General features: G+C 47.4%; 3 protein-coding genes across 3 annotated transcripts; all 3 read right to left on the reverse strand.

Annotated features, from left to right (window-relative positions):
* Positions 1–23,666: 23,666 nt before the first annotated feature.
* On the reverse strand, positions 23,667–24,330 carry LOC123429712 (protein EGG APPARATUS-1-like). Its single transcript, XM_045113722.1, has one exon. The coding sequence runs from the start codon at positions 24,239–24,241 to the stop codon at positions 23,957–23,959; it is 285 nt and encodes a 94-aa protein (XP_044969657.1). The 5' UTR covers positions 24,242–24,330; the 3' UTR covers positions 23,667–23,956.
* A 1,110-nt stretch (positions 24,331–25,440) lies between these two features.
* LOC123429713 lies at positions 25,441–26,174 on the reverse strand. Its single transcript, XM_045113723.1, has one exon. It carries the CDS (start codon positions 26,171–26,173, stop codon positions 25,769–25,771), a length of 405 nt encoding a protein of 134 aa, XP_044969658.1. The 5' UTR covers position 26,174; the 3' UTR covers positions 25,441–25,768.
* Positions 26,175–30,614: 4,440 nt separating this feature from the next.
* On the reverse strand, positions 30,615–35,366 carry LOC123425375 (uncharacterized hydrolase YugF-like). Its single transcript, XM_045109067.1, has 11 exons — positions 35,098–35,366; positions 34,875–34,972; positions 34,612–34,709; positions 34,449–34,498; positions 34,003–34,098; positions 33,727–33,816; positions 33,354–33,443; positions 32,652–32,747; positions 31,435–31,500; positions 31,145–31,323; positions 30,615–31,060 (listed from the first exon to the last, which is right to left on the reverse strand). The coding sequence occupies exons 1-11, from the start codon at positions 35,320–35,322 to the stop codon at positions 31,051–31,053; spliced, it is 1,098 nt and encodes a 365-aa protein (XP_044965002.1). The 5' UTR covers positions 35,323–35,366; the 3' UTR covers positions 30,615–31,050.
* Positions 35,367–72,089: the final 36,723 nt, after the last annotated feature.

Below are 72,089 nucleotides of genomic sequence, written 5' to 3' on the forward strand. Positions count from 1 at the left end.
TGGACCAGAAGGAGTGCTCCGCAAGAAAACGGATTCCGGGAGGCACACGAGGTGCCCACAAGCTTGCCCTCCGCCACCAGGGGGTAGGGGGCGGTGGCAGGGCTTGTGGCCGCCTCGTGCGCTCTCCGAACTGCTTTTTATTTTTCTAATTTTCCAAAAATTCCAAAACAGAGGAAATTTCTATTGGAAAAGCATCGGAGTCCAATTTCTTACCGAAACAGATACCTCTTCGTTTTCAGAGTCTGAAACAGGCTGATAAACATCCCTTATGTACTCCTCTGGAGTTATGACATTGATGATATTGGTCTCAACATTTATGGGAGTACCAGAGATGTAATGCTTGATTCTTTGCCCATTTACCACTCTAGGAAAATGTCCTTCCGTGTTATTGATTTTGATGGCACTGGAACAATATACTTCCTCGATAACATAAGGACCTTCCCATTTAGAGAGAAGCTTGCCTACAAAGAATCTCAAATGAGAATTGTATAGCAAGACATAATCACCTACATTGAACTCTCGTTTATGTATTCGTTTGTCGTGCCATCTCTTAACCTTTTCCTTGAACAACTTGGCATTCTCATATGCCTGGGCTCTCCATTCACCTAATGAGCTGATATCAAACAACCACTTCTCACCGGCAAGTTTGAAATCAAAGTTGAGCTCTTTGATTGCCCAATAAGCTTTGTGTTCCAGCTCAAGAGGTAAATGACAGGCCTTACCGTAAACCATTTTATACGGTGACATGCCCATGGGATTCTTATAAGCAGTCCTATAAGCCCATAGTGCATCGTCAAGTTTGCTAGACCAATTCTTTCGAGATCTATTGACGGTCTTTTGTAGGATCAACTTGATCTCCCTATTACTCAACTCCACTTGACCACTAGACTGAGGATGATAAGGAGATGCAACTCTATGGTTGACATCATACTTAGCGAGCATCTTGCGGAAAACACCATGGATGAAGTGTGAACCGCCATCGGTCATCAGATATCTAGGGACTCCAAATCTTGGGAAAATGACTTCTTTAAGCATCTTAATTGAGGTGTGGTGATCAGCATTTCTAGTGGGGATAGCTTCTACCCACTTAGTGACGTAATCCACTGCAACTAAGATGTGAGTGTACCCATTGGAACTTGGGAAGGGTCCCATATAATCAAAGCCACAGACATCAAATCGTTCAATGACAAGTGAATAGTTCATAGGCATTTCCTGACACTTACTGATGTTCCCTATTCTTTGGCATTCGTCATAAGACAAGACAAACTTACGGGCATCCTTGAAGAGAGTGGGCCAATAGAAACCTGATTGCAATACCTTATGGGCAGTTCTATCTCCAGCATGGTATCCTCCGTAGGCTTCGGAATGACACTTCTGCAAGATCTGTCCCTGTTCATGTTTAGGCACACAACGTCTAATAACACCATCTACTCCTTCCTTATAAAGGTGAGGATCATCCCAAAAGTAGTGTCTCAAATCAAAGAAGAATTTCTTCTTTTGCTGATAGGTGAAACTGGTTGGTATGTATTTGGCTACAATATAGTTTGCGTAATCGGCATACCGCGATGCACTATGTGAAGTGCGGATGACATTCAATTGCTCATCAGGAAAGTTGTCATCAATAGGTAGTGGGTCATCAAGGACATTCTCTAGCCTAGACAAGTTATCTGCTACAGGGTTATCAGCACCCTTTCGGTCAACGACGTGCAAATCAAATTCCTGTAGCAGGACAACCCATCTGATCAGCCTAGGCTTAGCGTCTTTCTTCTCCATAAGGTACTTAATAGCAGCATGATCAGAGTGAATAGTGACTTTGGAGTCAACTATATAAGATCTCAACTTTTCACATGCAAACACGACTCCTAAAAATTCCTACTCCGTAGTGGCATAGTTTCTTTGGGCATTGTCTAGAGTTTTACTAGCGTAGTGAATAACATTCAACTTCTTGTCAACTCTTTGTCCTAGAACAGCACCAACAGCATAATCACTAGCGTCACACATGATTTCAAAGGGCAAGTTCCAGTCAAGTGGTTGAACAATTAGTGCGGTTATCAAAGCCTCCTTAAGTATTTCAAAGGCTTCTTCACAATCCTCATCAAAAATAAAAGGAACATCCTTCTGCAAGAGGTTGGTAAGAGGCCTAGAAATCTTAGAGAAATCTTTAATGAACCTTCTATACAAACCAGCATGACCTAGGAAACTTCGTATACCTCTGATATCTGTGGGGCAAGGCATTTTCTCAATTGCATCAACCTTAGCCTTATCAACTTCAATGCCTCTCTCAATTTTGTGCCCTAAGACGATACCTTCATTAACAATAAAGTGGCACTTCTCCCAATTCAAGACGAGGTTGATATCTTCGCATCTCTGTATGACTCGATCAAGGTTGCTGAGGCAATCATCAAAGGAAGACCCGTAAACGGAGAAGTCATCCATGAAAACCTCGACAATCTTTTCACAAAAGTCACAGAATATAGCCATCATACATCTTTGGAAGGTGGCAGGTGCATTGCATAAGCCAAAAGGCATACGTCTATAGGCAAAGGTACCGAAGGGGCAGGTGAAAGTGGTTTTCTCCTGATCAGATTGTGCAACACGTATTTGCGAGAAACCTGAATAACCGTCTAGAAAGCAAAAGTGTGTGTGCTTTGATAGCCTTTCTAGCATTTGGTCAATAAACGCCAGAGGATAATGATCTTTCCTGGTTGCCTTGTTCAGTTTCCGGAAGTCTATCACCATCCTATAGCCAGTAATAATCCTTTGTGGGATTAGTTCATCCTTATCATTAGGAACGATGGTGATACCTCCCTTCTTAGGTACGCAATGTGCTGGACTTACCCAATCACTATGAGCAATAGGATAAATGATTCATGCTTCCAGAAGCTTTAATATTTCTTTTCTAACGACCTCTTTCATCTTAGGATTTAATCTCCTTTGATGATCAGCAACTGGTTTGAAGTCAGGATCAGTTTTAATCTTGTGCTGACATAGAGTAGGACTAATACCCTTAAGATCATCAAGAGTATATCCAATAGCAGCACGGTGCTTCCTCGGAGTTCGTAGTAACTTCTTATCTTCGTGCTCTGAAAGGAGGGCACTAATAATGACAGGATATATCTCCTTCTCATCAAGCTAGGCATACTTAAGAGTATCAGGCAACTGTTTAAGCTCGAACACAGGATCACCCTTTGGTGGGGGAGGATCCCCAAGCAGTTCAACAGGCAGATTATTCTTGAGAATAGCATATTGTTCTAAGACAATTATATCTATCTCATCTCTCTCCTCCATATGCATATCATTTTCATGCTCAAGAAGATATTGCTCTAAAGGATCCGTAGGAGGTACGACAATAGAGGCAAGAGCAATAATTTCATCCCTACCAGACGACTCTCTTTCATGGGGTTGTCTTCCAAACTTGGAGAAGTTAAATTCATGAGACACACCCTCAAAACTAACAGTGACGGTCTGCTTAATGCAATCAGTGTGAGCATTGATAGTGTTGAGAAAGGGTCTGCCAAATATGATGGGACAAAAGCTATCTTGTGGAGTACCAAGGACGAGGAAATCAGTAGCATACTTGGTCTTACCACACAGGACTTCTACGTCTCTCACAATTCCCACAGGGCAGATAGTGTCTCTATTGGCTAGCGTAATACTGACATCAATGGGTTCTACCTTAGCAGGTGCAATCTCATCTTTGATTTCATCATAAATAGAACGGGGTATTGCACTAACACTAGCTCCCATATCACATAAACTATGGTAACAGTGATCTCCTATCTTGACAGAAACAACTGGCAGGCCAACTACAGGTACGTGTTTGTCTTTCGCATGAGGTTTAGCAATTCTAGCAGAGTCCTCACAGAATTTGATAACATACCCGTCTACGTCTTCGGCTAAGAGATCTTTGATAATAGCAACACTAGGTTAAACTCTAATATCCTCAGGGGGTGCAAGTGGTCTAATGTAACCCCTACGTATCACATTTGGAGCTTTAGAATAATCCTTTATCCTAGCACGGTATGGTGGTTTCTCAGCGTAGGCACAAGGAACAACAGGATCACTAAAAGCAATGACTTTCTCCTCAACTAGATTGGTTTTGACTATGTTGCTTTCTACAGGAGGATGATATTTAAACCACTTCTCTTAGGGAAGATCAACATGAGCAGCAAAAGATTCACATAGAGAAGCTACTATCTCAGAGTCAAGTCCATACTTAGCGCTAAAATCTCTAGAAGTGTTTGTCTCAACAAAAGATTTAACGCAATCAAACTGGAAATTCATACCTGACTCCTTACCTTCCTCCAGCTCCCAATCTCCAGAGTTGCGTTTGATTCTTTCCAATAAATTCTACTTGTGATCAATATCCTTCTTCATAAAAGAACCGGTACAAGAAGTGTCAAGCATGGTACGATCTTCATGAGAAAGTCGAGCATAAAAGTTTTGAGTGATGATTTCTCTCGAGAGCTCATGATTGGGGCATGAATATAGCATTGATTTAAGCCTCCCCCAAGCTTGAGCTATGCTTTCCCTGTCACCAGGCCAAAAGTTATAAATAAAGTTCCGATCACGATGTACTAAATGCATAGGATAGAACTTTTGATGAAATTCCAATTTAAACCGATTGTAGCCCCATGATCCAGTATCATCACATAGCCTATACCATGTCAACGCATTATTATTAAAAGATAAAGGAAAGACTTTCTTCTTTACCTCATCCTCGGGCAAACCTGCAAGCTTAAATAAACCACAAACTTCATCTACATAGATCAGATGCAAGTCTGGATGTGAAGATCCATCTCGTGTGAAAGGATTAGCCAGCAGTTTCTCAAGCATACCCGAAGGAATTCAATAAAAGATATTTTCAGTAGGTGTTGGGGATATTATCTGTTGGGTAACCCGCCCTAGTTGGGCTGGGTCACCCAAGCTGGCGACTCATCTCCAAGTGGTTCCGGCCTTGGTCCAGCAAGGCCGGGAGTCGTATGGCGGTTCAGGACCTTTGGGAGAAGTCCATAGTAGAGAAGATCTCCGAGTCTTGGAAATATGGTGATTTAGAGATCGGAAGAATCACAATTTGTGTAAAGGAAAGGACCCTTGTAAACCCTAAGGACTCGACCTGTATATAAAGGCGAGTCCCCGGGAAGGAGAGGGTAGGTTAGAAATCATCGAGTGCTAGGTCAGGCGAGTTACGCCCCCTTGTAATCGAAACATCATCAATACAAACTCCAAGCAGGACGTAGGCTTTTACCTCCTCACGAGGGGCCGAACCTGGGTAAATCTGTGTTTCACTCCCACATAACCCCTTTGAGTCGCCACCAAGGTGCGATGGCTCCAACACTAATTCCTTTCACGAGGACATCTGCCGTGACAAAACCACGACAGTTGGCGCCCACCGTGGGGCCTACGCACGGTGGAGTTGAGTTCTCAAAGGGATCCCTACCAGGGTCCGGGAGCTATGCAGCGGGGCTCATGACTCAGAGCCACCGCGGGAAGTACTACATCAACAACTTGCTATGCGGGCCTGAGGCCGATTCGATCGAATCTGGTTACAGGGTCCCCTTCGGCAAGATCAGCATCTTCGTCGGCATGATTGGATCGCCCATGCCTGAGCCGGACACCTCCTCCGACATCGTCGAGCCAGCCAAGTACGTCCGCCCTGTCATGACGCCAAATCTAACCCGTCCGGTCTTTGTTGGGTTCACGCAGGGATCTGAGGAACCAGAACGATCAGCAACCCAGGAGACCACGCCGGTCAACATTGATGACGAATCGTCCATGGGCGATTCAGATTCAATCCAGTCTCTACATGGGGGCTGCCTTGGGGGCTTGTCACTGGCCATGGACCCTGAAGTTCTTGACTGGACTCGCCGTCAGATGGACGTTTGCATGGCAGGGGCGACTCAACCCTCGCCAAACCCGGCACGCGGAGATGGAACGGGTGAAACGTATAGAAGCCCGGTCGCGATCTTGGTGGATTTAGCAGTGGAAATAACAAGGCTCATGGCGACCCCCATAACACCGGAAAACCAGGACGCGGTAAATACGGAACTGACGAAGCTAAGAGAAGGGGTGGCAAAGGCTCAGCGGGACACTGAGGTGGAGGCCGCCAGGATCGAGACCCGGCAGGCTCAAATTACCGCTGAGGTAGCTCGCTTGAATACCGAAAACTGGCGGCTCGAAAGGCATCAGTGCACATCTGACGCCATCCATCAGCGGAGGCATCAGGGTCGTTTTCCCCTTGACCTCAACCCGACCCGCCTGTTCGACACTCCACGAACTCCCGGGGCAGGAGCCGCCCCGAGGGCCGGGCCAGCCACCGAACCCGCCATTTCAGCCAGCTGTGGATTGCGTTCCCCGATTCCAGACACCTCAAGGTCACTTTTCCAACCCGGTGGACAACGTCCTTGCCGCAACTCGCCATTTAGAACCCCTTCCGATTCACGGCAACACTCCAGCCGAGATAGAGGCAAGGAACGCCATTGAGATGTTGAAGACGGTGGTGGTTCAAAACGCCCAGTTCTCACACAACCTAGATCGGCTGCACTCCACTCCCCAGGCAAGCCGCACCAGGAGTCGGCCAGAGGACCAGCCCTCTATAACCAGCGGACCGTGACCCTTTCCCCAGGTCAACTCGCCTGATCATCGAGACCCGCTAGGTCGGGATCACCCGGACACCCAAGTCGCCCCAGCGCCTCTTGTTGGAAGCGGCAGACAAGTGGGGGTGCCGTGTTTGGCCCCCGCCCTTCGCAACGAGCGAATGCCCAAGGATTTTAAAGGACCAAGAAAGGTGCCTAACTACACTCCGGACCTTGAGCCGGCGTCGTGGGTCGAGAGTTACGAAATCGCCATGGACATGCTCGATGTAAGCAAAGCAGTCTGCGCCAGATACTTCACAATGATGCTAGAAGGGACGGCGCGTACTTGGTTAAAGAACTTGCCCCCAACTCCATCGAGACTTGGGCTGGATTAAAAGAGCGTTTCGTCAAAAACTTCCGAGGAACCTGCAAACGCCCAATGACAATAGTCGATTTACAGCACTGCGTTCAACGCCCGGATGAGTCGGCCCACCAGTGGTCGCGGCAAGTCGCGGAAATCATTCACTCGTCGGACGGTATTACGACGGCTCAGGCTGTGCTGATCTTAGAGCAGAATTGCCACTACGAGCCCTTGGTGTAGAAGTTGGGGCGACTCAAGCGAAAGGTCCAAGACATGGGAGAGCTAATGGACACCCTCACTAGGTACGCTGAGGCGGATGACACCAAAGATCCCGGAGAGGATGGTGGTAAAGCCAATTCGCCAAGGAAAAGCGAGTCATCCAAAAATCATACCCAGTTCCAGGGACGCGCCCGCCATAATCATGGAGCGAATGGCAAGAGAAGGCAGCAGGAAGAGTCTTCGGACTTAGTCGCCAACACCAACACCAACAATGGCAACCAGCGCCAGAAAAAGAATAGGGGTTACAGTGGCAAAAAGTCGCGCAACTATAATGAGTTACTCAAGGGCCCCTTCCCGCACCACGCCATGGCAGACGGACCGGTGACTCATTCCTGGGAGGACTGTTACGTGATGCGGGAGTTTCGGGCGGAGGCGATCAAAAAAGGGCAAGGCGGTGACCCGGACCAACGGCAAGAACAGTTCGGCGCACCTAATCAACGCCAGAACCCCTTCGGCGGCTTCCCCGAACCCGGGGCTCAGGGTGGATCGCAGCCAAGCAGTGGCCAGTATCCGGTGCATCACCAGCGACGGTATAACGCGCCTGGAGTTTTTCAACAACCACCCCCACAGGGGGCTTCGCAGGGGCAGGACAACAATGGCGGCTTCCGCAACAACCCCAAGCAGTTAAGCAATGGGCAGTACCACATTTTCACAACCAATGCCCGCAGGCATGATAAAAAGGTGAGTCATCGAGCGTACAGTGTATCTGAGCCAGCACTCCCCGGATACCTCCACTGGTCCGAGCAGACTATATCATGGAGTAGGGAGGATCACCCGCCAAGAGTTGACAATCCCGGCGAATTAGCATTGGTCGTGGCACCCCAAGTTGGAGGATATACTTTATCGAAGGTACTGATGGATGGTGGCAGCAGCATCAACATATTATACTTCGACACCTTCCAAAGGATGAACCTGTTGGAGAAAGATTTGATGCCCTCAACCACGGTATTCCACGGGATTGTCCCAGGTAAATCGGCGTATCCCATAGGCCGAGTTAGGCTCACAGTTCTGTTTGGAACAGCGTCTAACTACAGGAGTGAGTCGCTTATGTTTGAGGTGGTCAAGTTAAAGAGCCCCTATCATGCGTTGTTTGGGCGACCGGCTTACGCCTGGTTCATGGCTCGCCCTTGCTATGCTTACCTTAAACTCAAGATGCCTGGTCCTAAAGGACCCATCACGGTTGATGGTGAGAGGAGGATTGCAAGAGAGTGTGAAGAAGGGGATGCGGCTTACGCAGAAGTCGCCTGTGCTGCGGAAGAGCTTAAATATCACCAGGCCAATGTTGATCCGGATGATATGTCACCTTTAAAGAAGACAACGATAGACGCGGAGCTGCCCCTCAAGTTCAAGCCAACAGATGACACTAAGACAATGGATTTCGTCCCTGGCAACTCAACCAAGCAGTTCACTATTGGGACGGGTCTGGACCCCAAATAGGAAAGCGCGCTCATCGAATTCATCCGTGCGAATCGGGACATCTTCGCATGGGAACCTTCTGACATGCCTGGTATGCCGAGAGAATTTGCTGAGCACCATCTTAATGTTGACCCAAAAGCAAAACCGATTCAGCAATATCTTCGTAGGTTCAATGAGGAACGACACAAGGCAATCGGGGAGGAAGTTGCCCGCCTCTTGGCCGCCGGATTCATCGTAGAGGTCTTCCACCCCAAATGGTTGGCTAACCCAGTCCTGGTGCTCAAGAAGAACGGTACCTTCCGTATGTGCATTGATTACACGGATCTTAACAGAGCTTGTCCAAAGGATCCTTTCGCCCTTCCCCGCATCGATCAAATTATTGATTCGGTGGCGGGATGTGAACTTTGTGCTTCCTGGACGCTTATTCCGGATATCACCAAATCAAGATGGCCGTGGAAGATCAGGAGAAAACAGCTTTTATAACCCCCTTTGGGGCTTTTTGCTATGTGTCCATGCCATTTGGACTCAAGAGTGTAGGGGCGACTTATCAGCGCTGCATCCAAAATTGCCTCCATGGTCAAATCGGATGCAACGTCCATGCCTATGTTGATGACATTGTGGTTAAAAGTCACAGGAAGGAAACGCTACTGGGAGATCTCAAGGAAACTTTTGATAATCTGCGGGTATATCAGATGAAGCTTAATCCCACCAAGTGTGTTTTTGGTGTTCCTGCAGGGAAATTGTTGGGTTTTTTGGTGTCTGAGCGCGGCATTGAAGCTAACCCGGACAAGATCGAGGCGGTTACTTCCCTTGGGAAACCAGCGAATATTAATCAAGTCCAACGAATGGCGGGTCGTATTGCGGCCTTAAGTCGCTTCATAAGCTGTCTCGGAGAAAAAGCTATCCCCCTTTATCAATTGCTTAGGAAATCTGACCATTTTGTTTGGACAGACGAAGCCAATGAAGCGTTCGAAGCTTTAAAACGGCAGCTGGTCAACCCGCCGGTCTTGGCCGCCCCGACTGAGAAAGAGCTCATGCTTTTATATATTGCGGCAAACTACAAAGCGGTGAATGTGGCGTTGGTCGTCGAAAGGAAGGAGGAAGGGAAGGAATAACCTGTGCAGCGCCCGGTGTATTTCATCAGCGAGGTGCTAACTCTTTCCAAACAGCGGTACCCACACTGGCAGAAATTAGTTTATGGGGTCTTTATGGCAAGCCGGAAGCTCAAACATTATTTCCAAGAGCATCCCATCACGGTGGTTAGCTCCGCTCCCCTCGGGGACATCATCCAGAATCGGGAGGCGACAGGGCGAATCGCCAAGTGGGCGATCGAACTTGGGCCGCACCACGTGCGATACACCCCTCGTACGGCTATCAAGTCTCAGGCCTTGGTTGATTTCGTCAATGATTGGACCGAGTTACAGATCCCGGAAGACAGGCCTGACCTTACATACTGGACTATTTATTTTGATGGATCTAGATAGTTGGAAGGCTCGGGGGCTGGCGTGGTGCTGCTATCGCCTCAAGGAGACAAATTCTGCTATGTTTTCCGACTCATGTTTCCATGTACCAACAATGCTGCGGAATACGAAGCTTTGCTTCATGGCTTGCGACTCGCCAAGGAGATGAACCTTACGCGGGTCAGATGTTTTGGCGATTCTGATTTGGTGGCTCTGCAAGTTTCAGGTACTTGGGATTCTCGGGACCCCTTGATGGCGGCTTACAGGAGGGATGTGTCTGATGTGGCGGGTCACTTCCATGGCTATCAGGTCGATCACATCGACCGGCGCCTTAACGAAGCAGTTGATGCCCTTTCACGTCTCGGTTCCCAGCGTAAGCCGGTTCCCCCCCCCCCAATGTTTTTCTAGATACTCTGCATAATCCTTCCGTAAGGTTGCCCTCGGAGGAGGAGTTGGCGATACCTGACCATGAGTCTCAGTTCGTGGCGGCTCTCCATGTTACGCCGGATTGGGTTCTTCCATATCTGGCCTATCTCGTCCGAGGTGAGTTACCTACGGATGAAGTATTGGCTCGCCAAATCATTCGGCGAAGCAAATCCATGGTGATCATCAATGGCGAATTATATAAACGAAGCACTTCTGGAGTTTTCCAAAGATGTGTTTCCTCCAAAGAAGGGTGTGTAATTCTAAATGACATGCATTCCGGAGATTGTGGGCATCACACCGGGTCACGCTCCTTGGTTTCAAGAGTGTTCCGTCATGGTTTCTTCTGGTTGACGGCCCATGTAGATGCAGAGGAGATAGTTCGTCGATGTGATGGATGCCAGCGTTATGGACGACAGGCCCATGTGCCGGCTCAAGAACTAAGGATGATACCCATCACTTGGCCTTTCGCGGTCTGGGGGTTAGACATGGTTGGCCCCATTAAGATGTCGTCCAACAAGAAAACTCATTTGCTGGTGGCGGTTGATAAGTTCACCAAGTGGGTTGAAGCAGAACCTGTTGGAGCTTGCGATGCGGAGACAACAGTCAAATTCTTGAAAAAATTGATCTTCCGGTTCGGATATCCACACAGCATTATTACTGATAATGGCACTAATCTGTCTCAAGGAGCGATGCAGGAGTTTTGCCATCATGAGCACATCCGGCTTGATGTTTCTGCGGCAGCTCACTCGCAATCTAATGGACAGGCGGAGCGGGCGAATCAGGAAGTTTTGCAAGGAATCAAACCCCGACTCATGGTTCCCTTGGAACATACACCAGGGTGTTGGGTTGAGGAGTTGCCTTCAGTACTATGGAGCATCCGGACCACCCCGAACCGTTCTACGGGTTTTACTCCCTTCATTCTGGTATATGGAGCAGAAGCCGTTCTTCCCACTGACATTAGGCATGACTCGCCCAGAGTCGCTGCTTATGTGGAACGGGACAAGGAGTTGGCGCGTCAAGACTCTTTGGACGCCCTGGAGGAAGCGCGTGATTTGGTTGCAGCCCGATCGGCCATTTATCAGCACGACTTACGGCGTTATCACAGCCGCCGGGTCAAGAGACGAACTTTTCAGGAGGGCGACTTAGTGCTTCGACTGATACAAGATCGTACCGGCATGCATAAGTTATCACCACCATGGGAAGGACCGTTCGTCGTCAGCAAAAACCTTCGCAACGGGTCCTACTATCTGGTGGATCTACGGCCTGATCGGCCAACCATGGAGGCTGAGTCAACTCGCCCCTCGAACATAGCCCATTTGCGGCCTTATTACACTTGAGCTATTAGCTCTACATATTGTAAGTTTTTCATTTCTTATAAAGCAATAAAATTAACGCCTCCCAGCTTGGGGGCTTTCCTGCTAATTCATCTTATTGAAAGGTATGGATCTTTATTTTTATTCATCAACAAGTCGCCCAAGCATGGACGCTGTCCATACCAAAGAGCTTAAGTCGCCACGATGCGCTTATTACAAAACTGGGTATCGGTAAGCCAAAGAGGATCGAAGTCGCCACAAGCGCGCGATTCAAACATAGGCGCCTTATATGATTCTGTGGATTAGGTCGACTTACTTGAGGGCAGTTTTATCTGAAGTCGTTTTGTGGTAATAGCGTATACGCTTCTACAATCCTATGACGGTCTTTCCCTTAATCATAGGTCACTTGGGGGCTTCCTCTCACTGAGATCAGCCTTACTACCCATTTGGCCTGCGAAAAATTACCGCATTACAAATGGTTATACTGGACTGTGTGTTGGCTGAATCGCCATATGGACCCGTGAACTCTTGGCGAGTTATTCCGCTCATGGACCCTGAACTCGCATTGGTTAAAACATGTCTGGTACCGGCTAGCACCTCACATGGAAAATAGAGAAATCATTGGTTCATCGAACCTGCTTCACTGAAGCTTGACTTGTGCCTGATCAGCCGGTCTAAATACTTGAGCTTTTGATACAAAAGTCTCCCTCGAGTAGCACTTGAGTTTATTTAACTCGTCCTATCCTGTCGCGACCTGATGAGCCGACGAAATTGCTATTTTTTACCTTCCTGGCACTGCCACAAGGTCTTTCAGACTTTTTTCTGACTCGCCTCAAATATCTTGGGTCGATTATTATTTATTATCATCCATTACTCACAGAGATGGTTTGATATATGTTTTCAAGCCTAACAGGTTGATGATCGAAATCATTCTAGCCATGGCGGGTCAAGCATCATAAAAATGCCTTGACGGCGGGTCAAGCATTTTAAAGCGCCTTAAGGGCGACATAAGGGTTTTTCAAGACATCACAGAAGCAGTTTGATCTCTAAAAATACTTATTACATGGCTCTTATGGCCAAATCTATGAAGGTTTATTCTGCTGATGTCCTTGGATCAGCCTGCTGCGAGCTCTGTCCGACTTCAATTTGCAAGTCGCCCAGTACCCAGTTACACTTGGATAGCGCGGCGAACTCATCTTCATCGTTCAGCACTGATGAGAGATCCACCTCCAAGTCAAAAGGATTCTTGGGTCGACGCGGAGTTAGGCTGGTCGTTACAAAGGTTGGTGGGTTAACTTTCTTGTTCTTGTTGTCATAGGCGGCTTGGTATTTTGATAAATCCAAGCTTGCAGCAAGCTGAGTCGCTGCCAAACGGGATTCTTTGACAACACGCTGGTAATCTTCTTCAGCAAATTCTGACCCGTCATCCTTGAGCTGGGGAAAGCCCTCCGCTACTTATTCCGGGTTTATTTCTGGAGCATACGCCAAACACCGACTCAGCATAGTCAGTGCTCCTTTTCAGGCGGCAGACCGAGTTAGCTCACCAATTTGAGGAGGAAGAGTAGATAAGCAGCCAAGCATCTTCTTTATTGATGTTATGGGTTCCTTGGCACCCATCACTGCTTTCACGGTCAGCACACTTCCGGTATACAGTTGCTCCGTCAACGTATAAATCGCCTTCAGCATCAAGACACAATCATTCTGAAGATTGGCGGCTCTCGGACCTATGTAAGAGGTAATGATGGTCAGCAATTTCCACAAGCTATTTATTTACAAAGTGCAAGGTCAGGGGTTGGTTTTTACTAAAGACGGCTTGTGCCATGTTGGAGATATGGCGCTTTAAGCCAGCCAACTCTTGTTGCACAGTATCCAATTTAGCTTCAGCTTTTTCTGCTCGCTTTATTAAGGCATCTTGATCAGCTTGAGCCTTTTTTAAGTCGGCTTTTAGCTTCTCCATCTCAGATAAGATCAGTTGACACTTCTCTTCTGATTTTGCCCGGGCATCCTGCTGATCGGTTAAATTTTTCTTCAAGCCGCCAAATGCTGATTCAGTTTGCGTAAGTGATTCCTGTCGAAATATATAGTCAAGGGGCAAGTCTCAGAATTATTGCAAGCAACATCCCTGACACCTGGGGCTAATGTATAATTTTTTAGACAAATTATACAGTATCAAGACCCCGTTCATCTTTTTATAGATGACCCGGCCCTTGGGGGTTACAGTTCAAAAAGTTTTCTTCAATTATCAAGACCCGGCTCATCTTTTTACAGATGACCCGGCCCTTGGGGGTTACAGGTCGAAAGTTTTATTCAATTATCAAGACCCGGCTCATCTTTTTATAGATGACCCGGCCCTTGGGGGTTACAGGTCGAAAGTTTTTCTTCACTTATCAAAGATCCGACTCATCTTTTTATAGATGACCCGGCCCTTGGGGTTACAGGTCAAAAGTTTCATTTTTACTATCAAGACCCGGCTCATCTTTTTACTGATGACCCGGCCCTTGGGGGTTAATGAGGATAATACAGTGTGCAATAAGACGTACCTCATGTTTGTTCTTCAGCATAACAAGCAGACTTTTTTCCATCTCATAACTCGCTTCCAGGCGACTTGCAAAGCCAGAGCAAAGTTCTCTGAATTCAAGATTCTCATACTGGGAGAGCTTAGCCTTGGAAAGTTCATTCTCAAAAGCAGGTTGAGCTGATGATGATACATGCTTCCGTAAAACTGTTGTGGCCGGCTTAGAGAAGCAAGTGTCGGTGATGACTACAGCGTCTGGGTCTTCTGTTGTTTTCAATGGACTTGGCGGGTTAGGCGTTTCCATGGTTTCCTTGGGCGAGCTTGGGAGATCCACTTGATCTTCGGGTTTGTCTTGGTCCGGGTTATCCTAGATCGGCGCCAATTTTTCAATAGGCTCCGAAGCTGCAATGGGAGTTGACCCACCAGTTTTCCTTTTCTTCGTTTGTGCCCTAAGAGGAGAAGAGGGTGTGCTTAAAGAAACAGACATTACCACCATCAGGACAAGGTAGATGTAATAAAAGACTTACCCTGGGACGCGGATCATCGGTGGAAGTGCTCACATCACTGAGTCGCCGAATGAAGGAGGAGAACTCTGCAAAAATAACACTTCAAGATGTGAGCGAGTTATAAACACGATCCAAAAGGAAATGAAGAGGTGCTATTAAAAGATACCTCATTTTGCCTTTTCTTGGTTCTTGTTGGTAACCCGGACACCAAGTTTCCAGAATGACTCCGAGTTTTCCGATTTGAGGCATGTTGCGCTTTCTTCAAAAGGAAATTTGGATCCAAACAAGCATTTGGGTGTGAGAAGGGAACTTCCCCACAAATTCGCCTGGCCGACTTAGGTGGAGGAGAAGATGAGTCGGAGGAAACAGAAATTACCTCTTTGGAGTCTTCCTGGCTTTCATTTTCCTCATTCTACACAAGAGTTACAGAGGCGTAAATACAAAACTGTCAACAATGAATGGTGAGTTAAAAGAGGATGGATTTTTACCTCTGAAAGTACGTCGCCGACTTGGGATTCATCGGCGTCAGATGGCTCAGTGACGGAGGCTTTGCCTTTTCCCTTGGACTTCTTCTTCGGGGGCGGCCTGGCTTGCTTCATGGCCATCTTTTTTGGCCTCTTGGACCAGAATTTGTCACCTTTCTGAAACGGTATTTTTTATTTATAAGAGGTCTTAGCCCAAGTAAGACGGAAGGAATAAAAACAAGTGGCGGGTTAAGTTATTTACCTTTGGTGTCGGGTTGATCTTGCAGAACAGTTTAAGACCTATTTGACCGCACTTGGCTGCTGGCTCGGCGGTCAGTTTTTTGATAATGGTTACAATATCATTTTATGTCAGTGCTATGTGGAAGTAGCACTGAGGGTGATCCAGGGTACCATCAAAATCACACATTAAGCCATCCCGGCGACTTAAAGGGAGAATATGCCATTCGACCCAGCAGCGGATTAAGTCAACCCCAGTAAGGCCGTTGTTTGTCAGAGATCTTAACTCGGACAGTACTGGGATAAAGTCTGACTCCTCTTCTTTGGTGAGCTTGTCCGGGAGTTTGAAATTTGTTGGAAGGTGATCCTTCCTATAGCCAAGAAACTTGTTCTCACCCTCAGGCGAAGTCTCCTGGCAGTAAAACCAAGACTCGCCCCAGCCTTTGGGATGGCTTGGCATGGCGAGTGACGGGAATGAACTATCCCTATGGCGTTGAACATTGACACCTCCAAGCTCCAAGCTAGGGCCATTGGAAAATTCTGTCTGGCAATTCAAATGAAAGAAGTACCAAAATAAAGGAACTGAGGGTTCCATCCGCAAGTAGGCCTCACAGAACACCTGGAACTGGCATAAATTGCTCATCGAGTTGGGTCCTAAGTCCTGAAGGCGGACATTCATAAAGGTCATGGAATCTCTGAGGAATTTTGATCCGGGCGGCTTAAAACCTCGTTCAAGGTGTTCGACAAAAACAACAATCTCTCCTTCTTTCGGGTTGGGGATCTCCTCTCCTAACCCGGAGCGCCAACCGATAACCTCTTGAGGGTCCAGATTCCCCGTTTGCACATAGTTATTAAGGAGATATCGTCAACCTTGGTCGGGAGCCAATCACTTTTGAAAACAGTGCCCATGCTACAAAGGGACAAAATTACGGGTAAATTAACTCGCCAAATATCTACTAATCGGTGAAACAGATCATTTGTCGTCAAAACAGTTTGCTTGATAACTGAAAGAGTTTTTTGACTCGCCGATAAAGGTCCGGGTCAGGATACCAGGGCGACTTATGAAATTCTTACTATTTAAAGGAGAGGTTTTTCAGAGCTTCAGTAGTGTTTGCCAAGATGGTGAAGTATGAAACTATAAACAGGTTCCACGCGACAAGAAATAATATATGGATCTACCGGGCAGACAGAAATGAATGTGAAAAGGTCTGGATAAAATAGCCTGTGACTAGGGTGAAAACGGTGTGGTTGATCTGGTGAGAACCCTTTTTAAGTTTGCGATCAAGGCTAAACAACTGGGGGTATGGAGAATGTTGTTGTGTTTGCTATCGTCACCACCAACTAGCCGGGAACTACGAAGCTATTCGTGATGTTCTAAAAGGAACAGTGGACATGAACTTCGAAAAGCTTAGATCTGCCTACAATGGCGGGAGGCTAACCTGGTAAGTGTGGCTGGGGGTGTCCGAAGAGAGATTCACGGCGAGCGTCGCACGTTCAGAAGTTTCCGGACGGCGGCGAAGATCTCGGACGGCCACGAAGATCTGAAGCGGTGGCGAAGATCTCCGACGGCGACGAAGTGCTCGGACGACGGTGAAGCCTTCGGGCGGTGACGAGGTTCTCGGGCAACGGTGGAGCTCTCGGGCAGCGATGGAGTGCTCGGACGGCGACGGAACTCTCGGGTGGTGACGAGGCTCTCGGTGCGACGGCGAGGAAGAAGAGGGTGACAAGATGGGTAGGTGGAAATGTGCCCTGTCCCCTCCTCCCACCTATTTATCAGGTCGGGCGCTAGGATCGAGGCGCCATGAGCGGGAACTGCCAAAAAGATAAAGATTCGCCGTGATGGCGCCCCGAAATTTTCGGGATAGCGATATCGAAGGATCCGTTGGAGATTACGTCATCATCTCTTCCGGGATTAAAGGGATAAGAAAGCACCGACGAGAAGTGGTTCGGTGACTTGAGTTTTCCGCAACAGATGGCGGTTTAAATGCATGGTGCACAAAAAGAGTGAGATGAATCGCCCCTGACTGAGTAAGGATATTGGCGTGAAAAAATTCAAGTCAATCTGGGGCCTAATGTTGGGGATATTATCTGTTGGGTAACCCTCCCTAGTTGGGCCGGGTCACCCAAGCTGGCGACTCATCTCCAATTGGTTCCGGCCTTGTTCCAGCAAGGCCGGGAGTAATATGGCGGTTCAGGACCTTTGGGAGAAGTCCATAGTAGAGAAGATCTCTGAGTCTTGGAAAGATTGCGATTTAGAGATCGGAAGAATCACGATTTGTGTAAAGGAAAGGACCCTTGTAAACCCTAAGGACTCGACCTGTATATAAAGGCAAGTCCCCGGGAAGGAGAAGGTAGGTTAGAAATCATCGAGTGCTAGGTCAGGCGAGTTACGCCCCCTTGTAATCGAAACATCATCAATACAAACTCCAAGCAGGACGTAGGCTTTTACCTCCTCACGAGGGGCCGAACCTGGGTAAATCTCTGTTTCACTCCCACATAACCCCTTTGAGTCGCCACCAAGGTGTGATGGCTCCAACACTAAGTCCTTTCACGAGGACATCTGCCGTGACAAAACCACGACAGTAGGTACCTCAGGTCGAGGAACAACTCCTCATGCTTCCATTCATGGTGAAGATACCCCGAACAAACTCCTCAAAGGAACAGTTTCCATAGTGACAAGTGACAATAAATTTCAGCACAGTATAAAAATGTTTCCTTACCAAAGGCGCTTCACTCCCCGGCAACGGCGCCAGAAAAGAGTCTTGATGACCCACAAGTATAGGGGATCAATCGTAGTCTTTTCGATAAGTAAGAGTGTCGAACCCAACGAGGAGCAGAAGGCTCTGATAAACGGATTTCAGCAAGGTAATAACTGCAAGCACTGAAAGTAGCGGTAACAAGTGATGGTGTAGCGAGGTGAAACGTAACAAGTGAAAAGTAACAAGTAACAAGTAGTATCAATGGTGCAGCAAGTGGCTCAATCCCTTTTGTAGCAAGGGACAAGCCTGAACAAAGTCTTATAAGAGGAAAAACGCTCCCGAGGATACACAGGAATTTCTGTCATGCTAGTTTCATCATGTTCATATGATTCGCGTTCGTTACTTTGATAGTTTGATATGTGGGTGGACCGGCGCTTGGGTACTGCCCTTACTTGGACAAGCATCCCACTTATGATTAACCTCTCTCGCAAGCATACGCAACTACAAAAGAAGAATTAAGACAAAGTCTAACCATAGCATTAAACTAGTGGATCAAAATCAGCCCCTCACGAAGCAACGCATAGACTGGGCTTTAAGCTTTTGTCACTCCAGCAACCCATCATCTACTTACTACTTCCCAATGCCTTCCTCTAGGCCCAAATATGGTGAAGTGTTATGTAGTCGACGTTCACATAACACCACTAGAGGAAAAGACAACATACAGCATATCAAAATACCGAACGAATATCAAATTCACATGACTATTATTAACATGACTTATCCCATGTCCTCAAGAACAAAAGTAACTACTCACAAAACATAATCATAATCATGATGAGAGGTGTAATGAATAGTATCAAGGATCTGAACATAAACTCTTCCACCAAGTAATCCAACTAGCATCAACTACAAAGAGTAATCAACACTACTAGCAACCTTACAAGTACCAATCAGAGTCGCGAGACGGAGATTGGTTACAAGAGATGAACTAGGGATTGGAGAGGAGATGGTGCTGATGAAGATGTTGATGAAGATGCCTCCCCTCCGACGAGAGGAGTGTTGGTGATGACGATGGCGATGATTTCCCCCTCCGGGAGGGAAGTTTCCCCGGCAGGATCATCCTGCCGGAGCTCTAGATTGGATCTGCTCAAGTTCCGCCTCGTGGCGGCGGCGAAACCACGAAAAAGCTCCCGATTGATTTTTTTTCTGGACCAAAACCCTTCATATAGCAAAAGAGGGGGGCTAGTGGGCCATCAGGGAGCCCATAAGCCCCCACTCCGCCACCAGGGGTGGCGGTGGCAGGGCTTGTGGCACCCTGGCAGCCCCCCTCCGGTACTTCTTTCGCCCAGTATTTTTTATATAATCCCAAAAAAATCCACGTAACTTTTCAGGGCATTTGGAGATGTGCAGAATAGTGGACTAAGATTTGCTCCTTTTCCAGTCCAGAATTCCAGCTGCCTGAATTCTCCCTCATCAAATAAACCTTGCAAAATAAGAGAGAAAAGGCATAGATATGGTACCACAAAGTAATATAACAGCCCAAAAAGCAATAAATATCAACATGAAAGCATGATGCAAAATGGACGTATCACACACCCCCTACCTCGCGCGCCAAATGTCGGATTTCGGGCTCCGCAAAACCCTAAAGATTCAAACTCTAGGGTGTGTACGAAGATCTCTCGCCGGCTCGCCTCATCTAACTCGCTACTTTCTAGGGATGGCAAAGAACTCACTCGATGGTGAGGAAGACACAAAACACGACATTTTACCCAGGTCCGGGCCGCTGAGAAACGTAATACCCTACTCCTGCTTTGGTGGATTGCCTCTCGTAGAGATTGGTGGATGAACTAGTATAGTGTTCCAAGGCCTCCAGAGGCTAGGTGGCCTTTGAGTGGAGCCACTGGGCGAATGAATGAATCAGATCCCCCTCTACGAAGTAACCTACCCTCTATATATAGTGGCGGCCCCGGTCCTCTTCCCTTATCGTTTCGGCGGGAAGGGATCCCACAACGGCCAATTTTGAAGGGGAACATGCTCCCCTGCCCAAAGGTGGTCTCCGCGTGCAAAGTGGCTGACAAATGTTGCAGGGACGGGTCCAGGAATGGCGTCTGTCCTGCTGGCGCGCGGCAATGGCCTTGTTGCACCAGAAAGGAAAACTTTGGAAGATGCCTTGGGAACCCTGGTACGTCCTTGCCCCCTTTGCACTAAAGGGGAAACTGCTCCGTCCTTTTGTCTGTTGCTCGCCTGTCCTTCCTCCGCATCATCCTTGACTCCTGAGGTCGGGTCTCACCTCGAAATATCCGCCGCTCCGGGGGGGTCCTCATGAGGCCCCCAACGGGTCTTGACGTTGTTCCTCCTCGTGAGGCTTGTCCCCTCGCAAGGACCTTGCATTGGGTGGTACCGCGCCCGATCGTGTTTGCTTGATGAGGTGGGCCAGCCCTGGGCCACAGGCAGGCAGGTCTAACCCCCATTCTCAGAACGCCGACAGCATGTATGTACAACAAACCCCACATCTCTAGATTGTTTTGCTAGGGTTTTAATGAATCATCCATGTATTAAATCATGATGATTTCTTCATGCTTGGTTGGGAGGGGTTGACTCAGTAGGTGTCACATCTCAGATTTTTTTCCAAATCTAGAATGTTTAAAAATTCACATAAAAATATTTTTCTAAAAATAATAGTGATTGGATGTTTTTAGCTATAATTAAGATATGAGTTATTTTAATTGTGTGGAATGCGACACAAGAGAAGCTTGGTAATTATTAGGGAAACCTAAATTTGTCATTGGGGGATTCATTATAAAACCCAAAGTTGAGCAACATGTTTGCATGATTGATTAGTTAGAATTAAATTCCAACCCATCACTCCCCAAATGATAGAACTCTAGCTTTCAAAAACCCTAAAGCAATTAATCAAGGAAGTAAATAAATCCCAAATAGATGGCCACTCTAATAGTTACAGTTGACATAAAGGCAAATTAAGTGAAATCTAAATGACAAGAAAACTCAATTGGATATTGAAGTAAATAAAATGGAATATTTGAAGAAAATATTGGTAGGAAAATATTAATCAAAAGGCTCTAAATAAATTCCCAAACCATTGTAAATATTTATAAAGGGATTTAGAGCAAGTTGGCATTCTAAAATATATTGAAGGGGGGATTACCTTTTATTCATAGGGTGACACTGTCGAATTTGTGCATTAGAGAAAGTGAATGTTCACACTAAAACATGAATATATACGGAAACAAAAAATAAGACATCTTAAATTTGTGAATGAATTAGTACCTTTTATACATAGTATGGCACAATCAAAATTGTGTACCGGAGAAAGTGGAAAGGCAGGCATGTCTCGTATTTTGAGATGGTGTCAATCCTAGAAATTCAACAAAACCATGAAGTACTCATTTGGACGATGATTTGCCGCAGGGAAGTGCGGGGTCACTCAGATCCATGGTGTTGTGTTTTTATTTTAGTTTTCGGTTTTCAAAGTCTTATATCTTCTAAACAAAAAAATTAAATTAAATTTTATTTTCATATTCATGTTTCTCATGACCAGCGCCTTGACATAAGATATTTTAAATATATTTTGACGACATCTAAAAATTAAAGTATGTTAAGTTTGAATGTTGAAACTTAGTACTAGCGGCCGATAAAGACTAATTATTTTATGTCTAGGATCGACAGGAAAAATTATTTAGAATTGCATCTCTGGAAATTTAGAAACTTGACATTTTTAGATAAAGAAACGAAAGTTCCAATGTTGAAACTTAAAGCTTAGTGAGTAAAAAAATGTGCCCTCCTACATAATTCAACTACTTCCTGCATCACGAGACAAATCACTATTTCGTGAATCATGAGACAAATCAAGCGGCAGGGCTGGTGTGAGTGCCCTTGTGAAATTGGTGTACATACGTGCGTACGACCGTGTGCTCGATGAGTAAATTGCTCCAAACTATTGCAATTGTGCCGAGGGTACTTCAGAACCATCACTTTTGTCGAAAATTTTAAAAAACCACCACTTCTGCGTCAAGTGAGTAACAAATCACACTAAGTCAAATGTGAGCCGTGACTAACAACAAAACTGATGGATGGGACCTGTTTGTCACGCTGATGTGGCGAAGACTATTCCTAGTCAATGTGTTGATCGGCTCGGGTGGACAGGGCCCCACTTGTCAGTCACATGTCTTATTCTTTCTCCGGCCACTATTGCACCATGCACGTCGCACCACCGTGCCATGCACCTCCCCGCAACCATCTCCACTCGCCGCGCCGGCACTGGCCACCTCACCTGACACGTTGTCGCCGCCCTATGAGTTGCCCTGGCATCAGCCATCGAATCCACATCACAAAACATCGTCACACACTGCCTCCTCCCAGCGAACTCGATGACGCGGCGCGGATCGATGTTGAGCTACAACACCGACGCGGGAAGGAGCGCGAGCATGCGGGATCTCGGCCTCGCGGGAGCGGGCAAGGGCGCGGGCACGCGGGATCTCAGCCTCGTCGGAGCAGGGGTGCGGGCGAGCACGCGGGGCCTCGGCCTCGTCGGAGCGGGCAGGGGCGCAGACGCAGGGAGGCACAAGCATGGTCGGGGGCTGCGGCGCTGCAGGAAAGGTTGCGGGGCTACGGTGTTGCGGGCACAAACGATGGATGGTGGCTAGCACGCGCGCACGCAGCATGCAGCGGGCAGGGGCGATGGCGTTGTGGGCACAGAATGGTGGCGCGCAAGCGCGGTGGCGAGATGAGAGTGGTGCAGGGCAGCGGTGTTGCAGAAGGTGTAAGGAAGAAGAAGAAGAAGAAGGTACCAGAACAGACAAGTGGGACCCTCGTTCACTTCAGCAGTTCAACCATTGACTAGGACTAGAATTCGCCACATCAGCCTAGACGTGTGGGTCCCATCCATTAGTTTTGCTATTAATGCGGCTTAGTTTTAAATTAATGCATTTTATTACTCATTTGATGCAGAAGTGGTGGTTTTTTTGGTTTTCAACAAAAATAATGGTTTTGAAGTATCATTTTCATAATTATGGTGGTTTTAAGCAATTTATTCGTGCTCGACATATAAAAAAGAGGAGATTCTTTAACTCCTCGTACGAGACAAATGTAGTAGCACTGATGGTTTGTACAGTACTTATGTTTCCCCCACCTTCAACTGCAAAGAAAAATGGTTGCCTCCCCCGGGGTTTATGAGGAAAATGAAACCAAAACATAGACCATCGCCGTTTCATAATAATGCAGTGCATTTTTTAAGTTAAACATCATAAACTTTGATCATGTTTATGACAAAACATTTACATCTATAATGTCCAACATATATCATTTTATTCATATAAACTTACTCCAAGTGTGTAAAGCTTAATTTTTCCAAAACAAAAATCTGTATACGTACACATCATGGGACGAAGGGATCAGTAGCATGCAACATGAGAACGTAATATATTGATAGACTAACACATACCATGATAGCATGCGAGCAGTGGCACATAGCCATCGCTAGCATATTTACACAATACAGTACATCTTCGGACCTTCGCGCATCGGATGCAATAGCTATTACACGAGGAATAGTTTAGTACGTAGTACCAGACAGTGGATCGACACATAACTAAACTAAGCACACATATTCGGCGATTAACCGCTACTACTCCATAGTGGGCGCGCAAGCACCGCGAATGGGAGATGCGCACGTACGCGATGCCTCCCTATAAAGCGAAGGCGGCCGCCGCCGCAGAGCCGGCCGTGCGAAGAATGTTGAAGTAGAGCTGCGGGTTGGCCACGAACGCCGCGCGGGAGATGACGAAGCCGGCGGCGCCCGGCGCTTTCATCACGGCGCCAGCGGCGGCCGGGACGACCGCCGTGGGCCAGAGGAAGTAGGCGCCCACAACGCCGCCGACGACCAGCGCGGTTCCGGCGGCGCGTTCGCGCGTGGAGACCATGCCCTTCGCCTTCTGTTTGACGAAGTCGAGGGGTGCGAAGAGGTAGTTCATCCCGGAGCTCGGAGGCCTTGCTCAGCTAGAATGCTAGATGGAGGGTGCTGTACTGCTTGTGTATGGTATTACTTGGTGTGAGAGCGGCCAGGGGATTGGGGTCGGGTTATAAAGGCGGGAGGTGCACGCCGGGAACGCAGGATTTTGGATCGGAATCGGCCATGACTCCATTTTACACGGTTAATGGCCTGCAAGGCCCTGTTTGGATCCCACTGCTAGAGCTAGTTAGAGCTAAACTAATTCCCAAAGTATCCAAACACATAGCCTTGTTTGGGTTAGATGCAAACTAACCCATAAAAAACTAGCCCTAAAAAGAGGTGCTAGTTGGAGCTAGTTGGGATGGACAGGTAAAAATAATAATATTTTAATCGCATCGGATCATTTCCTCTCCATCCTCCTGCATCGCGCGTCGCTCGGCCGCGCTCGCCCCTCCGGCCACCTCTGTCGCGTCCCGGCCAGGCCGTCTCGTCCGCCTGCCACCGGTAGCCTCCATCCTCCTCCATACCCCTGCACCAGGCCTACACAAAAGCTGGCCTACACAAAAGCTGGCCACAACAATCCTGGTTAAAAGAGACACATAATTGAAAAAAGTACATTTATTATCAAACTAACATTTACATCCAAATACCACCAAAGATTAGAGTTAATTCATGATTAGACTAAAGTTAGAAAAGTTAGTATCCAAACAGGACCAATAGCGTGCATCACACAGCCAGCTGCTTGAAGCGACGATACAACGCTGCCTGCACATAGCCACGATGTGCCTAGCTGATGTGACGATACGGTACAAGCTTTTAATAGATGCTCTCTAGAGTGTTCAAATGACCAAAACACCTCTGCCCTAGGGTTCCTGCAGAGTGCAGACTGCCGTAGTGGCTAGTGCCTAGTGGTGAGATAGGGGATTCTCTTGCGTTGTTTACAGTAGCAAACGCAACTCAATGGTAAAACCAAAAAATAGTTGGTGCATGTTGATAGGCGATCACCTTTTATTCGGGATCTCTGTTTGGAACCAACCTTACTACGGAAGAGGCCCGTCTTCAATCTCGGTAAAATAATGGGAGCGTCCGCACTAGTACAATAGGATGTCGAGGTCTTGAAGCAGAACAAAGATCAGATAATTTCTGAATTGTTCATGAGTGGATCAGGCAGCCAGTAAGTGGATCAGAAGACAAGAAAAGCAACACCATGGAATTAAGATACAGGGACACACACACACATATAGCGGTTACTATATTACAGAGTAGCTTCAGCCTCTTGACACGCTACTAACTTGTGCCGAACATACACGCACGGTCCAGGTACAGAAGATAAATCTTGAACTTGACACTAGCTTTGCTTGGGCAACACATACGTGCCCAAGTACAAAAGATCATACTACTCCTGAACTAGACTGATGCGTAGTACTACTTGCTTAGCTTGGGCACTCCATACGTGCCCAAATACGAAAGATCAGTCCCTACCCCTAACTCCATACTAACTACGTAGCGTACCGGCACTAACTTGGTACTCCTAGCGTGCCTTGCCTCTCTAGGCCGCGAAGGCGGCCGCAGCACCGGCGTTGTGCAGGAGCTGGAAGTACATCTGAGGGTTGGCCGCAAATGCGGCGCGCGAGATCAGAAATCCGGCCGCGCCGGGCGCCTTCATCATCCCGCCGGCAACGACAGCCGCCGGCCAAAGGAAATAGGCGCCCACAGCGCCCAGGCCGACGATCACCGCGGCAGCAACGACGTTGAACACCATCTCTGAACCTACTAACTCGACTTGAATCTGTATAGATCTTTTCCCAGTTTCCCTTGTGTGCGTTGTGTGGAGGCGAGTTTGCTCGATGAAGCCGACGTACGACCACGAGCTAGCAGCGAGCCAGCGAGAAGGGTGACTTATATAGGGCTGGACCCTGGAGTGCCCGCGAGCGCCCGCCGCTTCCAGTCGCATCGAGCGATTAGTTCGCCGGGGACGCGTGGACATTGGCCGGAGACGAGGATGGACGGAGGGGAGACGCGTGCCGGCCAGGCGGCCACGTAGTCGGGGCAGTACATTTTTCGGCGGTAATCCTGGTAATTAATTGTTGGGGTATAGCAGAGGATCGCATTTGTATCTTTTTTATTCTGGCGTGTCCTACGAACCTGTGATCAAATGGCTTACCTTGTTTTCTCAACAGGGGGCAAAATTCCATGTATATACCATTTAGTCAATGTTAAGCAACATACGACTCTCATTGGAAAAAAAAAACGAACTCCTTTTCCTACCGTAAGGCACAATAGCCTACCGTCAACGGCCTTAGCGGTAGATCACTTATCCATTTCAACAAGAATAAACGGCCTTGGGGCTCTGTTGACAAGCATACCGTCATGGTCCTTGACAGTATGACCCTGACGGTAGGGTTTGGGCAGTTTTAAGCCGCCCGGCCCATCACGAACCAGCCCCATCTCTCTCACCCCCTGATTTCCTTCATTTCTTCATTGTTTTTGGGATCGAGGTGGCTCCATGACCCGAAGTGAGCTTTCTCAATCCCTTTAAGTAGTTTTAGTTAAAAAAATATTTTAATGCATTATTGAACACATGGTGAACTTATTTCATGTAGTGGTTTTTAGTTTTTGTTGATCTTAGGTCTTTTTAGTTTGACTCAATATGATGTATGTGGTCGAAGATGAACTCTAGTTAATTTTGTAGTAACTAGTTTATTGATTTTATATAGTTTGAAGATGAACCCTAGTTCAAGTTTATAGTTTTATTTTGAATGGTTCATATGATTAATGTGGTTGAATATGATGGATGTTGGATAAATATGATGGATGTTAGTAAATGATTCATATGCATAGAGTACAATGTTTGAATATGATGAATTTCTATAAATTTTTCATATGCATATTTCAATTTTATTTGTAAATATTGAATATGAAATGATTGATGTTCGTTGAATATGATTGATTACATCTTTATTAGAGATTCATTTGGAATCTTTGCTAAGATGGATAAATATGATAGATATTGGTTAATAATAGTGTTGATAAATAATTAATATGCATATACAAATATTTGAATATCCTTGTGAATGAATGTTGTTGAATGAATGATGTTGGTTGAATATGTTGATAAAATGTTTTAGGAGGGCCCTCCTTGCTTAGAACATCGGCACTAGGTACATCATGCTTGACCCTGTGTTGGACAACGGTCATTGCGCCCATTTTATGGATAATTGATTGGTAATAACTAAGTTATTGCATGAAAAAATTGACTTTGCGAAAGTAAGTCAGTAACTATTTTCTTATATATTTTGGCAGATGCTACTGCCATTGCGTATGAGAAGTCACATGAAGGTCTTTGGCATGCAATATGACCATCGCTACGAGACGTACTTCAGGAGAAGCCCGGCTGTTGCCTTTTGTGCTTCGGTTCAAGCATGTGTCGTCGACGCTCGTCAACTCATCTCTCACTGCCTTGGTGGACCGTTGATAGCCTAAGACGCACACTTTCCATCTCCCATATGGTGGGATGACGTTGAATCTCGAGGACTTCGCCATGATCACAGCCCTACCGCTCGAGGACATGGCTATCACTCGGCAAGTGAAGAGGAACCACTGGAAGGAGAAGGTTGTCGCCCTCATCGGTGATTGTGCCCCCCCCCCCATTCCCAACTTGGATAACCGAACATCCGATGGACCACTCGTGTGGATGCCCGGAAGATGTTGATGCGCGTAGCATGAAGCAGTACTCAAGGACCTACTTGTGGTATCTTCTGACAAAGGTCATGTTTACAGACTGGTTGGGGTATGTTTTTGGACTTCCTAGTTGACTCGAAGGGAGGGTACAACTGGGGATGCCGGCCTCGTGTACCTATACCGTTCGGTAATAAAAATATTTCAGTATCAGTTTATGGATGTATGTATTCTATTTTGAACCGTGTCATCTGATCATCAAATTGTCATTTGTAGCTCGACGACGCAATGCAGAGGACCGAAAGTACGTCTAGTATGGGTGGATGTGTTTGGGCCCTCTCTACTTGGATGTGGGAGCGGTTGTAGGTGGATCGTCGTGAGAAAGATAGACTGCGTCTATGGACGAAATGTGGCAAAGACGCCAACATTAATCGATACCCGACACGTCGCTTACTCTTGGGACAAGGTTAAAGTCTTCCCCGGGCAAGGTCAATGAGATGTACAAGGCCTTCACCAACAAGATGGATAGCATGACATATAACTAGGTAAACCTTGCCAGTGTTTTCTTGTAGCCACTTTCACGGTTGCTTACCAATCTTTCTGCAGGTTAACCGATGACCTTATCACTAAGGACATGCTTGTCTAGCGGTGTATTGTCACTATGATATGTGTGTACGTTATCGAGTGGGACCAATCACAACGTGTGGACATGCAATTTGGTATGTTCCAACACACCCCACCATTGCATATCGACAACGGTGGTTGGGACCTTTGCTCGTGAGGGCATTATTCTTTATTATCTGTTTTTGCTCTGGTTGTCGTTCTTATGAATTTTAATGTTTTATTGTTTATTATGCTTTGCAGGAAGAGTATAAAGAATTGCCAGTCGATATCGGACTGAGGACACGAGCACATGAACCACGTGAAAAGCGTGGGACAAGGGGAGGTATCGCAAAGTCACTGAGAGGAGAGTGGCTGACTCGTGTTTGTATGACAAACACATGCTTTGGTATGATGATGGCATGAAGTACCGTATGCACGTGAGGCCACAGTGGACTACGGCCGAGATCGCATCACTTGAGGAGGAAGACCCCGATAATGAAGCCTAGAATGCGAACATCAAAGAGAACCAAGGTGAATTCAGGGAGTATGCACCCCTGATCAACAGAGTGGTAACATGTGTTAGACTGTTTCAAGCCGACAAGTTAGATGATATTCTACTTTAGTCAGTGTCACTAACTTATTCATGATGCTGACATTTCCAGGCTTCAGGGCTAAACAGAAGCATTTTCGAGCGGTCGGATGCGCTTGCTTACGGCTCCGAGACCTTATTCATGATGCTGACATTTCCGGGCTTCAGGGCTAAACAGAAGCATTTTCGAGCGGCCGGATGCGCTTGCTTACGGCTCCGAGACCGTGGAATCTGTGCTTACGGCTCCGAGACCGTGGAATCTGAGAGCAAGCTCAGGGAAGCGACTAGCGCATGTTGCTTTGAGCCTACTAGACATAATCACAATCTAGTTCAGTCTTTGTCACTATTAGATCTGTAACTCTAAAATGCCTCCATGTCATTTTTTTTGTTTCTTCGTTCTTGCATAAGTTCATGAACCGTTGTCGCAAGCTAGTGGGCACGCTTGGGTGCGTTACTGTCGGTGATGTGCATGTTCCTGCGTTGTTGACACGTACCCTCGCTTCATCGAGCCATTCCAGCGGAGGTTCCTTTAGCTATGTCGTTGTGTCATCTCGCATTGCTGAGGACGACGAGGAAGCAGAGGAAGAAGATGACGAGGAAGACGAGGAAGGTGGTGACGAGGAGAAAGATAAGGAAGGTGGTGATGAGGAAGAGTACGAGAAGGATGACGGCCCTCCACCCACTCAAGCAACCCAGAAGAAGAAAAAAGGAAAACAACCAACGAGAGTCCATCCCCGTTTCAGAGGAAGCGCACTCGTCGCACAACAAAAACAACAAAGCAAGAGACTCAATCAAAGAGGAATGGGGATTGCACCTCCAAGAGAGGGAGGAAGACCAAGTAACAAAAACAACAAAGCAAGAGACTCAATCAAAGAGGAATGAGGATTGTACCTCCAAGAGAGGGAGGAAGACCAAGTGATATGGTCATGTTGTTTATCATGGATTTGTGAACTATGTTGAACTACTATCCTCTATGTTCAACTATTTGCTATGTTGAACTATTTGCTATTAAATGAATATTGTGTATGATGAATATTATTATCGATGTGTGATGAGTATTATTATCTGCAAACTATATGTGATGAAATATTATGATGTGATTTGAAGTGATCAAGTTTTGCTCATAAAAAAGCCAAGTTTTAACGGGGCGGTACCCTACCGCCACATGCACGGTTCCTATCCCTAAATCCTACGATAGGTTATTGTACCCTACCCTGTTGATACTAGGGATATATTAGGGATAGGAAAGTGTCAGATCCTGAATTTCTTCTCAACCAGGGTCATATGTTGCTTAACATTTCTTCTCAACCAGGGTCATATGTTGCTTAACTTTGGTCATATGTTGCTTAACTTTGACCAAAGGGTCAAAACACGGATTTTTGCCTGAGCAGGGTTCATGCCTATCGAGCAGGCCTAGCTTGGGCATGTGGCACCACGACAACGGGGCCAGTTCTTTTTGCGGCTTAGGGATATATAGCAGCTAAAGACATCTTCCCCTAAAAAAATGGCTAAAGACACCTGAACCTGAATGCAGACTCAGTTGTATTTCCCCAGAACAGAGCAGCACTGCATGAGACCCGCACATCCATATGGACAATACCATATGTGTTGATACAACAACGAGACGGGCATGCTCGATCGAAACCACCGTGTGGCCGTACCAACCGATACATACATTTTTCTCGTGCTAATAATCTAAACCAGCAACCTAAAGAAGAGGAGGTGACGGACGAGCACAGACAGAGACATGTGTTCTGCCTCTGCTAGCTGTTCCAGTTCTCTAGTCCAGTGCAACCTTTTCCATCCCCACTGGTGAGGTGATCTTGGGGCCTGTACGTTGATCAGCTCGGCTGCTCCAGAACGCAGGCAGGATCTTGCTGGGCTTATTACAGGGCTTTGCCTAAGTCAAGGAGATCGCTGGGCGAGCGTTAAACAGTAGAAGTGCGCCATGTGCGTGCTGTTCACCGGGTCCTGCAGCACAACGGACAGTGCGCGTAAGACGTCAATGGCTCACCTCAATGCAGGAAGCAAAGCTTTCAGTGAAGAACGGCATACCTCAGTGTTGATACCAGAGTTGATGACATGGAAGAAGCCTGGTCCGCCTTGTCCACGCTATCGCCTCCGAGGAAGTCAAGCACATGCTTTGCCGCCTCCCTCGGCTTCTCGACATGGGGAATGTGGCCGCACTGCCCTACCTGCCTTAAAATTGCGCTGGGGAGTTCCTGCTGTAACCGCTGCAGAGCGCCGCAACACGTTCAAAATGGTGCGCATTTGTGTCTTGAGACACGCATATGTCTTGCGAGCTAGACCACGCACCGCATTTAGGCATTATGAGGCAAACTTACATATGCTTGCTTATTGCTAATTATTCCATCGTCCTCTCCCCATAATACCAGGCATTTTTGCTTTACCTGTCCATGAAAACATGGCAGGGTCAGAAATAATCATTCTTTTGCACAACCCATTTCATTTTTCTTCCATGCCAGATTGTCATATCCAACAGTTCAAACGCTAATGGCAGAAGTATAGTCTATAATTGACAGTCGGCAGAAGAGAATGATGCAACATTATGAATTGGTGTTTATATATACAAAGTTTCAAGCTAATACAATTGATCATATGTTTGGGGGATAAGTTTCATCTTTCCTTTTATCTCAGCAGAAACTGGTGCTCTGTGAGGTAGCTGCAGTGTGCTGGACAATTTGGGAAACACGCGAAGCTGTGTATTTTAAAAATAAATTTCCTGACGATCCTTTGGCTGTCATCTTTAACCTGTGCAGCCACATTGACTCCTGGGCGATGTTGCAGAAAGAACAAGATCGAATAAACCTTTAGGCTGGAGTGATACTGCTCAAGAAGGTGATCACAGTATGCACAAATGCACTGATGGGTGCCGGCCAGCAAGAAGGGTCATAGGGTGAAAGTGATGTTTCTACAGCTTTGCTAGAGACGCATTTGGAGCTTCGCTGATGCTCTATGTTTTCTAATAACTGGAGATGTTAGTGTTTATTTCTGCTTTGGTTAAGTTCTGTAAGACTGTTATACTGTGGCATTTTCTTTAGTGTAAATCAACGAGAGGCCCTGTTGTTTACAAAAAAATGCAATTATTTTTATGCAAAAGATTCTGTCAATGCTGCAGGAAGCACTTGAACTATCTTTATAAAAAGAACCAAAACATTTCAGAAAGTATATGAACTAATATTGAGAAAAAACGGAAACTCATCGATACCGCTTATTTGGTGTCTTGCATGAGCAGTAATCTTCACATCATCGAAGTTTTGTTGCAGCAAACAAGGCTACAGCCTTCAACAGTGACCATCCAGCACATATATTTTAATGATTTTGTAACAAGTTGGTTGTGTGCATATTTAGATGCAAAGACGCGGAGAGTGTTCTCTTCCTAACTAAATGAAATGAGAAGGGTGGTGACTGGTAGGCCCATCCTACGAGCCTACAGCTCCATGAATGATACGAAGACAATGGAATTGGATACGGAATAAGCAACATTTAGCACATGTGAAAAGCGGATAAAATCATAATTTGGATGTTTATAGAAAAGAACCTGCTTTATTTGATTTAGGACATTATAACCTCCAGTGATCATAAAATTAACAGTAGCATCTTCCCACCAAGGAAGCAGGCAGTGTAGACGGCCAATCTGTAATGAATAATAAATTAATAAAGGAAAAACATATGATTTGGAACCTAAAAGTAAAGAGGAAACTAAATGGTTCCAATTACACATGGCGGTATCTGCACACTGTTAAAAACAGGATACCAGGTAATACCTCAGCAGAATTCGACTGGCAAGAATTATATGATTGGGAAGGGAAGTACAATATTGCAGAATGAGGCAAAAAAAGGTTTTATGTTTTTGACACATCAAATGCACCATGACTGTCAAGTATTTGCAGATTAGGATTTCTTTTTTGTTTTGGCAGTTTTGGATTTTTAGCTAGGAGTCTAGGGGAGTTTAGCTTCGTTTTGGTAGTTCCAATTTTGGGGTTTATCCCTTGTTTTTGCTTTGGTCTCCCTCCAATGTTAGTGGTTTGTACTTTGCGCCTTTCTTTGGCGTTCTAATACTAATACACAACAATACATATTTACCTGTGTGTTCAAGAAAAGAAAAAATTTCTCCAAGAATGATAGAGGAAACCACATACTTGAAAGGTATGAGTACGCCTCATAAAGTGTAGTTAACTAATAGACCAACAACCAGAATATGATAGCTGTTCCGTTCAGTAAGGAGCGTACAGAGGCTTACCTGAACCCAATCAAATAATCCATCTGGAATTTTGTAAAATGCCAAGCGTGTAGCGAATAGTCGTAGAGGAAGACTCTTCAGTACAAAAACCTGGGGAGCAAAGAATTACACTGTATTCCAGCCAATACATATGAACATACCACTGGATCGGTTTGACAAACACAAAAGATAATAATACAACATGAATGATTTTCGAGGACAAGCAAAATCATCATTAAGTAAAATAAATATACATACAGTAAGCATGGGCATCAGGAGTTGAGGACACAAAAAACTAAAGAGCAACAGCAAAAGATATCAACAAAAACAGAATGATTTAACGCTGAAGCAAAGCTACGTTGACATAAAACATTCAGCTCAGAGAAACACTCACCCCAGCATATGGAACAAATTTAGGCATTCTGGTCATATCTTTTGTGCCCTCAGCATACACACTTGCACCGATGAAGATTAATTTTGATACCTGTGATGAAGATTAAGTTGGCTTCTTGTAAGGAAGCTTGCGGATTTGTCCAGTTACAGAAAAGTACATCCAATTCGCATCAGTGCCAGCATTAGATATGTATCTTTAGTTTGTGATACTATTCCTATGTGCTAGACTGCTAGCTAAGAAATGAAGAGAACACAGTAAGTCCTAAAATGCTGGTACCGCTTCCGGATAGTTGACTGCAAAATCAATGGCAACAGCAGCACCCAGGCTAGGCCCAACTAGTACCATAGGCCTTTTGATGTAGGATCTCCAGAACTACACAAAGAGATTGTTAAGATGTAAGGATATTATCATTGTAATCATAAAAACAGTTTCACTACTAAATCATAAAAACTGGTCTTAAAAAGAATGAACATATTTATACAAGGGAAGGTAAACTGGAAACTTGCTCAAAGAAAAGCTTAGTAATACATAATCCGGAAACCCAGTCCTTATTTTGGGATAGAAGCTAGTTTTTGTGCAGCTCTGGGCAAAAGGCTGAAACTTCAGTCACTTATCAAACTCATTCTGAATTAAACAGGAAATCTGCAGACTGGGAAATAGGGATTGAACTCATCACATGGAAATTATTGAGATGTTTATCAGCAGTAGTAGTTAACTTGTACCTGATAAAGATGCTCGCGCTTAGACACAATATCACACGGTGGCCTTGTTTCTACGATCCAATCGATCAACATATCAGAAATTCAGAAGTGGTCACAACTTGCAACTATGGAAAGCACAATTATAGTACCAATTCCAAGGACATGCAGCAGAGTGGGGGCATACCTAAATTAGAGAAGCCCCACCCAAGAATGTCCACCGCCCAAGTCTCCAGCCCAGCATCCTCCAGCAAAGGGTAGGTGTACCTCCACTCTAAACAAGAACTGCATCTAATACTTTTAGAGTGTCCATGCTGCTCAATGCATGGTAAAAGTACAAGAAGACTCTTGTAGTCTTGTGGCAGCACCCCACTGACACCGGAATTAGACATTGCGGGTGGAACGGTAAGATAGGCAGCGCCCCAAAATTTGATGTTGCATTGCACGCACCTGTCGAAGCCGTGGAGCAGCACGACCGGATCGCCGCTCTGCTGCTGCTTGAGTGGCCTCACGCAGCTGCTCGGTATCGGGCTCTTGGAGAAGCCAGTCTGGAGCGGGGATCGGTTGAGCAAAAATTCAGCACGGGTGTTAACTAGGCAGCCCACGCCTCTTCACCGGACGGATTTTTAACAGCAGAGCAAAATTACGGCAGTTTGTGGAGAAGCTAGCTCGCCTGGACGGGCACGCGCTCGATTCGCTTGGCGAGGCGGAGGGCGGCGCCGTCGCGGATGCGCTCGACCGCCCTGGGCAGGAACGGCGGGAAGTCGTTAGCGACGGCGGCGGCGGCGGCTCGGCCGGTGGCGCCGACGTCGGTGGAGGCCGCGACCCTGAACCGGGCCCTGGACGGCGCCGGGGGCAGCGGCGCCGGCGAGAAGGAGAGGGTGAGCAGCGGCGGCATTGGTGGAGTTAGCCGGTTGCCCCGCGCGCTCGGTGGAGTGTGTGCGCTCCGGGTTGAGCGGATGTTATGGGGCGCCAAGGGGGCGGTGGGCAGTGGCCTCGTGGCCCGCCTGGCAGCCTACGCTGCTGCTACGCCGACGCGCGTCATGGACGTGCAAAAATGCGACAGGTCACCGCGCGAGCCGTTCGATCCGCCCCGCCCAGAGCGTACAGGACCGTTGGATGACACGCATGTCAACGTGTCGCGCTGGAGGCTGGACTCGGTCCTCTTCTTCCCCACGCTTGGCTTGTACGCCGTCTCTCCCTCTGCGCCTGCCCTCATCCTTCGCGCCCCCGCCTGACCCGTCTCCCCCACACGCGGCAGCTCGGCAACTCTCCGCAATGCCAATCGGAATCGTAGCACCATTCGACGCCGTTTGCAGCACCGGCCACCGGGTGTTCCGTTTGTAGCGTCGACGAAGCAATGTTCGTAGCATCGACGAAACACCTCACAACGTCCACTGGTGCTCGACATCGTCGCCCAACGATGTCCATTGGCCATTGAAGCTATCACCTCGTCCGCTTGGTATGTTTGAGTGCCGGTGCATGTCCGAGTGATTCCATGGATTCAAGTGGAACCTGAGTGTGCATTGGTAGTCCTCAGACTTTAATGGTCGTCTGAGGTCCTAGATGAGCCTAGATGAGCGTTGAATGTGTGATCCATGATCCTACCTCTCGTAGGTGACTCCATCAGTATCCCCGAATCGGTTGAGGTTTAATTGATTGAGTGAAAGACACTTCGGGATGCCTCCGGCGCTTCGGAGACGTTCAGAAAGTAGCTTGGGATTCTCACTCGGTTCCGAAATGAAGACGCAACGAATTCAGGATTGAAGATTTCCAAATGATCGGACTTGCTTGGAAGCTATGCACCACCCGATGACATTCGCTCACCTCTCGGGAGAGACATCCTAATGACTCGGGTATACGCGAGCTAAGGGCTTCGAGTGATCACGCAAGAGCTAGGACTGATAATTCTCGCATCCTAGAGGAACTCTTTTGATCACGTTCGTATGCGTCCGAGTGAACCGAGTCCCGTAGGGAGGTATTCAGTTGACCGAAACATGTCGCTTTTGGTAACTGGGCGCCGGATCCACTCGGGCCAAAACACCGTGGAATTATCGCGGATTTCAAACGTGGGCGCCGGCATGCTCGTGGAAGCGGTGGTGTCATGGTTAGTGGGGGACATACCTCGCCATCCATCGGGTCGGGTCGGGTTTCGAGCCGGGCCTGACCAAGCCCGACGCAAAAAACCTAGGCCCGAGCCCGGCCAGGCCCGGCCGTCGGGCCTTGTTTTCAGGCCCAAGCCCGACCCATCAGTAAGAAATCCCATCAGGCCTCGGGCCTCGGGCCGGGCCCCTTCCCTAAATTGCATAAATGGCAAGCCCGGGCCCGGCACGAGTGTGCTTCCCGCTCAAAATTCAGGCTCAGGCCCGGCCCGCGGGCAAGACCGGGCCGGGCCGGGTCGGGCTTTTTCGGGCCGGGTCGGGTCGGGCCGGCCGTGTCGGGTATCCCATGGCCAAATATAGTGGGGGAAAGTGGCACAACGCCTTGATTACCGTGTCGGGATTTCCGCCACGTGCCTCACGGGCATTGTTCACTGGATCTTGCAAATCTCGCTCTATTCACTGATTGAAGGTTGTGGAAGGGAGGGAGGGAGAGAGGGAGAGAGAGAGAGGGAGAGAAGGGGGAGAGATAGATAGATAGATAGAGAGAGAGATGGGGAGAGTGAGAGGGATGGGGGAGGGAAGGGGGAGGGGAAAGGAGAGGGAGGGAGAGACAGAGAGAGAGAGACCCAAATCTGATTTCTTTTCCTTCGTCCCCTCTGCCACTTCACCCGATGGCTAAGCTGCTCTACCTCTCGTCACCTCTCTCCCCAGTCAGGGCCGACCGTGAAAGATGACGAGAAGCGCGGCTATGAAGGCCAAGCGGGTGAAGAAGGGCTCATGCGAGTCCTTCTCAAGCGTTGAGGTGCCGACGGGGCGGATCCAGGGCGATTGGATGGCGTCGCCCGTCACCAAGAGCCACCTGTTGGAGCTGGAGAGCCAAGGTCTCGTGATCGCCGGGAGCTGGCGGCTGCCGGAGGAGTACGAGCTCGAGCCATCGCCGCACGGGGACGAGCGAGTCCTCCTGGTGACCGACGTCGAGCGAGGTTTTTCTCTGCCTCTACACCTATTTTCCCGCGGTTTCCTTGACTTTTGTGGGGCACAACTCCATCACCTTACTCTCAATGTATTTTTCTATTTGGACGCCTTTGTTTCCCTTTGTGAAAACTTCCTTGGTTGTGCTCCCCATTTGGGGTTATTCAAACTATTTACCTGTCGAGTGATGACCGTGAAGAAGTCCTCCCGGGCAGGGGAGAAGACAAACATAGTCCAGCAACGCGGGGGCTTAGCTATCCATCGTAGGAGGAAGGGCAACTTTCCACAGATTTCGTTTCCTGATTCTGTGAAGGGCTAACAAGACTCTTGGTTCTACTACAAGGACGCCCCAGTCGGCGATGGTCAGTAGGGCCTTTCGCCGTACTTGGCGGAGCGAGTGCAGTCAGCGCCTTCCATGACCGTGTCTTAGGAGGAGAGGACAGATGTCACGCCCAGGATGCGACCCTATCCTCAATTTGGCACGAAGGCCTCGTCGGGGATAGAAGCGCATCTCGTCGTGTCGCAAGAATGGATATCGTTACAAGTACATGTACTGAAAAGAAGCGATAAATACAGAGTTGGCTTACACTCGCCACAAGCTACATCAGAGTCACATCAGTACGTTACAAAATCATCAAGAGTAAGAGCAGGGTCCGACTACGGACGAAAACAAACGAGAAAATAAGAACGACGTCCATGCTATCCCAGGCTGCCGGCCTGGAACCCATCCTAGATCGATGAAGAAGAAGGAGAAGAAGCAACTCCAAATGAACAATCAACGCGCTCGTGTCAAGTAATATTTACATGTACCTGCAACTCGTGTTGTAGTAATCTGTGAGCCACAGGGGACTCAGCAATCTCATTTCCAAAGGTATCAAGACTAGCAAAGCTTAATGGGTGAGGTATGGTTAAGTGGTGAGGTTGCAGCAGCGGCTAAGCATATATTTGGTGGCTAACTTACGAGTACAAGAAACAAGAGGGGGAAGATCTACGCATAACGGACGTGAACTACTGATGATCAAATGAATGATCCTGAACACCTACCTACGTCAGACATAACCCCACCGTGTCCTCGATCGAAGAAGGAACTCACGAAAGAGACAGTCACGGTTACGCACGCAGTTGGCATATTTTAATTAAGTTAACTTCAAGTTATCTAGAACCAGTGTTAAACAAAGTTTCCACGTTGCCACATAACCGCAGGCACGGCTTTCCGAAAGATTTAACCCTGCAGGGGTGCTCCAACTAGTCCATCACAAATTACCACAAGCCGCATAGAAATCCTCAATCACGAAGCTCGCGATCTTGTCGGATTCCCTAGTGGAAAACCTCAACTCTGAGATTACCCAAAGCATCACCGGAATCCCGATGCACAAGATATCTCGTCAAAGGTAAAACTAATCCAGCAAGGCCGCCCGACGTGTCGACGATCCCGATAGGAGTCGCGTACCTCGTTCTCAGGACACGGCGGATGAGCTAGACGTCGGGATCGCTAAACCTCCGGGTGACCAGAGGGGCGCCGGACATCGCTTAGGTGGGGCCAACACTCATGAGGAGCACTGGCCCGGGGGTTGATTAAATTATCCTCGGGGTCCGGAAAGTCCCTATGCAATTTTATTAGGTGTTTAGGCAAATGTAGTACCAAAGTTGGGCCTTGCCAGACCAGCTTTAATCTAAAACGAATTATCAAGGGGGTCCCCATAACAACCCCGATCGTGTTAGGAGCGCTCATTTATGGAACATAACACCGGTAGCCAAAACTAAGGGGGCAAAGGTGGAACAAAACACCAGGCTAGAAAGGCCGAGCCTTCCACCTTTTACCAAATATATAGGTGCATTAAATTAGATAGCAATTGATATGGTGATATAACAAGGAACCCATGCTTTCGCATGGAAGCATCTGCACCTGCAACTAGTAACGCTAACACAGGGTTAAGCAAGCGGTAACATAGCCAATCAGTGGTTTGCTAGGTTGAACAGGTTGAAGGTTTTCATGGCATTGTTGAGAGGCTGAATTTAACAGGTGGTAGGCGACGAGACATAAACGATAGAAGCGATAAACTAGCATGGCAATGATAGTAATGGTATCTGGGGAAATGGTCATCTTGCTTGAGATCCCTCTTGGAAGAAGAATGCCTCCGTGAAGCAGACGAACCAACGTAGTTGAACGGGTCCTCACATTCCGGCACGCTTGCGGAACTCTATCGAGACGGAGCAAACCGAAACAAACATCAACACAGATATTCACCACACGATGCACAACATGATGCATACCCTACTATGATGCATGATCAGTTTAAAATGCAAGGGATGGCATGGCAATTCACCTCAAGCAAACTCTACACATTAAATGAAGCTCGATATGCAACGGGTTGCATATCGACGAAACTCCACGATTAATTATTTAATTCACTCCCGATTATTTACGCGGCAATATTTAATTTTTGTTAACATAACAAGGGTGAAGCGATGGTCCCACACGACATCCTAGTCGGGTAACACGCAAAACATAGATCGGAGCTATGGCTCAAGAGACATGCAACACAATATATCATTCCATGAATGCGTCATGCATGCAAGATACAACAACACGGGCAAGGAGAGAAAGAATCAAGTGTCGCCACGGCGAGCGAGAGGGAACCGTGGCGGCAAAATGGAAACGATGCCACGGCAACGTTCCTATTCCGGTAATCTCGTCGAGATATCGTGCCAACTAATAGGGAGCGTGTGCGGGAACGCTAAAAAAAGAATGGGGTGATCCCGGTTACCGGGTTCCCATGTGTCGAGGCACAACAAAAGAAGTACACGTGCAACGGGCAACATACTGTGCATACACACGATACAACTCATACAACACATGCATACGGTTCTCGGCCATGTCTCATCGTTATACCTTCGATGCGTGCGATTTGAAGCGGATCGGTTCGGTGAAGGAGATCAACGATCGTCGTGGACGTCGTGGAAGTAGTGGTCGTCGTGGTCGTCGTGGAAGTAGTGGTACTCGGGTCTCGTCGACGGTAGTCGTACTCGACGTCGTGGTACACGGTCTTTGGCGTCGGTAGTCGATCACGGGTCTTCGGCGACGTCGAGGAACTCGAACTCGCTTCCGGGGTCGTCGAGGACGTGGTAGTGCACGGCGATCTTGTTGGTTCCACGACGGAGGGGAATGGCGCATGCAGCGGTGGCACGCGACACAACAACAACTACAGCAAACTACATCGGCACACTACGGCAAGCAGGCAAGCTGGGAGCAACATCATCTACAGCAAGCTAACAGCCGAGCAAAGCAACTAGCATCTGGGAGCAGAAAGCACGCAACAACAACTACAACTACAGGCAAGCAGCACATAAGCAACTAAAACTAGCTAAGCAGCAAGCAAGCAGCAAAGCAAGCAACTATCTAGCAGCTATTAGCAACAGCTACAGCTGTTGGAATTATGCCCTAGAGGCAATAATAAATATAGTTATTGTTATAATTCCTGTATCAAGATAATGGTTTATTATCTATGCTATAATTGTATTGAATGAAGACTCATTTACATGTGTGGATACATAGACAAAACACCGTCCCTAGCATGCCTCTAGTTGGCTAGCCAGTTGATCAATGATAGTCAGTGTCTTCTGATTATGAACAAGGTGTTGTTTCTTGATAACTGGATCACGTCATTGGGAGAATCACGTGATGGACTAGACCCAAACTAATAGACGTAGCATGTTGATCGTGTCATTTTGTTGCTACTGTTTTCTGCGTGTCAAGTATTTATTCCTATGACCATGAGATCATATAACTCACTGACACCGGAGGAATGCTTTATGTGTATCAAACGTCGCAACGTAACTGGGTGACTATAAAGATGCTCTACAGGTATCTCCGAAGGTGTTAGTTGAGTTAGTATGGATCAAGACTGGGATTTGTCACTCCGTGTGACGGAGAGGTATCTCAGGGCCCACTCGGTAATACAACATCACACACAAGCCTTGCAAGCAATGTAACTTAGTGTAAGTTGCGGGATCTTGTATTACGGAACGAGTAAAGAGACTTGCCGGTAAACGAGATTGAAATAGGTATGCGGATACTGACGATCGAATCTCGGGCAAGTAACATACCGAAGGACAAAGGGAATGACATACGGGATTATACGAATCCTTGGCACTGAGGTTCAAAACGATAAGATCTTCGTAGAATATGTAGGATCCAATATGGGCATCCAGGTCCCGCTATTGGATATTGACCGAGGAGTCTCTCGGGTCATGTCTACATAGTTCTCGAACCCGCAGGGTCTGCACACTTAAGGTTCGACGTTGTTTTATGCGTATTTGAGTTATATGGTTGGTTACCGAATGTTCTTCGGAGTCCCGGATGAGATCTCGGACGTCACGAGGGTTTCCGGAATGGTCCGGAAACGAAGATTGGTATATAGGATGACCTCATTTGATTACCGGAAGGTTTTCGGAGTTACCGGGAATGTACCGGGAATGACGAATGGGTTCCGGGAGTTCACCGGGGGGGGGGGGGGGCAACCCACCCCGGGGAAGCCCATAGGCCTTGGGGAGACACACCAGCCCTTAGTGGGCTGGTGGGACAGCTCACAAGTGCCCTATGCGCCAAGGAGAAGAAAATCAAGAGAGAAAGAAAAAAAAAGGAGGAGGTGGGAAGGAAGGGGGACTCCCTCCCACCAAACCTAGTCCAACTCGGTTTGGGGGGGGGGAGAGTCCTCCCCCTTGGCTCGGCCGACCCCCTTGAGGGTCCTTGGACCCCAAGGCAAGGCCCCCTCCCTCCCACCTATATATACGGAGGTTTTAGGGCTGATTTGAGACGACTTTTCCACGGCAGCCCGACCACATACCTCCACGGTTTTTCCTCTAGATCGCGTTTCTGCGGAGCTCGGGCGGAGCCCTGCTGAGACAAGGTCATCACCAACCTCCGGAGCGCCGTCACTCTGCCGGAGAACTCATCTACCTCTCCGTCTCTCTTGCTGGATCAAGAAGGCCGAGATCATCGTCGAGCTGTACGTGTGCTGAACGCGGAGGTGCCGTCCGTTCGGTACTAGATCGTGGGACTGATCGCGGGTTTGTTCGCGGGGCGGATCGAGGGACGTGAGGACGTTCCACTACATCAACCGCGTTCTCTAACGCTTCTGCTGTACGATCTACAAGGGTACGTATATCACTCATCCCCTCTCGTAGATGGACATCACCATGATAGGTCTTCGTGCGCGTAGGAAATTTTTTGTTTCCCATGCGACGTTCTCCAACAGTGGCATCATGAGCTAGGTTCATGCGTAGATGTCTTCTCGAGTAGAACACAAAAGTTTTTGTGGGCAGTGATGTGCGTTTTGCTGCCCTCCTTAGTCTTTTCTTGATTCCGCGGTATTGTTGGATTGAAGCGGCTTGGACCGACATTACTCGTACGCTTACGAGAGACTGGTTTCATCGTTACGAGTAACCCCCTTTGCTCAAAGATGACTGGCAAGTGACGGTTTCTCCAACTTTAGTTGAATCGGATTTGACCGAGGAGGTCCTTGGATGAGGTTAAATAGCAACTCATATATCTCCGTTGTGGTGTTTGCGTAAGTAAGATGCGATCCTACTAGATACCCATGGTCACCACGTAAAACATGCAACAACAAAATTAGAGGACGTCTAACTTGTTTTTGCAGGGTATGATTGTGATGTGATATGGCCAACGATGTGATGTGATATATTGGATGTATGAGATGATCATGTTGTAATAGAAATATCGACTTGCACGTCGATGGTACGACAACCGGCAGGAGCCATAGGGTTGTCTTTATACTAACGTTTGTGCTTGCAGATGCGTTTACTATTTTGCTAGGATGTAGCTTTAGTAGTAATAGCATAAGTAGCACGAGAACCCCGATGGCAACACGTTGATGGATGATCATGGTGTGGCGCCGGTGACAAGAAGATCGTGCCGGTGCTTTGGTGATGGAGATCAAGAAGCACGTGATGATGGCCATATCATGTCACTTATGAATTGCATGTGATGTTAATCCTTTTATGCACCTTATTTTGCTTAGAACGATGGTAGCATTATGAGGTGATCTCTCACTAAAATTTCAAGACGAAATTGTGTTCTCCCCGACTGTGCATCGTTGCTACAGTTCGTCGTTTCGAGACACCACGTGATGATCGGGTGTGATAGACTCAACGTTCACATACAACGGGTGCAAAACAGTTGCGCACGCGGAACACTCGGGTTAAGCTTGACGAGCCTAGCATGTGCAGACATGGCCTCGGAACACATGAGACCGAAAGGTCGATCATGAATCATATAGTTGATATGATTAGCATAGGGATGCTTACCACTGAAACTATACTCAACTCACGTGATGATCGGACTTGGGATAGTGTAAGTGGATCGTGAACCACTCAAATGACTAGAGAGATGTACTTTTTGAGTGGGAGTTTAGCATATAATTTGATTAAGTTGAACTCTAATTATCTTGAACATAGTCTAAGTCCACTTTGAATATATTTGTGTTGTAGATCATGGCTCACGCGACAGTCATCCTGAATTTTAATACGTTCCTAGAGAAAGCTAAGTTGAAAGATGATGGAAGCAACTTTGTAGACTGGGCTCGTAATCTTAAGCTAATCTTACAAGCTGGGAAGAAGGATTATGTCCTTAATGCTGCGCTAGGAGATGAACCACCCGCTACGGCTGATCAGGATGTTAAGAACGCTTGGTTAGCACGTAAGGAGGACTACTCAATAGTTCAATGTGCAGTCTTGTATGGCTTAGAACCGGGACTTCAACGTCGCTTTGAGTGTCATGGAGCATTTGAGATGTTCCAGGAGTTGGAGTTTATCTTTCAGAAGAACGCCCGGATCGAGAGGTATGAGACCTCCGATAAATTCTATGCTTGCAAGATGGAGGAAAACTCGTCTGTCAGTGAACATGTGCTCAAAATGTCTGGGTACTCAAACCGTCTGGCTGAACTGGGGATTGAACTCCCGCAAGAAGCTATCACTGACAGAATCCTTCAATCACTGCCGCCAAGCTACAAAGGCTTTGTGTTGAACTACAACATGCAAGGGATGAACAAGTCTCCCGGCGAGTTGTTTGCGATGTTGAAAGTCGCAGAGTCTGAACTCCGTAAAGAGCATCAAGTGTTGATGGTGAATAAGACCACTAGTTTCACGAGAAACGGCAAAGGCAAAAAGGGCAATTCGAAGAAGAGCGGCAAGCTTGTTGCCAATCCGCCGAAGAAACCCAAAGCTGGACCTAAGCCTGAAACGGTGTGTTTCTATTGCAAGGGTATGGGTCACTGGAAGCGCAATTGCCCCAAGTATCTGGCAGATAAGAAGGCGGGCAAAGAAAAATCAGGTATATTTGATATACATGTTATTGATGTGTACTTAACCGGCTCTCGTAGTAGTGCCTGGGTATTTGATACCGGTTTCTGTCGCTCATATTTGCAACTCGAAGGAGGAACTGCGGAATAGACGAAGGCTGGCGAAAGACGAAGTGACGATGCGCGTAGGAAATGGTTCCAAGGTTGATGCAATCGCCGTCGGCACAGTGTCGCTTCAGCTACCATCGGGATTAGTGATGAACTTAAATCATTGTTATTTAGTGCCTGCGCTGAGCATGAACATTATATCTGGATCTTGTTTATTGCGAGACGGTTACTCTTTTAAGTCTGAGAATAATGGTTGTTCTATTTCTATGAGTAACATCTTTTATGGTCATGCACCGAATGTGAGAGGATTGTTCATATTGAATCTTGATAGCGATACGCATATACATAACATTGAGACCAAAAGAGTTAGAGTAAACATTGGTAGCGCCATATTTTTGTGGCACTGCCGCTTGGGTCATATTGGTGTAAAGCGCATGAAGAAACTCCATGCTGATGGACTTTTGGAGTCACTTGACTTTGATTCACTTGACACGTGCGAACCATGCCTCATGGGCAAGATGACTAAGACTCCGTTCTCTGGAACAATGGAGCGTGCAAGTGACTTATTGGAAATCATACATACCGATGTGTGTGGTCCAATGAGCGTAGAGGCACGCGGCGGATATCGTTATTTTCTCACCTTCACTGACGATTTAAGTAGATATGGTTATGTCTACTTGATGAAGCACAAGTCTGAAACATTTGAAAAGTTCAAGCAATTTCAGAGTGAAGTGGAAAATCATCGTAACAAGAAGATCAAGTTCCTACGGTCTGATCGTGGGGGTGAATATCTGAGTTTCGAGTTTGGTGCTCACTTAAGGCAATGTGGAATTGTTTTGCAGTTAACACCGCCTGGAACACCACAGCGTAATGGTGTGTCCGAACGTCGTAATCGTACTTTGTTAGAGATGGTGCGATCTATGATGTCTCTTACTGATTTGCCGTTATCATTTTGGGGTTATGCATTAGAAACAGCTGCATTCACTTTAAATAGGGCACCATCAAAATCCGTTGAGACGACACCATACGAACTATGGTATGGCAAGAGGCCAAAGTTGTCGTTTCTTAAAGTTTGGGGATGTGATGCTTATGTCAAAAAGCTTCAGCCTGAAAAGCTGGAACCCAAAGCGGAAAAGTGCGTCTTCATAGATTACCCAAAAGAGACAGTTGGGTACACCTTCTATCTCAAATCCGAGGGCAAAGTGTTTGTTGCTAAAAACAGAGCTTTTCTCGAGAAGGAGTTTCTCTCGAGAGAATTGAGTGGGAGGAAGATAGAACTTGACGAGGTTGTCGAACCTCTCATCCCTCTGGATGGTGGCGCAGGGCAAGGGGAAACCTCTGTCGTTGCGACGCCGGTTGAGGAGGAAGTTAATGATGATGATCATGAAACTCCAGTTCAAGTTTCTGTTGAACCACGCAGGTCGACGAGATCACGCGCTGCTCCAGAGTGGTACGGTAATCCCGTCTTATCAATCATGTTGTTAGACAACAATGAACCTGCAAATTATGAAGAAGCAATGGTGGGCCCAGATTCCAACAAATGGCTAGAAGCCATGAAATCCGAGATAGGATCCATGTATGAGAACAAAGTATGGACTTTGGAGATACTACCTGAGGGCCGCAAGGCTATTAAGAACAAATGGATCTTTAAGAAGAAGACGGACGCTGACGGTAATGTGACCGTTTATAAAGCTCGACTTGTGGCAAAGGGTTTTTCACAAGTTCCAGGAGTTGACTACGATGAGACTTTCTCGCCCGTAGCGATGCTTAAGTCCGTCAGAATCATGTTAGCAATAGCTGCATTTTTCGATTATGAAATCTGGCAGATGGATGTCAAAACGGCGTTCCTTAACGGTTTCCTTAAGGAAGAGTTGTATATGATGCAACCCGAAGGTTTTGTCGATCCTAAAAATGCTGACAAGGTGTGCAAGCTCCAGCGATCTATTTATGGACTGGTGCAAGCATCTCGGAGTTGGAACAAACGCTTTGATGAGGTGATCAAAGGATTTGGGTTTATACAAGTGGTTGGAGAATCTTGTATTTACAAGAAAGTGAGTGGGAGCTCTGTGGCGTTTCTAATATTATATGTGGATGACATATTACTGATTGGAAACAACGTAGAGCTTTTGGAGATCATAAAAGGTTACTTGAATAAAAGTTTCTCTATGAAGGACCTAGGAGAAGCTGCTTACATTTTAGGCATTAAGATCTATAGGGATAGATCAAAACGCCTGATAGGACTTTCACAAAGCACATACCTTGATAAAGTTTTGAAGAGGTTCAAAATGGAACAGTCCAAGAAGGGGTTCTTGCCAGTTTTACAAGGTACGAGATTGAGTAAGACTCAGTGCCCAGCAACTGATGAAGATAGAGAGCATATGCGCTCCGTCCCCTATGCTTCAGCCATAGGTTCTATCATGTATGCGATGCTGTGCACTAGACCGGATGTTAGCCTGGCCATAAGTATGGCAGGTAGGTTCCAGAGTAATCCAGGAGTGGATCACTGGACAGCGGTCAAGAATATCCTGAAGTACCTGAAAAGGACTAAGGAGATGTTTCTCGTGTATGGAGGTGACGAAGAGCTCGCCGTAAAAGGTTACGTCGATGCAAGCTTTGACACAGATCCGGACGACTCTTAGTCGCAAACCGGATACGTATTTATTCTTAATGGGGGTGCAGTAAGCTGGTGCAGTTCCAAGCAAAGCGTCGTAGCAGATTCTACATGTGAAGCGGAGTACATGGCTGCCTCGGAGGCGGCTAAGGAGGGTGTCTGGATGAAGCAGTTCATGACGGATCTTGGAGTGGTGCCAAGTGCACTGGATCCAATAACCTTGTTCCGTGACAACACGGGTGCCATTGCCTTAGCAAAGGAACCACGTTTTCACAAGAAGACCAGACACATCAAACGACGCTTCAACCTCATCCGCGACTACGTCGAAGAAGAGGACGTAAATATATGCAAGGTGCACACGGATCTGAATGTAGCAGACCCGCTGACTAAACCTCTTCCACGGCCAAAACATGATCGACACCAGAACTGTATGGGTGTTAGATTTATTACAATGTAATTCACATGGTGATGTGAGGGCTAGATTATTGACTCTAGTGCAAGTGGGAGACTGTTGGAATTATGCCCTAGAGGCAATAATAAATATAGTTATTGTTATAATTCCTGTATCAAGATAATGGTTTATTATCTATGCTATAATTGTATTGAATGAAGACTCATTTACATGTGTGGATACATAGACAAAACACCGTCCCTAGCATGCCTCTAGTTGGCTAGCCAGTTGATCAATGATAGTCAGTGTCTTCTGATTATGAACAAGGTGTTGTTGCTTGATAACTGGATCACGTCATTGGGAGAATCACGTGATGGACTAGACCCAAACTAATAGACGTAGCATGTTGATCGTGTCATTTTGTTGCTACTGTTTTCTGCGTGTCAAGTATTTATTCCTATGACCATGAGATCATATAACTCACTGACACCGGAGGAATGCTTTGTGTGTATCAAACGTCGCAATGTAACTGGGTGACTATAAAGATGCTCTACAGGTATCTCCGAAGGTGTTAGTTGAGTTAGTATGGATCAAGACTGGGATTTGTCACTCCGTGTGACAGAGAGGTATCTCGGGGCCCACTCGGTAATACAACATCACACACAAGCTTGCAAGCAATGTAACTTAGTGTAAGTTGCGGGATCTTGTATTACGGAACGAGTAAAGAGACTTGCCGGTAAACGAGATTGAAATAGGTATGCGGATACTGACGATCGAATCTCGGGCAAGTAACATACCGAAGGACAAAGGGAATGACATACGGGATTATACGAATCCTTGGCACTGAGGTTCAAAACGATAAGATCTTCGTAGAATATGCAGGATCCAATATGGGCATCCAGGTCCCGCTATTGGATATTGACCGAGGAGTCTCTCGGGTCATGTCTACATAGTTCTCGAACCCGCAGGGTCTGCACACTTAAGGTCCGACGTTGTTTTATGCGTATTTGAGTTATATGGTTGGTTACCGAATGTTGTTCGTAGTCCCGATGAGATCTCGGACGTCACGAGGGTTTCCGGAATGGTCCGGAAACGAAGATTGATATATAGGATGACCTCATTTGATTATCGGAAGGTTTTCGGAGTTACCGGGAATGTACCGGGAATGACGAATGGGTTCCGGGAGTTCACCGGGGGGGGGGGCAACCCACCCCGAGGAAGCCCATAGGCCTTGGGGGAGACGCACCAGCCCTTAGTGGGCTGGTGGGACAGCCCACAAGTGCCCTATGCGCCAAGGAGAAGAAAATCAAGAGAGAAAAAAAGGAGGAGGTGGGAAGGAAGGGGGACTCCCTCCCACCAAACCTAGTCCAACTCGGTTTGGGGGGGGGGGGGGAGAGTCCTCCCCCTTGGCTCGGCCGACCCCCTTGAGGGTCCTTGGACCCCAAGGCAAGGCCCCCTCCCTCCCACCTATATATACGGAGGTTTTAGGGCTGATTTGAGACGACTTTTCCACGACAGCCCGACCACATACCTCCACGGTTTTTCCTCTAGATCGCGTTTCTGCGGAGCTCGGGCGGAGCCCTGCTGAGACAAGGTCATCACCAACCTCCGTAGCGCCGTCACGCTTCCGGAGAACTCTTCTACCTCTCCGTCTCTCTTGCTGGATCAAGAAGGCCGAGATCGTCGTCGAGCTGTACGTGTGCTAAACGCGGAGGTGCCGTCCGTTCGGTACTAGATCGTGGGACTGATCGCGGGATTGTTCGCGGGGCGGATCGAGGGACGTGAGGACGTTCCACTACATCAACCGCGTTCTCTAACGCTTCTGCTGTACGATCTACAAGGGTACGTAGATCACTCATCCCCTCTCGTAGATGGACATCACCATGATAGGTCTTCGTGCGCGTAGGAAATTTTTTGTTTCCCATGCGAAGTTCTCCAACAACAGCAACACGCAAGGAGGCTGCAGCTAGCAACTAGCAGGAGCAACAACTATCGCAGCACAGCAGGCACTAGCAACCTGAGCAGCAACCAGCAATAGGCGAGCAAAACGGCAGCAAGCAAGTTGGCGTGCATCGGCAGCAGCAACAGGCTTAGCAGTGGCACAAACCACAGCAAGAGCAAGGCGCCAGCAAGCTGCAGGCAAACTAACAGGCATCAGCAACGCGCACAGGCAGGCAGCAATCAGCATCCTCATCAACGCACGGCCCGGAACAGCAGCTAGCAACGGGACCAAGACGGCACGACAACAAGCATCAGCATAGAAGCATCATCGGCGATGGGCAGGGCAGGGCGAGCAGCAGGCAACAACTTCAGCAGGAACGCGACAGTAAGCAGCAACAGCATAGCAGCAGCAAAAAGAACGCAACAGCAGGCTAGCAAAATGGCAGCGCGACGCGGAGGATCGGCGAGCAGCAGCATGGGCTGCCGGAGGCGAGCACGGCGAGCTGCTGGCGGTGCAGGGGTTCGGGGAGCGGGGCGGCTGCACCGGCGAGCAACAGAGCACCGACGGAAGAAGCGGCCGACGGGGAGAGCACGGGGAACGGCGCCATGCGAGCTCGGGGCCGGGAACAGCGGCAGGGAAGGCGAGGACGGAAGGCCGGCGAGGCACAGGGCGAGGCGGCGCATGGCGACACAGCGAGGGGCGGCGAGGCGGAGCGGCACGGCGACGGTGCAGCACGCGGGGAGGAGCAGAGAGACCTGCAGGAGAGGGGAGAAGGAGGCGCTGGGGAACGGCGCATGCGAGGCGGCGCACTGGCGTGGAGCAGGCCATGGCGGGCACGGCGAGCACCCGAGGAGAGCACGGCTCCGGCGACCAGCAGGGGAAGAGGCGGCGCGCGGGGGCTGCTTGGGCTGGAACAAGCCGGCGGCGCGCGGAAGGGAGCACGGTGGGGCGGCGCGGCTCGGGAGGTGAGCGGGGCACGCAGGGCTGCTGGCGGCGGGAGCGAGGCGGCGCGACTGCGGGCATGGCGGGGCGAGCAGGGAAGAGGGAGGCTCTACGGGAGGAAAGGGAGCTGCGGGTTGGGCTAGGTCAGGGAGGCTTGGGCCTGGGCCTCTCTCTTTTCTCCCTCTCTTAACCTTTTAATTTTATTTCTGTTACAACAACTTGCAAAGAAATAAAACAATGGTTGCAGTTGGAATTCCAACAAGAGATATATTTTCCCGGAGCCAGAAAAATAGGGAGGATTTAATAAAATTGGTTTGGGATTTTTACAGAATATAATTCGGACGAGTTTGAATATATTTCAAGCTTGCCTAAATTATAAACCATAACCAAACCAACCCCAAAAAGACTGAGAGTTTTGATGGTGACCCTATACAATAGATATTATTTATGGGCTCAACCGAATCATTTATTTGAGCACTTAAATCCGCAACTCAAATAAATGAAAGCAAAGGGAAAAGGAAAGGATCAAGGAGTGGCTAGGAGAAGAGGAAAAACAAATGAACACAACAAGGGAAGCAATCACACCAGAGATGATGGAGATGATGCATGATGTGTGATGAATGCAACAAACAAAATAAAACACACTGCGACGACGAATTAAAAGGGGAATCTTCTGTAGCGTTGACATCGGGCTGTCACAACTCTCCTACACTACAAGAGGATCTCGCCCCAAAATCCAAGAATGAAAGGGGAGAGGATGAGAAAGAACAAGAGGTAAAACTTAGTCGCTTCTTGACAAACGAGTGAAACCAATGATCCTTGAAGGTTGCAAAGAGATGAGGAATGATATGAGAAACAAGCAAGAATTCACGGAAAATTTCGGCAGCACTTCGGTAGGAAAATGGGACAAAAAAATTCGAAAAGGTAGGAGAATTAGACAATATTCACAACAAGCAAGTAAAAAGAGCAAGGGAACACCATGATCTTGAGAGAACAAGATAATAGCCCCAAAAGAGCAACATCACAAGGCCTCCGGAAGAAGAGAATATGAACTAGTTCATACGGAAGAAGATAATGAAGAAAGAATGACAACTACTAACTCCAATGAACTTGGCAAGCACCTTTGCGAGAAGAATTGAACGAAGTTGTTGGAAAAACAACAACGAAAAGAAGAAGACAGTAGTGGGCTTATGAATATCATCTCAACATATATGAGGTGACAAACAACCACTAAAAGAACCAAGGATAGATTGGGAGCAACAAGAAATCAAAACTTCTTACACCAAGAGGAAACATTGAGAACTTAGATTAAAGACAAGCACCATGATAGCAACAATCCATAGGAAAAGCTTTAGGTGAAATCCAAACCAAGATAGCTCAATGAAGAAATCATGGGTTGAAATATCTCATGACCATAGAATTGGTGGGTTTAATTATCTCATTCCTGAAAGGAATACTCTTCGAGGCTCCTACACTAACAAGAATGTTATAATACCATCTCAAAGGATAAAGGAGGAACAAATGCACTTGGAAATGCAAGATAAGAAAACTTGAGGTTCTCCAATTGAATCATGAAGAACACTTTGAGAATGAATTGATATGATGATGAACCACCGAGAAAGACCTCCGTATACAAATGAACGATGCAACGATATGAAGGTAGACAAGAATAAGATTATGACCTTGCCAGGATTTAAATGAAGCTTCACAAAGAGATTCTTGAGAAAACTTGGAACTCCAGAAAAGAAAAGATAATAACAGTTGAGAAAAAGGAATTGATATCATGAGCCACTCCGGAAGAAGAATTGAAATCTCTTGGAAGAAGGAAGAACAAGAATAAGAATTGTGTTATGCTTATCCTTCATCAAGTTTAATTGATGACTAGCAACGGATTTAGCATACAACTTATTCTTCTTGAAAGAATCTTGAAGAGAGAGAGAAATATGCACCACATGAAGCATAAACGAAGGAAGCACCGGTAAGAGTTCAAAATTGAATGGGAACACCACGAATTAATGGAGATACATGAGAATGAAGAGAACATAAGCCACCTGAGAGAAAACTTGAACAAGGCACCGGATAAACGAGAGACGAACGAAGAGACAACAATTGAGAAGAATCGAGGATGAAAGCCGAAAGCTAAGAACAAAGAATCTTCTAAAATGATGGCCTTCGGAGGATCGAGAATAAAAAAAACAACTCAGAAATGCACCGGATAGCCAGAAAGGAATTGCCCATGACTGACAACAATTAAGATGATGGCACAAAGCTGAAATGATGAATCTCCAAGAGAATGGACCAAGATTCGAGAGAAACACTCCTTCGGTCTTGAAAGAAGAGAATGATGAGAAGAACACCACCAGGAATTACTGAGACACTCCAGAATAGAGAAGAATGAAAGGTTGAGCCAAATAAGAGAATTTAATTCAAATAGAACTTGAAGAAGTAATATGACTGATGGAAATCATACTTACGTCATAGTTGAAAAGATTTAGAGGTCTCTGGAAAAGATTACAAGAGCCAGGTAAGATTCTGGAAAAGAACCTGTGGGTTATGGGCCCACTCAAAGAAAGCACCGTTGAAAAGATTGCAAGAAAGATTGAATGCACCGGTATAAGGAAAACTTGATGAGTTTAGCACTTTGAAATAATTAAAAGAATTGAGAACAAGAATTCTGAGATAACTTCAACGCCCCGGATAGAATAGAGAGAAACGACAACAAGAAGATAGACTTATAAAAATTTCCAACATAGGAAATAATTACAAGGATGAAAAGGATATGATGAACACGGACAACTGAATTGAATTCACCGGTAAGGATGACAAGAATGAACAAAGATGAACACGAAGCTCCTGAGAATCTTCACAACGAATCACCGGGTAAGAGAGAAAAGAACACATAGTGGAAGCATAATGAAAAGAAAATTGAACCACTGCAGAAAAGGGTGGGAGGGCGGGAAAACAAAGACAACATGGGACAGATGAGATGAACTCCGGAATAAAACGAGGGAATGATCTTGCAAAAATTGGAGAGGATTGAATCCACTTGGAGAGAACACACCGGTTGGAAAATAATTAACATGACGACTCCGGTTGACAAGAATGATAAGACAATTGATTTGAGAAAAGAGAATTAGCATTCCCACAAAAATATTAGAACACCGCTTAGGAAAGATCTGAAATCACCACTTGACATCGAAGCAACACAAATTACCATACTCCAACAAAACAAAGGGAGAGGCTTACGAAACAAGCCAGAACAAACTCATGAGAAAGATTTCGTCCGATATTTTCGTGGACAGGATCGCACGGGCTCGATTTTACAGTAGCCATCAAGTGCAAGGCAGTGCACCCGACATACGAAGCGTCCCTGAGTCGTAGCAAGCTACAAGGACTCTTTAAGACACAACGTGTACCGCCGTAAGTCGACCGTGAACAAACGAATCCACTAGATGTCGAACCCCAGCCTAACATCATGCATTTGTTGGAAGAATGTCCTATAAGTAACTACTAGAATTCCCACCTATGAATTCACGAAATATCTGGTCATGCAATCTGGTACACGGATACAAGGAGTAATAATCACACAACTCCTATACTAACCCGTCACCTGTATCACATCCATCAACACACGACCAGAATCTCGGACCTTCATCTACAACATACCCTCGTGATCACAATGATACAAAGTATGGTAGTACCCCCGAACAATCTGCACCAGTACTGGGGACATCGGGGTTATCTCGCCACTACTAGTATTGAAGCAATTACGAACATCCTTCGTTCTGAGATACTATGAAATCTGAATGACAACGATGTGCTCGAGAATCCCCTGGAGCTCAACTCCCCGGAAGAAAATCAAGTCAGACAGGAGGCACCAAGACAGAACTCCGTCACATCGGCATCATATAGACTCCAAAAATATCCGCGTGATCCTAAAAAAATTTTGAGTGAGAAGAGGAGTAGAATTAAATTATTACGTCAAGATTCCTCACCAGAGCATAGAAGAGGAGAAAAAAGAATCCTACTCTCCGATATATAACTAGACTCAAAGCATTTTTTACTAGACTCGACTCGGCCAAGTTCGATCAATCAAGGGGGCTCCTAGGTCGGTACTGGCTCTGATACCAACTTGTCATGCCCAGGATGCAACCCTATCCTCAATTTGGCACGAAGGCCTCGTCGGGGATAGAAGCGCATCTCGTCGTGTCGCAAGAATGGATATCGTTACAAGTACATGTACTGAAAAGAAGAGGTATATAACAGAGGTGGCTTACACTCGCCACAAGCTACATCAAAGTCACTTCAGTACATTACATAAACATCAAGAGTAAGAGCAGGGTCCGACTACGGACGAAAACAAACGACAAAAGAAGAACGACGTCCATCCTTGCTATCCCAGGCTGCCGGCCTGGAACCCATCCTAGATCGATGAAGAAGAAGGAGAAGAAGCAACTCCAAATGAACAATCAACACACTCTCGTCAAGTAATCTTTACATGTACCTGCAACTGGTGTTGTAGTAATCTGTGAGCCACAGGGGACTCAGCAATCTCATTTCCAAAGGTATCAAGACTAGCAAAGCTTAATGGGTGAGGTATGGTTAAGTGGTGAGGTTGCAGCAGCGGCTAAGCATATATTTGGTGGCTAACTTACGAGTACAAGAAACAAGAAGGGGAAGATCTACGCATAACGGACGTGAACTACTGATGATCAAATGAATGATCCTGAACACCTACCTACGTCAGACATAACCCCACCGTGTCCTCGATCGGAGAAGGAACTCACGAAAGAGACAGTCACAGTTACGCACGCAGTTGGCATATTTTAATTAAGTTAACTTCAAGTTATCTAGAACCAGTGTTAAACAAAGTTTCCACGTTGCCACATAACCGCGGGCACGGCTTTCCGAAAGATTTAACCCTACAGGGGTGCTCTAACTAGTCCATCACAAATTACCACAAGCCGCATAGATATCCTCAATCACGAAACTCGCGATCTCGTCGGATTCCCTAGTGGAAAACCTCAACTCTGAGATTACCCAAAGCATCACCGGAATCCCGATGCACAAGATATCTCGTCAAAGGTAAAACTAATCCAGCAAGGCCGCCCGTCGTGTCGACGATTCCGATAGGAGTCGCGTACCTCGTTCTCAGGACACGGCGGATGAGCTAGACGTCGGGATCGCTAAACCTCCGGGTGACCAGAGGGGCGTCAGACATCGCTCAGGTGGGGCCAACACTCATGAGGAGCACTGGCCCGGGGGTTGATTAAATTATCCTCGGGGTCCGGAAAGTCCCTATGCAATTTTATTAGGTGTTTAGGCAAATGTAGTACCAAAGTTGGGCCTTGCCAGACCAGCTTTAATCTAAAACGAATTATCAAGGGGGTCCCCATAACAACCCCGATCGTGTTAGGAGTGCTCATTTATGGAACATAACACCGGTAGCCGAAACTAAGGTGGCAAAGGTGGAACAAAACACCAGGCTAGAAAGGCACATTTTACCAAATATATAGGTGCATTAAATTAGATAGCAATTGATATGGTGATATAACAAGGAACCCATGCTTTTGCATGGAAGCATCTGCACCTGCAACTAGTAACACTAACATAGGGTTAAGCAAGCATTAACATAGCCAATCAGTGGTTTGCTAGGTTGAACAGGTTGAAGGTTTTCATGGCATTGTTGAGAGGCTGAATTTAACAGGTGGTAGGCAACGAGACATAAACGATAGAAGCGATAAACTAGCATGGCAATGATAGTAATGGTATCTGGGGAAATGGTCATCTTGCCTGAGATCCCTCTTGGAAGAAGGATGCCTCCATGAAGCAGACGAACCAACGTAGTTGAACGGGTCCTCACATTCCGGCACGCTTGCGGAACTCTATCGAAATGGAGCAAACCGAAACAAACATCAACACAGATATTCACCACACGATGCACAACATGATGCATACCCTACTATGATGCATGATCAGTTTAAAATGCAAGGGATGGCATGGCAATTCACCTCAAGCAAACTCTACACATTAAATGAAGCTCGATATGCAACGGGTTGCATATCGACGAAAGTCCACGATTAATTATTTAATTCACTCCCGATTATTTACGCGGCAATATTTAATTGTTGTTAACATAGCAAGGGTGAAGCGATGGTCCCACACGACATCCTAGTCGGGTAACACGCGAAACATAGATCGGAGCTACGGCTCAAGAGACATGCAACACAATATATCATGCCATGAATGCGTCATGCATGCAAGATACAACAACACGGGCAAGGAGAGAAAGAATCAAGTGTCGCTACGGCGAGCGAGAGGGAACCGTGGCGGCAAAATGGAAACGATGCCACGACAACGTTCCTATTCCGGTAATCTCGTCGAGATATCGTGCCAACTAATAGGGAGCGTGTGCGGGAATGCTAAAAAAAGGATGGGGTGATCCCGGTTACCGGGTTCCCATGTGTCAAGGCACAACAAAAGAAGTACACGTCCAACGGGCAACATACGGTGCATACACACGATACAACTCATACAACACATGCATACGGTTCTCGGCCACGTCTCATTGTTATACCTTCGAAGCGTGCGATTCGAAGCGGATCGGTTCGGTGAAGGAGATCAACGATCGTCGTGGACATCGTGGAAGTAGTGGTCGTCGTGGTCGTCGTGGAAGTAGTGGTACTCGGGTCTCGTCGACGGTAGTCGTACTCAACGGTGTGGTACACGGTCTTCGGCATCGGTAGTCGATCACGGGTCTTCGGCGACGTCGAGGAAGTCGAACTCGCTTCCGGGGTCGTCGAGGACGTGGTAGTGCGCGACGATCTTGTTGGTTCCACGACGGAGGGGAACGGCGCATGCGGCGACGGCACGCGACACAACAGCAACTACAGCAAACTACATCGGCACACTACGGCAAGCAGGCAAGCTGGGAGCAACATCATCTACAACAAGCTAACAGCCGAGCAAAGCAACTAGCATCTGGCAGCAGCAAGCACGCAACAGCAACTACAACTACAGGCAAGCAACACATAAGCAACTAAAACTAGCTAAGCAGCAAGCAAGCAACTATCTAGCAGCTATTAGCAACAGCTACAGCAACACACAAGGAGGCTGCAGCTAGCAACTAGCAGGAGCAACAACTATAGCAGCACAACAGGCACTAGCAACCTGAGCAGCAACCAGCAACAGGCGAGCAAAACGGCAGCAAGCAAGTTGGCGTGCATCGGCAGCAGCAACAGGCGCAGCAGCGGCACAAACTACAACAAGAGCAAGGCTCCAGCAAGCTGCAGGCAAACTAACAGGCATCAGCAACGCGCGCAGGCAGGCAGCAATCGGCATCCTCATCAACACACGGCCCGGAACAACAGCTAGCAACGGGACCAAGACGGCACGGCAGCAAGCATCAGCATAGCAGCAGCATCGGCGATGGGCAGGGCAGGGCGAGCAGCAGGCAACAGCTTCAGCAGCAACGCGACAGTAAGCAGCAACAGCAAAAAGAACGCAACAACAGGCTAGCAAAACGGCAGCACGGCGCGGGGGATCGGCGAGCAGCAGCATGGGCTGCCGGAGGCGAGCACGGTGAGCTGCTGGCGGCGCAGGGGTTCGGGGAGCGGGGCGGCTGCACCGGCGGAAGAAGCGGCCGGCGGGGCGAGCACGGGGAACGGCGCCATGCGAGCTCAGGGCCGGGAACAGCGGCAGGGAAGGCAAGGACGGGAGGTCGGCGAGGCACAGGGCGAGGCGGCGCATGGCGACACGGCGAGGGGCGGCGAGGCGGAGCGGCACGGCGACGGTGCAGCACGTGGGGAGGAGCAGAGAGACCTGTAGGCGAGGGGAGAAGGAGGCGTGGGGAACGACACATGCGAGGCGGCGCACTGGCGTGGAGCAGGCCATGGCGGGCACGGCGAGCACCCGAGGAGAGCACGACTCCGGCGACCAGCAGGGGAAGAGGCGGCGTGCGGGGGCTGCTTGGGCTGGAACAAGCCGACGACGCGCGGAAGGGAGCACGGCGGGGCGACGCGGCTCGGGAGGTGAGCGGGGCACGCAGGGCTGCTGGCGGCGGGAGCGAGGCGGCGCGACTGCGGGCATGGCGGGGCGAGCAGGGAAGAGGGAGGCGCTGCGGGAGGAAAGGGAGCTGCGGGTTGGGCTAGGTCAGGGAGGCTAGGGCCTGGGCCTCTCTCTTTTCTCCCTCTCTTAACCTTTAAATTTTATTTCTGTTACAACAACTTGCAAAGAAATAAGACAATGGTTGCAGTTGGAATTCCAACAAGAGATATATTTTCCCGGAGCCAGAAAAATAGGGAGGATTTAATAAAATTGGTTTGGGGATTTTTACAGAATATAATTCGGACGAGTTTGAATATATTTCAAGCTTGCCTAAATTATAAACCATAACCAAACCAACCCCAAAAAGACTGAGATTTTTGATGGTGACCCTATACAATAGATATTATTTATGGGCTCAACCGAATCATTTATTTGAGCACTTAAATCTGCAACTCAAATAAATGAAAGCAAAGGGAAAAGGAAAGGATCAAGGAGTGGCTAGGAGAAGAGGAAAAACAAATGAACACAACAAGGGAAGCAATTACACTAGAGATGATGGAGATGATGCATGATGCGTGATGAATGCAACAATAAAAATAAAACACACAGCGTCTACGAATTAAAAGGGGAATCTTCTGTAGCGTCGACATCGGGTTGTCACAACAGATGTATATATCTTAGTGATTGCATTGATCGCCTTGTTCCGGAAAGGCGTCAACGGGAAGGACCTGCTCGAGGTCTTCTTCGAGCGAAGGATCCAACCCCTGCAGGCCAGGGTCGATCCTATGTGGATGTATGAGGGGCCGAGTGACTCCATGCAAACTCACCCGTAGGAGCTCGAGACGAAGATGTTGGAGGCAAAGCTCATGACCGTCACTCTGGCGCACGACAATCCTAGGGGGACCAGGCTGGTGCCCCCTTTCTCTATGGAGAATCCACCGATTGAAGTAATCCAGAGTTTGGTTTGTCCGAGTGATTTTGCTGTTGTTGCTTATCTGTTTTTTTACTTGAATGTGTTCTTCTCACTTGGCAGAGTTTCACGACGATAATCAGTATAATCCCGGTTGTCGATCGTGCGCCCGTTGATGTGGCGAGCGACATCGAGCGTCAGGACGGCTCGGAGGATGAGGAGAATGAAAAGGATGGCGATGAGACTGATGGGGACGGCGGCGACCCGACAGAGGGAGGTGAGGCAGAGTCCTCTTCCTCAGAGACCGTTCCTATCGAGACTCGCTCCAAGGCATGCCAGTACCGAGGGGCTCGTGCCAGCAGTACCAAGGGACCGAGTGTTTCCAAACCGACGCCCTTCTGATCCATACCTCAAAGTGAGGACATGGCGAACACGCACCATCACTCGAGAGGGTGGCCAAGCAGCCCAAGATCCCGGCGATCAAACCTCGCAAGGCCGTTCTACCGAAGATCAAAGTGAGTGTTCACATGGCGTCAACGTAGGTGCTTTTGTCGCGTGTCACTTCCATTTTGACCGATATTTTTTGATGGTTGTCCGTGTGATATGACTTTCCGAATGACTTTCTTGGAGTGTTGTTACCTCGACCGCTTCACTCGATCCTAAGGCTCTAGAGAAGGGGTAGACCGAGTGAGGGAGCCCGGGGCTAAGGGGTCCTCGGGCCGCTGACCTATCTTCACGGGACAGACTCATGGGCCGCCGTATGATTATCATTGAAGGGCCAAACTACAAGATGACACCGTGTCCATAACAGAATCTTCCGAAGCCTTGGTGTATTCTCGAAGGCAAGATGATATTATCTGCATGCTTTTCCGAGATGTAACCGACATTGTGTAACCCTACGTAGCGCCTGGTATCTATATAAACCAAAGGGTTTTAGTACGTAAGGCAGATTAAGATCATTACTCTTAGGGTTTTAGACCACATCATACGCTCTTGAGGTAGATCAACTCTACACTTGACACTTCATCATCAATACAAGCAAAGTAGGGTGTAGGGTATTACTGTTGGAAATATGCCCTAGAGGCAATAATAAATTAGTTATTATTATATTTCCTTGTTCATAATAATCGTTTATTATCCATGCTTGAATTGCGTTGATTGGAAACTCAAATACATGTGTGGATACATAGACAACACACTGTACCTAGTGAGCCTCTAGTTGACTAGTTCGTTGATCAAAGATGGTCATGGTTTCCTCGCCATAGGCAAGTTTTGTCACTTGAGAACGGGGTCACATCATTAGGAGAATCATGTTATGGACAAGACCCAAACTATGAATGTAGCATATTGATCGTGTTGTTTTATTGCTATTGTTGTGTCAAGTATTTATTCCTATGACCATGAGATCATGTAACTCACTAGCACCGGAGTAATACCTTGTGTGCATAAAACGTCACAACGTAACTGTGTGACTATAAAGATGACCCACAGGTATCTCCGAAGGTGTCCGTTGAGTTAGTATGGATCAAGACTGGGATTTGTCACTCCGTGTGACGGAGAGGTATCTCGGGGCCCACTCGGTAATTCAACATCACACACAAGCCTTGCAAGCAATGTTACTAAGTGTAAGTCACGGGATCTTGTATTACGGAACGAGTAAAGAGACTTGCCGGTAACGAGATTGAAATAGGTATGCGGATACCGACGATCAAATCTCGGGCAAGTAACATACCGAAGGACAAAGGGAATGACATACGGGATTATATGAATCCTTGACACTGAGGTTCAACCGATAAGATCTTCGAACAATATGTAGGATCCAATATGGGCATCCAGGTCCTGCTATTGGATATTGACCGAGGAATACCTCGGGGCATGTCTACATAGTTCTCAAACCCGCAGGGTCTGCACACTTAAGGTACGGTGATGTTTTAGTATAGTTGAGTTATATGTGTGGTTACCGAATGTTGTTCGGAGTCCTGGATGAGATCACGTACGTCACGAGGGTTTCCGGAATGGTCCAGAGACGAAGATTGATATATAGGATGACTTCATTTGGTTACCGGAAGGTTTTCGGGCATTACCAAGAATGTACCGGGAGTGACGAATGGGTTCCAGAAGTTCACCGGGAGAGGGGCAACCCTCCCCGGGGAAGCCCAATGGCCCTAGGGGTGGCGCACAAGCCCTTAGTGGTCTGGTGGGACAACCCAAGAGGGCCTAGGCGCCATAAAGAGAAAACCAAAGAAAAAGGAAAAAAGAAAGGTGGGAAGGAAGAGAAGGACTCCACTTTCCAATCCTAGTTGGACTAGGATTGGAGTAGGACTCCTCCTCTCCTCTTGGCCGGCGCCCCTTGGGGACTTGGTCCTCAAGGCAAGCCTCCTCCCCCTCCCTCCTATATATAGTGTTGATTTAGGGCTGATTTGAGACAACTTTTGCCACATGCAACTCACATCTAGACACCATAGTTCTTCCTCTAGATCGTATTTTTGCGGAGCTTGGGCGGAGCCCTGCAGGAGTAGATCGTTACCACAACCGGAGCATCGTCACGCTGCCGGAGAACTCATCTACTTCTTCGTCTTGCTTGCTGGATCAAGAAGGCCGAGATCATCGTCGAGCTGTACGTGTGCTGAACGCGGAGGTGCCGTCCGTTGGGCACTAGATCGGTACGGGTCGTGGGACGGATCGCGGGACGGTTCGTGGGACGGTTCGCGGGGCAGATCGAGGGACGTGAGGACGTTCCACTACATCAACCGCGTTTCTTAACGCTTCCTGCTGTGTGATCTACAAGGGTACGTAGATCCAAATCTCCTCTAGTAGATGGACATCACCATGATAGGTTTTCGTGTGCGTAGGAATTTTTTTGTTTCCCATGCAATGTTCCCCAACAATTCTCTCCATCACGAGGGCCCAAATCTAGGTAAACATCGTCTTCCCTGTCTCCTGTTACCCATCGATCCAAGATCCACAGTTTGGGACCCCCTACCCGAGATTCGTCGGTTTTGACACCGACATTGGTGCTTTCATTAAGAGTTCTGCTATAGGATCGCCACAAGGATTGATGGCATCAGCATCAGGAACATCTTTGTCCCCGTCCAGCTCTCAGCTTATCGGCAGCATCGTCCCGCATGTCGAGGCGGCTGGTCTCCTCGATCAGATCGTCAGGTTTGTCCCAGGGTAGGGAATCAAGTTCGGTGGCCTAGAATACGTCACTGATGCCCTGTGGGGATCTGTTCCTCACAGGGATCTCAACTTCATCCGACGAGCCCGTAACACCGAAGTCTTGACTTCGGGCCTCTTGCCCGACCTCGTGTCTGGGGCGGCACCCACCTCAGATCTGGCCTCGAGCACGGATCCGACCACGGAGTTCGAAGATCAGGGGTCAAACCTGGCCAAGCACACTCCACGTGCGACGCGTCGGAGATCAACTCCACCAAAAATCTGAAGACTAGTTCGTCCGACCTCTCGCTATCAAACGAGACATTGGCCTAGATCCAAACTATGGAAATTACGGATGACCCAACCTCGACCTATGCTCGGATTGGTCTCGAGGCAGGTCACACGGGATTTTGTTTCCCACCCACCACCCATTTGATAGCCATTATCAAAGATTTAACCGATATACTGGACTTCTCCTCGGATGAGATCGAAGATATAGACGCAGATGTCGATGCAACTCCTCCTCGCACAACTGGATGATGGACAACCACCTCCACCTATGATGTGTATATGGTGGATACCCCTGGTGATAAGGATGATGGCGCCACAGGGAAGAGCGACGACGACACCTCGATAAAGAATAGTGGCAACGAACTGCCCAAGCGTCGGTGTTAGTGCAAAAAATCCAAGGGGCGCAAGGGCAGGGAAAGCAAAACGGGCACCAAGAAAATGCTACCCCGGACAATCCAGAAAATCCTGTTGACCCCACTGGTCTCGAATAACAACTTGATGATTCAGAAGGGCGTACGGATCCGGACAACCCCGAGGACCTCTACGACTCCTAAGACAACAACTACCTCACTTGTTTCAAAGAGGAGGACAGTTTCGGAGACGAGGATTTCATTATCCCCAAAGACCCATTGGATCAAGAATGGTTCAAGCGGCAACTCATAGCGACCGCTCGAAGCCTCAAGATGAAACGGAAGCAAAGTAAAGCCGAACAAGACACCCTTAGCGACAGATGGACACAAGTACTAGCTGCCGAAGTAGGGTACGACTATGAACGACAGGGGCAAAACAAAATTTATCCGTGTCGCCAATTATTGCCACAATTTTACGACGAGGCCTTTGATCCCGCACCCCCAGACGCACTCAGGGCGACCAGCCGGACCGTCCCCTTGAGGGCGGGATAGGACGGCTGGAGAAGCCGAAGACTGACCCGAACCCCCCATAGAAGAATGAAAGAGCCAACACAGCCTGGAGACCCGCTCAACGTGCCACACAACTTGAATGCTAGATCAGGTGTGACAAGATCCATCTATGGATCCAGAGGGTGCACCCCCGCCAGACGGGACGGGCACCAAGCTTGGCTCGACCAGAATGATAGAGGTCAAGAACAACACTGGGTCAGGATTCTATCCTCCCTGCAACATGAAGTAGCTCGGGTCATGAGCGCTACTCACCCAATGTGTTCTACAGCCGAGGTGATGCAACATCAGTTCCCCGAGGGGTTTAAACCTGTAAATATAGAACAATACGACGGGACAACATGCCCATCCATGTGGATTGAAGACTTTCTTCTCCACTTTCATATGGCCCAAGGAGTTGACTTCATGCCATAAAATACATACCCTTGAAGCTCAAGGGACCAACACGACATTGGTTGAACAACCTTCCTGAAAACTCCATTGGGAGTTGGGAAGAGCTAGAGGATGCTTTCCGAGCTAACTTTCAAGGCACCTATGTCCGGCCCCTGGATGCCAATGACTTGAGCCACATCGTCCAACAAGCCGGCGAGTCATCCCGACAATTCTGGAACCGATTCATGACCAAGAAAAAACAAATCGTCGACTGTTCGTATGTTGAGGCACTAGCATACTTTAGGAACAATATCTAGGACGAATGGCTAGCTCGTCAGCTCGGCTAGGATAAGCCGAGAACAATGTCAGCCCTTATCTCGCTTATGACCCGGTTTTGCATGGGCGAGGACAGCCGGCTAGCTCGTCGAAAAAACCCTCCTAGAAACCCCGACAATTTTGAAGTTCAGGACGGCAACAGGAATCCACAGTGCAACAAGAACAAGCATCGACACAACGGCAGTGAGGCCGAGGACACGACGGTCAACGCCGGATTCAGCAACTCAAGGTCCGGACCACCGAACAAACTTTCTAAGGGGGAATCGGGATGGAACGACCGCGCTGGAAAAAATACTGTACAAGCCGTGCCAAATTGACGACACCTCAGACAAGACCTCTACCCACACCAACTATAACTGTCGGGTGATCAAACAAGCGAGCAAACCCACATCCGAGGACCAGGGGAAGAGCCCCTGTAGCAAGGACGACTACGAACCTCGCAGGCCAAACAATGGAGGCCAAAAACAATTCCCTCCAGAGGTAAAAAATGTGAGCATGATCTATGTCACACACATACCAAAGAAGGATAGGAAGCGTGCGCTTCGGGATGTCTATGCCATAGATCCTATGGCCCCGAAGTTCAACCCATGGTAGGCATGCCCGATCACCTTTGACTACACGGACCACCCGACCAATATTCGTCATGGGGGTTCAGCGGCCCTAGTACTTGGCCCCATTATCGATGGGTACCACCTAAGTAGAGTCCTCATGGATGGAAGCAGTAGCCTCAATCTGATTTACGCAGATACAACAAGCAAAATGGGTGTCGATCCATCAAGGATCAAACACGGCAACACTAACTTTAAAGGAATAATCCCCGGCATCGAAGCCCGCTGCGCGGGAACAGTAATTTGGAAGTAGTGTTCGGCTCGCCCAACAACTTCCACAGTGAAGACCTGATCTTAGACATTGTCCCTTTCTGCAGCGGCTATCATGCACTTCTCGGCCGTACAACATTCGCTCGCTTTAACGATGTCCCCCATTATGCATACCTAAAGCTTAAGATGTCGGGACCCAAGGGTGTTGTCACTGTCAATGGTAACAATCAACACTCACACCGAACCGAGGAACACATAGCGGTTATGGCAGCCGAAGTCCAAACCAGCAATGCAACTCCAAAGCCCCATCTCATCGTCAAGGAACGAGGGGTGAACAAACGAGCCTACGTCCCACCATAGTTCCCGAATTCTTCCAACTCTCGACACAAATAGGGATACACTCCCCGCAGCAGGGCGTCGCTAGCCGTAAAATATGTGCCCCAGAGGCACATTTTTATGCTCAAAATACCATGGGCAGCTATGGGGACCGAATACATAAGGTCCAAGTATCCGACTTGACCGAGCTATGGTCAAACATGTCTTCGACGATATCAGGTACCATAAAGGACCTACTCAGCGTCAAGCTAACATACTTCGGCGACTTCTCGAGACCTTCTCTTACAAAGGCCTGCTCGTCGACTACCACCTCCTCTAAAGGAGGACCCCCTGGAGAGCAAAGGCACAAACATGCAATAGGGCGCAATAAAGGACATGAAGCCATCCACAAAGGTCCTGTGTAAATCTTTCTTGTGTACATTTATGTTTAAGTATTTGTAACAGTTGCTTGGGCAGATCAGATTGCACGGATAGACGTCACGAGTTCATCGGAAATAAAGACCATTTTTTATGGTCACATGGCAGTCATCTATATTGCATAGCCTTTTTTCCTTTTTTATTTTCTTTTTCCTTTTTCCGCTCTTGGACGCCAAAAGAAGTCAGTTCGATACATATTTTAGATGCAACCGGCTAATCAACCGGGGTGTCGACGATAAAACTCGCCCTAAGAATCACTCTCACACCATTTTTTACCATGTGTGCTCGATGTCTTGGATATTGCGTTATATGCATGGGTTCCGAATTATGTCTTGGTTCAATAGTTGGGTTGCCCTTCCTGCGTTTACCCTTTTACATTCCGCATGTTTGGCTAAAAGGGTAAATGGAGAACCACTCCGATTGTACTTCTAGTTCGCCTAGTTAAGTACCTCGGTGGAGAAAGCTGAAAACTGACTATCATAATAACCGTGAACCTGTGTGTGATCCGATGACAAGTGTTAAACTAAAGATCAATGGAGGTTACAACATGTTATACGAAGGGTTTGAAGTTACACAGACCAAGTGATAATGGTTTTTAACCTCGGTATATCCAAACATCACAAAATACAGGGGGATAGTAACTAGTCCCCGCAGTCAAACTCCTACGGTTTTGTGAAAGCATTAATGCCGCATAATCTGATTGCCTCATTTCCTTCCACACTACCGCCTCCACACACCAAGACGTTGGCTAAGGGTAACAGTGCGGAGGTCGAAAACGCCCCTCGTAGTATCTACAAGGGGGCCGAAGCCGACGACAGGTAACTTTCAGATTAAAACGGCCACACATGAGTCAAAATTAAACAAAGCAAAGCATGATATACTATGCAAAGCAAAAGGATTATAAAGAACAAAAAGTTTTACTATCAATAAAAATACATGATAGTACTTTCACTCAATAATTACATCTTTCGGGCATAGGGCTTCTATCACCCGAGCACAGTCGGCATTAACTTTGGCCAGTGCACCATGGTCTTTGCAAAACCATCTGAGCTCCGTCAATGCACACGAAGCGCTTGAGGGCGTCAATCAGGGTACAACGGCGATCAACTACTACACCAAGATGAAGTAGCTGATCGGCGGCGATTCTATAGGCCATAGCCTCATGAAGAGGTCCTTCATGGTTGGCTCCGCCATCCGATGCAACTCCAACAGTTGTTTCAGCTGATTGGAGAGCAGGAGAGGTTGCTCAGGGGCTTGAAATTGCAACAAAACAGCCTCAGCTCGGCATCCCCTTCCTGGGATGCATAGTGCCTTGGTGCATCCATCGCACTCTATGGGAAATCTACAACCGCGCCTGGATAATGCCACACCCGTGTGAGCAACGCGAGCCTTTTTCCACCGAATACAGATTGCAGTAAGTATCACTTACCATATGCAATTCGTTTGATTTGGTGGAGCTCCTTCTGGTGGCCTTGCACTTTGATCTGTGCTTCCTGGATCGCTGAGGTAAACGAGGATAGCTTGGAGGCCTTATCCTTATTCTTCTGCTCAAGGACCTCACATTTAGTGATAGTGTCCTTGAGCTCTTGCTACACTTCAGCAACCCTAGCCTCGTGCTTGTCACTGGCAGACTTTGCCGACAATAGTTCAGTGGCTCCTCGTTCGGCCGCTGACTTCTATTCGATAACCTCTTGCCTCGCCTTGTTCAGCTCAGCATTGAGGTTCTCTACCTCTGCGGCGACAACCACAATTGTCATACAAACACCCCACCCTTAAGGATAAAAGTAAAAATACCTTGTTTAAATGAGAAAAATAATTATGGTAGTCTAGCTTGGACTTACCTTGCGCGTCATCGAACCGCTTGGTAAGAAGGTCGAGCTCCTCCTCGGAGCTCTTAAGCTTCTGATTGATTTTCGCCAACTCCACGACACTAGGGGCTGCTACCCAAGACGAGGCCTGCATTAACAGTTTACTTGCGTGAGACTCCCAAAGTATCGGATTTTGAACCCTCTACCAGTTTTTTCTTCCATCCTCGAGAGTCTTGGGGGCTACAACTCAGTTTAAATATTATAAGTGTTTTCCCCGCACTATTTGACCCCCGCATGAGTTTTTGAAACTCACACAGGCCTCAGGGGCTACTGAATATGGGGATTGCATATGAACCCATAAATTAAAATTACTTTGTAAAAAAGAATATTACACGATTTACCTTGAAGCCCGTCAGCAATTTGCTGAAAGCCTCCTTCAATCCGCTGTCAACGGATCGAACGCTTTGTAAAACAGTACCTAGAAGGGTGCGGTGTTCTTCGGAGATGTAGGAGTAATTCAAACTTTCCCCATCACGGTCGACCACCCGGTTTGAGCCTGCTTTGTTATGGGCGGCTCCGGGGGCGGCACTTCATTTCCTCCTTGCGGACAAGCCAGAGTAGACAATTCCGGATGGGTGGAGGTCTCCGGAACTGTCTTTGAGGAGAGCCCGAGTTGACCGGGCTCCCCCTCCTTGCTTGCTAGAAGGGATTCACCCTCCTGGTCTTCAGCGACCGAGGTGTTAGCCTCGGCCATGATATCATCACCCCCACACGTCGTGTTCGGCTTAGGGAGGGTCTTTTGGTATACCACCTTCCCTACCTGCTCAACAACCGGGGAAGGGTGTTGTGAGATGCGGTCCCGCTCTCCGCCAGTTTGGCTGGCAGGGAGTCTCCTTTCGAGGCGTGGTTGGAAAGGAAGTCAAGCGACATACTACAATAGTAAAGGCATTTATACAGTCAATAACAAAACCTCAATGCGGAAAAATGGTATGATCTTCGAATTCATACCTTTGCGTAGGGGGCTTGACCCTGGGGTTCCTTCGAGGAACCCTTTTAAAAGTCTCAGACTCCACGGTGGAGTCCGAGCCATCGTCAAGCACGACCATCTTGGCCATGCATTGCCTGTTTGGGGAGGTGGGGGTAGATCTCCCTCGACGTCTTTGGATGTCGCCCTCTTCTTTGTGTGGGAGGAGTAGCTCTCCACCCCACCCTCTTCCTGCCCTCCCTAAATTGCATAAGGGGCATGTGTTTCTTCGAACCTAGTGTCCGGAGAACCTTTTGAGTGGAGGCCTCCTCGGGCCTCCTTCTTATCTTCCTTCTTCTTTTCCTTCTTCTATGGCATCGGGTACGACTTTTCGACCAACATGGTGATGTCTACTACACAACTTTATTCTTGTAGACTATGTTGGGCCTTCAAGCACACAGTTTTGTAGGACAGTAGCAATTTTCCCTCAAGTGGATGACCTAAGGTTTATCAATCTATGGGAGGTGTAGGATGAAGATGGTCTGTCTCGAAAACCCCTACAATCAAATACAAAAAATATATTGTGTCCCCAACACACCCAATACAATGGCAAATTGTATAGGTGCACTAGTTCGGCGAAGAGATGGTGATACAACTGTAGTATGGATAGTAGATATAGTTTTTTGTAATATGAAAATATAAAAACAACAAGGTAGAAAGTGTAAAACATTGAGCAAAACGTTGTATAAATAATTGGTAATAAGGCCTAGGGTTCATACTTTCACTAGTGCAATCTCTCAACAATGCAAACATATGATCATCCCTCAATGCGCAACAAAGAATCTCTCCAAAGTTCCTATCTAGCGGAGAACAATAATATGAAATTGGTGTAGGTAGTAGAACCGCCTCAAAGTTATTATTTCTGAACAATCTTTTGAGCTATTCCTATAAGTGTCACAAACAGACCTAGAGTTCGTACTAGAATAACACCCATGATACATATCAATCAACCCTAATGTCACCTCGATACTCCAATGTCACCTCAAGTATCCATGGGTAAATTAGGCGACATGCATCAAACAATTTTAGATCTATCGTATACAATCCAACACAAAGAACTTCAAGGATCACCCCAAGATTTCTATTAGACAACATAGTATGAGAACATGCAATCAACCCCTACGCATAGATCCCCAAGGTCACCAGAATCCGCAAGTTGATGCCATAACATATATCAATTTAATCAGTTGAATACCCCAATGTCGCTATGCGTATTCGCATGGAAGACATACATCAAGTGTTCTCAAACCAAAATATTCAATCCAACATAAGAAAGTCTTAAAGGGAAAGATTCAATTCATCAGAACAAGGTAGCAAGGAAATAACATCATATGATCCAAGTAGATTAACAAGGATCGTGATACATCAAGATCGTGGCATCTCAAGAACACGAGAGAGTGAGATTGAACACATATCTACTAGTACATACCCTCAGCCCCGAGGGTGAACTACTCCCTCCTCGTCATGGCCTCCACCGGGATGATGAAGATGGCCACCGGAGATGATTTCCCCTCTCCGAAGGGGTACTGGAAAGGGTCCAGATGGGGTTTTCGTCGATATAGAGAGTTGCGGCGGAGAACCGTAAGTTCTCTCTTTATTTTTGGGGTTTCTTGTATATATAAGATTTTCAACATTGGAATCACGCCAAACGGAGCCACATGGGCCCCACAAGCCATTAGGGCGTGATAACCCACAAGTGTAGGGGATCGCAACAGTTTTCGAGGGTAGAGTATTCAACCCAAATTTATTGATTCGACTCAAGGGGGAGCGAAAGAATATTCTCAAGTATTAGCGGCTGAGTTTGTGAGATTCAACCACACCTGAAAGATTAGTGTCTGCAAGCAAAGTATTAGTAGCAAAGTAGTATGCTAACAACGGTGTGAGAAACAGATCTGTTGACGGCAGACTATTCCTAACTGTTATATCAATGGCACCAGTAAGTTGCACGTGGACGGGTAACTATTCTTTCCCGGCAACGGTGTCGGAAAAGATCTTGCAACAAGTAACAGCAAAGTAGCAAGGAACAGCAGCAGCAGCAGCAGCAGAGTAATAGCAGTAGTAGTAACAGCAGCAGTAGAAACAGTAGTAGCAAAGTGGCCCAATCCCTTTTGTAGCAAGGGACAAGCCTGGACAAAGTAACGTAGCAAGGATCAGTAGTAAAAGACTCGTATGCAGTGGATTGGTGATGGATGTGATTCATCATGTAACAGCTATAACACGGAGAGATAAGTAACTAGCTCCCGTTCGTCAATCTAATGTAGCCATGCATCCCGTATGTAGTCATACGTGCTTAGGGAAAAGAACTTGCATGACATCTATTGTCCATCCCTCCCGTGGCAGCGGGGTCCTAATGGAAACTACGGGATATTAAGGTTCTCCTTTTAATAAAGAACCGGACCAACGCATTAACACTTGGTGAATACATGAACTCCTCATACTATGGTCATCTCCGGGAGTGGTTCCGGCTATTGTCGCTCCGGGGTTGCCGGGTCATAACACATAGTAGGTGACTACAGCTTGCAAGATAGGATCTAAAACACACATATATTGGCGACAACATAATAGGTTCAGATCTGAAATCATGGCACTCGGTCCCTAGTGACAAGCATTAAGCATAGCCAAGTAGTAGCAACATCAATCTAGAACATAGTGGATACTAGGGATCAATCCACGTCAAAACTAACTCAATTACATGATAGATCTCATCCAACTCATCACCGTCCAGCAAGCCTACGATGAGATTACTCACGAACGATGAAGAGCATCATGGAATTGTCGATGGAGGAAGGTTGATGATGACGATGGCGATGATTTCCCCTCTCCGGAGCCCCGAGCGGACTCCAGATC

Source organism: Hordeum vulgare, chromosome 2H, assembly GCF_904849725.1.
Source record: "Hordeum vulgare subsp. vulgare chromosome 2H, MorexV3_pseudomolecules_assembly, whole genome shotgun sequence".
Lineage (NCBI taxonomy): Eukaryota > Viridiplantae > Streptophyta > Magnoliopsida > Poales > Poaceae > Hordeum > Hordeum vulgare.

Bases quoted from the DNA above. Each gene is read 5' to 3' on its own strand.
- LOC123425375 (XM_045109067.1), bottom strand. From the start codon at position 35,322: ATGCCGCCGCTGCTCACCCTCTCCTTCTCGCCGGCGCCGCTGCCCCCG. The intron at 34,499-34,611 runs GTATGCCCCCAC...ATTGGATCGTAG, and splicing joins GTGGGGCTTCTCTAATTTAG to AAACAAGGCCACCGTGTGAT. The intron at 33,817-34,002 runs GTACCAGCATTT...TCTTCATCACAG, and splicing joins CAGTCAACTATCCGGAAGCG to GTATCAAAATTAATCTTCAT.
- LOC123429713 (XM_045113723.1), bottom strand. From the start codon at position 26,173: ATGCGACTGGAAGCGGCGGGCGCTCGCGGGCACTCCAGGGTCCAGCCC.
- LOC123429712 (XM_045113722.1), bottom strand. From the start codon at position 24,241: ATGAACTACCTCTTCGCACCCCTCGACTTCGTCAAACAGAAGGCGAAG.